Source organism: Adiantum capillus-veneris, chromosome 2, assembly GCF_014529385.1.
Source record: "Adiantum capillus-veneris isolate H3 chromosome 2, ASM1452938v2, whole genome shotgun sequence".
NCBI classification, from domain to species: Eukaryota; Viridiplantae; Streptophyta; class Polypodiopsida; order Polypodiales; family Pteridaceae; genus Adiantum; species Adiantum capillus-veneris.
Window position 1 is genome coordinate 161,124,109 of NC_140932.1, and position 72,089 is coordinate 161,196,197.

The following is a 72,089-nucleotide window of genomic DNA, read 5'->3' on the forward strand; positions in this document are numbered from 1 at the left end:
GATGAGATAGAAGGATTATTTTTGTACTTAAATATGCATATGTACACTATAGGAAATATAATTATGTATCTAAAAAAATACAAGATAGATCTTGTAGCATGTGTTCCCACTATGTACGTGTCACAGCACGATAGCGCCCACCGGGCTGCATGATGCAGTGGTGGAGCAAGAGAGAGAGGGAATATTTGGCGGAGCCGATCAGTTGGAGAGAGAAAGCTCTTCTTTTGGCGGTAATGGAGGGGTGTGGCCAAACTGGCAGCGCCCCACTAGTGGTTACCTTAGGGGGGGGGGGGGGGGGGTTATTGGTGAATGGTAGAGAGTTTTTTTTTTCTTGGTAATAAGCCTTCTTTTCCTTAAGGGTGGTTCTCACGGTCACGGTTTCAAAAACCGACCATCAACATATATTCCCCCCCTCGATCGGAACGAAGGGTGCCCATAGTACTTTTCGAGACATTTTCAGCCATAGCCAGAAATTGTTTGAAGCACATAAAAACTTCGGACTTCGCTTTAAGTGGAAATACCCATGCATGCCTGGAGTAATCATCATTGAAAGTCACGAAGTACAAGTAATTGCCCAAGGACGTAGTTTGGATGGGCCCACAAACATCACTATGCACAAGCTGCAACCTGCATGTGGCTTGAACTGAACCATCCTTTGGAAATTTAGAACGCTGCATCTTACCCAAAATACAGCCTTCACAAACATGTTTCACACGTGCTTCAAGAGGTGGCAAAGAAGCAACCATATCAGATTTTTGCAAATGTAGCAAACTGGAAAAATTCAGATGACCAAAACATGCATGCCAAAGTTTTGTATCTGAAATCTCGGCCTTGAATCTGCAACTGCATTTGCAAAATTTTGTCCACAATTGTCATACAAAGTGAGCTTATAGAGCCCACAACACAAAAGGCAAGATGCAAAACTGAGATCATGAACTGTACATCTGTCATCCATAAATTTGACTACAAGTCCAAGTCTAGCAAGTGCGGATACAGACAAGAGATTCTTCTTGATCCTAGGTACATAAAGTGCATCAACAAGTGTGAAAGAACTGCCATCAGCAGCAGTAGTAAGCACAATCTTTCCAACTCCCTGAACCGGATAAGAGGCATTGTTGGCACAAGTGACTGAATTTCCATGAGGGACAGACTCGAGAGAGGTGAACAATTCACGATGTGAGGTAATGTTCTTTGTAGCACCACTATTGAAATACCACACATGTGAATCTGCAACAACTGAGAAGCATGCATCATGGACAACAGGATTGTAAGTACACTCTACGCTAAAAGCCCATCCTACATCGACATCAGCATCACAGTCTCCTTTCACAGAAGACTCAACAATGGCTGCATTCGTAGTGGAACCAGCATTTGCAGTGGAACCACCCTCTTTCTTCTTAGCCTCTTTGGCCTTCAACTAAGGACACTGCTTGATCAAGTGATCATTAGCTTTACAATAATGGCAACACATCTTCTTTTTGCCCTTATCACCAAAATTGCCAGACAAAGTGCTGCTAGCAGAAGTATTAGGAATAGAAGTTTTGCCACTCGCAGCAGAACCATAAGAAGTGGCTGCATTGCTGTTACCATCCTTTCTTTGAGAAGCAATAAAAGCCTGTTGAACTGCACATTGTCTAGTCCTGTTTTTTCTGGAAAGTGACTCTTGTAACAGCAATGTGCATAATGCATCAAACTTGACAACTTCTAGATTTCCTTGGGTCATAAGTCTCCAAGTACTAGCAAAAGTCTGGTAAGAATCTGGTAAGGCATCAAGAACAGTCTGCACAAGGGAATTGTCTGAAATGATTTCACCTGCAAAAATAAGTTGCTCATTGATATCCTTGACACTAGCAAGGAAAGTGTCCATATAATCTTTCTCATGCATAATCTTCGACTCCAGCTCTTTACGCAGCAAAGCAATTTTAGCCACATTGCGGTTTGCATAAAGACCTGCTAGAATATCCCAAGCCTGTTTTGCAGATTTTGTTGAACAGATGTGAGGAACAATGGTGCGCTTTACATCCCAACGAGCTTGTTCTATGTTGTAGGCAAAAAAACTCTAATAGCAGCAATCCTTGCAGCAAGACCTGCAACATCCTCAACATCGCCTACATCCTCAAAACCAGGATGTAGATCAAGGCCCTGCACAATATTCAAGACGCCCTTTGACACAAGAACGTGTCGCATCATATAAGCCTACATAGGGTAATTGTCCCCATCCAACGTGTCCTCAGCACCAAACTTCTTGAAGACATTTGTGTTGTTGTCAGGCATGGTAAATGCTGCACCTGATGTGAAAACTACCCGAAAATAGGATAAATGGAGCAGGAACAACACGTGCTATATAGAACAAACCATAGAAGACTGTAAGGCCTGTGTAGGCCTACCTGTAGTGGAAACAGAGGCTGAAATGAGGCCGGGAGTAGATAAATATTGGATGTGAAGGATAATATAAATGGAAACATAGTTTTTATCATACGCGTATGTTTGCTGAAAGATACGTTTGCAGACGCATACTTTCACACGCGTATGATATGTATAAACTGGTTAGGTAAAAAACTGGTTTACATAACCAGTAAAAATCTTTTAACACTTATTTCTCATTGGTATACATAGTGGTTAAGTGTTCACATGTACTCGTCAAGTGTTCACATGTACTGGTTGTCATGTCAGATAGGTAAAAAACATATCTGTTTGAAAGAAAAATACTGGTTTACATATCCAGTAATTTTTTTTGTACACTTATTTCTCACTGGTATACATTGTGATTAAGTGCTCACATGTACTGGTTAGGTAAATAACATACCGGTTTAAATGAAAAGATTGGTTTACATCAGCAGTCAGAACATTTGAACTGGTTGACACTTATATACCACTGGTACGTACCAAGGACATGTGTTCATTTTTTTTAACACATTTTTCTCACTGGTATACATCGTGGTTAAGTGCTTACATGTACTAGTTAGGTAAATAACATAGCGGTTTTAAATGAAAAGACTGGTTTACATCAGCAGTAAGAACATTTGAACAAGTTGACACTTATATACCACTGGTACGTACCAAGGACATGTGTTAATTTCTTTTAACACTAATTTCTCATTGGTATACATTGTGGTTAAGTGCTCACTCGTATTTTTCTTGTCCATCAATCATTCTCAAAATCCTAACCTAATCCTACAATCCTACAAGGTACTTAGCAAGTACAATTTACTCCCAAGCTACCTCTACACAGCAAAAGACGACACCCTTAAGCTATGCGGTTTTAAAGAGAAAGTTTAACCCTAGGTAATCCTAAAGGAAGTTAAAGGACAACTACACAAGATACTCTTATTTTCCCTAGTTTAGGTCTATTCATCCCCGGCAACGACGCCAAATGTGGTTGGGTTTCCTAACCTCACTCTTATCTTATTGCAGACATAGCGAGAACCACGAACATAATTGTCAATCCATGGGACGAAGTTGAGTCGACTAGTGCATGGAGGCTACAAGAGGGTGTAAATCTCTTAGAAAACAACAAACAACTCGCATTTAACACAAGCTACACTCAAATGACCTAAGTCATCAAAAGCTAGTCACTAATCGGCAAACAAACTATGATCATTACAGCATCAAACGACATCCGAATGCTATGAAACTTCTAAGACAAGTATATAAGACCTAAGCACGCATGCTTATGGTCTCAAATCTCACTTTCAATGAAGTGAAAAAAATGTGATTATTAACAGCAGTGAGATTTTGACCTAGTCGTTTCTGACCCCGAATGCATTTAAATGCTTAGCAATGATGTCCCAATACCCTGTCTATGCTTTGTGATTTTCTACCTTAAATTCTTACTTATGATGAAATTAGGCCATAGGTCGGTGATGTCATAAGCTAAGATTTATCATGATATGTTTACGTTAATGGGTAGAGATCTTACCTGTGGTTGAAACGCAACAAACGGCACTGTAATGTGACAACCAACGAGGGAGATATAAGCATGGGAAGGAGAGAAGTGAGCACCGTAAGCTCACGCTGTGTATTTCATTATCCAAAACTTAGTAAAAACTTTACAAAGTTGGCTTTTATACCTTAGCCAAGGTTTAAAATGTGTAATGTCCCCGTGCCTAAGACCTTTGAGGCTTCCCAACTTACTATATCTGCAACCTAAGTACACTAGCTGACCTATTCTTTACATCTTAGAAGTTAGAACTCTTATTGAGCCCGTAACATGTTACAATTATCACAATGGCTAAATAGATCAGGAAATTACAATACATATCCATTTTGGAAAAATGTGAAAAGTGTGTAACTCCAATCTTCACTACTTCTTCATATTCATCTTTGATGTGCATTCATAAGGCTTTGATCTTTGGCAGATCTTGTTAACTGACGTCAGCTCAGTTAACAATCTCCTAGTCTTTGCAAAAGATGAGAATGACATCCAAATATTTGTGAATCTTAATGAAGATTAAACTTAAATAACCAAAATGTTAGCACATGCCAAAGGATGTGTAGGTTTAGAGGGTCTAGATGTCGTGCTATGCCACGTTGGTGCAACCAAAGTTGGTCCAAGCTAGAAACCGTGCTACACAAGGCTATGGGTGCCTACAAGTGTGGGACCAAGTGCTTAAGCAGGAGTGAGGACCCTGGGCAGGCAAAGGGAAATGGGAATGTATGCCTGATGAGTTTTTTTAGGCCACGAAGGTCCGATTGGGATTGCAGGTTCAAATGTCTAAAGTGTTGTGCTAGTGCCTTGGAATGTAGTGTTCAAGATGTTGTAGAAGGTGGTCCAGACAGCTCCTCAAACGGAGCCATGGTGTAAAAGATATTGAAGTTCAAAGTTGGAAGGTTTTGCAGGTTCTCAACAAGTAGGACATACAGGTGGCTAGGGCTGATTTTAGCAGGTAAATGTGAAGTGCTCTAGTTGGGAGCATGTTGGTCCTTCCGGATTGAGAATCGGAACCTAGATGAGCAATTTATGGGTCAGTTGAATGTTTGCCAAGGGCCAACTATGGGCCAACTTGATCGCATTGGAAAGTGTGCCAACTGGGAGGTTTCGTGCCTTGACCAAGTTCTAAAATGTAGTGTGCACTGTATGGAGCTAAAAAAATTTGACAGCTTGTCAAATGGAATCATGAGGTCCAAGATATTGCAGTGGAAGTTTGTGCCAATTGGCGACAATGCAATACCGAGTGTTTTTGTGCAGTATTTGTGTTTGTTTGCCGGCTTGGCAAAGTCAGAATGCGTCAAGATATTTAAGGGTTGAAGTCACCAAGTGGTAGCTTGGGGGTGACTTCACAGACTAGTCATTGGACCCTTGAGCACGAGATAGCAAAGCTTGAAGGAGGGGGGGGGGAAAGGGTTTTTGGGAGTTTTTAATGAGGCTTTTGAAGGGCTTGGAGGTCCTAGTGCTTGTGAGCTCTCCACGTGGCACGATGGAATGTCCACATGCAAAGTCAAATGCCATAGATTTGGGGTATTCATCATGTGCAATGAAGCTCATAAGGGCATCCAAGAGAGGAGAGAGACCTCTCCTATCTGGTTGGCTATGACTGCCCTGCGCTCCACCCTGCATGGGCAACGATGGACAAAGATGGCAGTGGCTATGGGCATCCGTGGGTACTGGCCTGGGGGTGATTTGTGTTGATTCTAGATGGTGGTGGCGGCCAAGTGTCGCTCGACAATGTTGGCATGGCATCTTGGGTTCCCTTAGGGCCCCTAAACATCCACTTTTGTTATTGAAGGGAAAGTGTACCCCAAGGGGTTGTCACGGTGCCATGACATCCCCCAAGGGCTCAAGCACGTGATTCTCATGTTGTGAAGTGAGAGAGGGGTGTTGAAATGTGTAAAATGGGGCCCCAATTCAAAGAAAGCTCTTGGAGATGCACGAGCAAAAAGTACTCCAGCTTTCTTTTATTTTATGAAAGTAGAACTTTCTATAAGAGGGCTGTTTTAGAGTTGTAAAGAGCTTTAGTTTTGAATGGGTGAGGAAGAGGATTGCTTTATACAAGCCATGGTAGCTCTGTAAGTAGCAAGAGGATAAAACTCACGCTCACTCTCTTTCTCTCTCACACACAGTAGACGGCAGCGCTAAGTTTTGATTATGAAAAAGTCTTCTTTACAAAATGACCTAGGTACCTTATATACTAAGGCTACCTTAGGTTTAACCAAAAATGGGGTTGAAAGGGTCAAATGGCTTTGTATTTACAATCTGGAAGTTCCATTGCACCCTGACTTCTGAAACTAGAATAACTACTCATTACAAATGACGTTTATAGCCATAATCCGCAGCATTTCATAACTCGCAAAAGATAAGACTTTGGTACGAAACTTGAGTTATGTTGTGTTGTTGACCCAACGGTCAACACGTAGTTTTGGCTCACTCATACACAAAAATGACAGAAATTGTGAGTGTTGGAGTGGTTCCCATACATCTTGTAGTACTTTCTGATATATACCATCTATGGAAGGCACTCATGGATCCAAACTTCAATTTTGAATGATTTTATGACACTTTGGTACCTAATTTCTATTTTTAAGTCGTTGGACACTCAATCAATCTTCTTATGCATGCTCTTATGCATTGCAGAAGCCTCTGAGTGATCCGTTATTTGGTTGGGTCTCTCTCTCATATTTGCAAAATCAAGCTTGATCAATAGCTTAGAGGGGTGCGACTTGTGTGGGCATACCTACCTACACATTGCAAACTTGATGATGGCTTTGGTGGCATTCCCCGGTGGAATGTACTCTTTACTGAACCCGTCACCAGTGTGTTCACCCTACCTGCAGAGGTCTTACTATCGGATGGTGTAGCTGTGTTGGCGTTGTGTGTCAAGCAGACCACTTGGCACTCATCATCTAGGAGGTTCACTTGTGCAATTTTCACCATCTTCCTTTGGATGTTTTCATGCACATATGCTGTTATAGACGACTTCATGGACCTAGTAAGTTCTTAACCATTACTCTACAAGTTTTGTGATGGATATTGGTGTGTTTCTGTTTTAAACGTAAACCATTTACAAGTTGAGACCTTGGTGCTAGCCATGTTCACACGTAAAATTGAAAGGCTTCCAGTTATTCCATTATATGATCGCCAGGCAGGGGATGTGACAACCAATAATGATGGTTTTGAATTTGATAGTGACATGATCCAAGAGCCATTACAAGAGGCATCATAGACGCTAGACATCATTAGAGCACCATTTTGATTCGGAGTGGAGAGAAGAAAATTCTTTGCTTGGTAAGTTGTGGAGTGGACTTCTTTCCTCGGTAGTTGTCATTGCATTGTCCATTAATGTATGTGTTCCTATGTGGTTGTTGGGTACATTCAGAAAGGTTGGCGTACACAGTCTTGGACTATCTCATTGGATACGTCGGCTTGGCAACAGAGTGTGAGCATCTACAACAACATTGCATTAGCATCGAGCAAGACCGCAAATTGTTTATGGCATGCATTCAACCACAAGAGCGGCTTCCTAGTGGTTTATGATTGAATCTTCATGTGGGCGGGTTTCACGTTCAACACAGTCCACAGCCAGCTCCATTGCCTTTACCACATCACCAGGATTTGACAGTGTTGTCTAGCCCACCCCCGAGTAGACCACCGGCTGTAGTTCTAGGTTGGCCAAGCCATGGTCAATTGCTCTATAGGACACTATTTCCCTCTCTACCCATGGGGCCTCCACCTGTGCACACCTAAGTAGCACAACCATCGCAAGAACTGCAGCCACCAGGAACTTGGAACCCATTATGTATTGTTTACTTCATATTTACTTATTCTCTATGTAAAGGCACATTAAAACTTGTTCTTCTCACTATGTTTTTGATGAGGATCGCTCTCTATTTTTGAATTAGTGAGGTTAGTGAAGTTGTGATGTTAAATATGAAGGCAAGTTAACTAAAAATGTTTAATTTTCAAGAAAGATTTTCTTAAACATTTTATTTTATTTGAAAAGCATACAAAGGACATGGTGCAAATGGTCTTGGAAGTAAAGTCACCAAGGGTTCTTTATAAATAGCCAAAAAATCACTAGTTTCATTCATTCGCAAGTTTCTCTGTGTTTTTTTTTCACAAGCTTCTCAGCTTCTCATTTAGTCTTCTCACATTCACACATTTACCATGCCGAGGGAACACCGTGGACAACACAATCAGAGTGGAAAAGCCGCACAACACGAGCATGGCCCTCAGTGGGGTCCCCCCCCCCCCCCTCCCTCATGTTAACCCCATCAATAATGTGCATGCTAATCACATTCTTAACAATGTGTATGCAATGAATAATTTTTGCACGACACAAAGTGCACACAACTACACGGAGGCTTTCAGTATGGCTTTGGAGGGAACATGGTTATTGCAGTCCACGGGAGTGTGCATCCTTCGAGAGTCATGTGGAGGCTTGGGTGAGATGTGGATGACACGGAGGCTTTCCGTATGGCTTTGGAGGGAACATGGTTATTGCACCCCACGGGAGTGTGCATCCTTCGAGAGTCATGTGGAGGCTTGGGTGAGATGTGGATGACATACATTGCTTTGCAAGGATAAGCGAATGGAGCCAACAATGAGAACAATGTTAATGACAGTGACAACGATGTAAACTAGTGTTAAAAAAAATAAACCCATGAACTTGTATAATGTTGTACTGTTTTGTTTCTCCATGTCTATCTATTGTAGTAGTTGTTTTAAGATGTGTACTTTCAACCCTTTTAATGTTAGTTTATTTGGGTTTCTTGAGATGGGTTTGTTTCGGTAGTCTTTCAATGTTGTTCATCCATTGATTTATGAGGACAAAGGGATTATTTTGGATTGGAAACCTTGAAATCGGCTTGTTGCGAATAATTTGGGTGTATGGATCATTGCCCGGTTGATGGCTAATCTTGTTTCACAATGTATATCATGATGTTGAAAAGAGTGCGTAAGCTCTGATTCAGGTCTATTTTTGTGCTTTTATATGCATGTGTATGAGTGCACATGAGTGAGATAAATTCAACCGATTCACATACATGTACAATAGTGTATGCAAGGAATTCATAGCAAGTCTAGCACGAGAGAGACAGAGAGTGATAGAGAATAAGAAAACACGTGCATATGCGCCTTCTAGAGCGGACTGCTACACCGGCACAGAGAGAGAGAAGGGAGGAGAGGAGAGAAGAAAAACACAATCACTAGGTACAACCTCCCCTTGTGCAAGAGTGAGCATTTTCCTCTTGCACGTATTTATTTATAGATTCTTCAGTGCTAAAAAATGAATACACATTGGGCGGTTGGGCATAAATGGCCATAGCCCATAATGAGCACTTGAATAATAAATGTACATAAAATGTGATATCCTCGCCTAGCCTTAGCTTTTGCCACCCGTCAGCAGCTGCAATAAATAAACAATTATCAATTTCCATTACATACCTATCCGTTAGAAAGCAATTCTCCTCATTTGGCGAAGATAGGAATCTGCAAACTAAACTTGTCAAAAACAATGGTTAGTATTTTGTGTAAAAAATATCACATATTGAAAGAAAAAATAAACTTAAACAACGTTGTTTATGCTTATCGTCATCCACATACTACCTATTCTAGTGTCCCATACCACTAGAATAAACACTATATGTCAGATCTTGATGAATCGGGATATCATTGGTCACACTCATCAAAATCAATTCTCATAAATTTAAAGTCGAATCTCATAAACAATGTCGCAATAGGAAATCATCACATACCAAATCTAAATCCAATTTCAAATATAATTCCAAATCCCAATCACTTTCATTATATACCCGGGTTAACAAAATCATACGAGTGACAGTGGTGGCCATTTTGATATGACTTTTGATTGCAATTTCAATCATTTAATAGCTTAAAAATTATCAAGGCTCCTTATCTATGTATAAATGGAAGTGTATAATCTAGTCCTTGGCATGATTGATTGTATATCCTTTCTTGAGCTTAGCAAAAGTAAAAATATACAAAAGCAAAAGAAAACCAAAAATATTAAGCCCAAAATATCCTATAATCTAATGACCGGATGGATTATGTGCCCCCCCCCCCCCCAAAAAAAAATAAAAATAAAAATGGGAGCCTATTATGACTACCATAATCAAGTATTGGTGATGTGAGTAAGAATTCTTGGTATGAAAGGCCATGTATGTGGCCCTATCATGCAAAATAAATCAATGCATTGAAAAGTCACAGGTCATGAAAGAGCGGGGTATAGAGCTAAGTGCCGAAGAGCCTTTGTCAATGAGGCTATTACAAGATATTAGTTCAAATAACATTACGTAAGAGTGCAAAGCTCGTTGAAGTAGTAACGAAGATTGGACTTGAAGCTTGGTTGATTGCACTTTGGGTTTCCATATGAATTCAATGGACAATTGGCTTAGTAGAGAAAGTAGAGATACGAGAGTGACATCCTATGCTACAATGGATATGTTGGACCTGGAGCTAGATGGTGGTGTACTAGTTTTGTCTTTGGTACCCATAGTTGCTCAGGGTTACCTTTTAACTGAGTCTTGGGAACCAAAATTTGACTAGTACTCATGCATGCCTGATTCAGTGAGTGGTCTTTGGGTTGATCCAAATGGTGTCTTTGATGTGTTGATTGCCAAGTTTGCATTTTATCCAATGCAATTAATGTTACAAACATCCCTCTACCTTGGACTTGCATCTGAAGACAGTTCAAGTCTAAGTGTAGAGTCTCTTTGTAAGTTCGCATCCATGGTGTACCGTGTATGATTCCCTCTTTCTTTATCGGGCAAGGTGAACACCCTGCTTTCCCAATCTTGTTTAGCAGCTATTGCAAGTAGCCATGGCCTACCCAAGATGATAGGGTACACATTATCACCTGCTTTCATCTCACAAAGAAAATGACTAGGCACTCAATGCCCATCACCTTTACTCTTACATCCTGAGCCATGTCCAAACACTTAGCTTTAACATGGTTAGCCATCCTCATGCGCACATTCAATTTGGCTATTGATTTAATACCTGTTTCCCTCATTGCGGCCTCCGTCATGATGCAAACCTGTATATAGGCCTAAACCTGCATCCTCTTTTTGATGACAACATCCACAAGAAGAAGAACATCATCTGGATTACCCACTCTTAGGGCCATGTTTTGCATTGCATGCACATTTCCCTTAGCTTTTGGTAGCCTCGTGCTCACACTAGTTGACAACTGTCTCCTCAGCTTAGGATTCAAAGTCAACAATTGCCCAAACATAATATTAGCTTTTTGACTTTGCACATTATTTACCAAGTCATACTCAAGGTAGCTGTGTCCTAGCTGGAAGTCTGCTTGCTTGATCTTATGACGCCTTTTCTTCTTGCTAGTTTCGGTTGCTCTCTCTACCCTCATACACTTTCGCTTTGCCTCTACAAGCTCTAGTCTCACGCTTGGTCACTGTTTTCCTTTCAGCTTTTGCCCTTTTATTGGCCAAAACTTTCGCATCCTGCTTACCCACTCCAATGATGTTCACCCTAGGAACCTCACCGCCATCCGGAGGAGCTGGTTGCACTGGATTCTCGACCACCTGCTTTCTGAAACCATTAAACTATGCTTGGCCTCTTCCTCTACCAAACACGAAGTAGATACCACCTTTTTCTCTCAGCGGATGAGGGAAATCTGGTGCATAATGTCCTTCTTCTCTACAATTGTAGCACCTACCAAGCAATGGTCTTGCCCTGCCCCTTTCTCCTCTTGGTTGTTCTCTATCCAATCACCTCATGAACAACATCCCTTGGACCCTGTGAGTGGGTAGAAATCCCTGCTTCGTAACTCAACACACCCTGCTCAATATTCTTTTTGATATTCCTGCTCTTTGCCTTCGCAATCCCCACTGTACCATTATAATTCTTTGGGATTTCAAATCCCACCCTTTCTCTCACTTTAGAATGTAGGCACACCATGAATTTTTCCAATTTGAAGTAGTCACCATTAGCCAACTACATGGCTTCCGCTAACTCTGCCAAAACAATCCAAAACCAAATTGAATTCTTCACTTACATCTTGTTTGGGTGCCTTCAATCTGGTATCCATCTCGAACCCATCTGTAGAGTCGTCCAAGCATGCCTGGGCTTCCCTTCCAATGCTTTGTATCACACTTTCGCTTTACCGCACATTTCCAATGAAAAAGTTTACATCTTGCTATCCTCGTTCGACATACGTAGTGAAAGCATATACAGCTCAAAATCTACAATCCACTTGTCTAGAATCTCTTCACCTGTGAAAATCGAACCATAACTCTGAGACGCCATCTCCATCAATGCAAAAACCTAGGTACTGAGAGCAATCAGTGTACCCCTCAATGAGGGCACTAGAACATGGAAAGGGGAAGGGGGAACACACCGTGAACACAAACACAATGGCTCTCTATAGCCCAGTATATACATAGCACCCCTAACCACTAGAGTTCACCTTCAAACTCAACATGAAATCACCTGCACAGACTCGTTTTGGTACACCGACACACCCAAACACTTCACAAAAAGCTCCAACACATATCACACACCTAAAACCTCTATTTCACACCGCAAACACACACACTCTGCTCTCTCTCTCTCTCTCTCTCTCTCTCTCTCTCTCTCCTCTCTCTCTTTGCACACACAATCTCACAAAACATTGCCCTCTAATAGTCATTATGTTAGGTCCGCATTCAGAATGCCTCCTCCCTTCCTATTTGGAGTCATCCTTTACGACAGGGTATCGCAAAGGGTATGTGTTGTGCTTGGGCAATTAAAAGTTGTGCCTATGCAGGCCTTGTAATGTAGCCCTATTATGCACACACAGTCAATGCATGGAAAAGATTTATGTTGTGCAAGATGTGGGTATAAGCAATTTTCTTATTGGCATTTGTTGGCGAGGCTTCCTATTCTAAGCAATGTATTGGTCTTTGAAGCTCCTGTATCGTTGCTTGATTGAAGCGACTTGCTCTCTTCTAACTATATTGTAATCGTAGGAAGAATTGTAAGAATTTAAGCGGCGATGCACTGACAACAGTTTTGTTGTTCTTCTTTGGGACCCATTTCTTTGCGATTATTGGCTGTTTTGTTGCTGACTCTCGTTTGGGAACCCATACTTGCCCGTGCTTTGTTTGTGTTTGAAGAGACTTCTTTGGGATCCACCTTTTTGTTGTGTGAGTCGACAGTGGTCTTTGCTTCAGCCCTTGTACGCTTGGTTGGGGATGGGATTCAGGCTTTGAAAATTGATATTGTGGTTGTTTGGGAATCCAAATGAATTCCTGACTTTTTTGTGCTTGAATCAACTTCTTTGGAGCCCAAACCTGAGTTGTGAAAGCTTGCGACTTTGTGATATTCTTACCCGTTCGTGCACGCTTTCCTTGTTTTTGTTTTGGTGTTGGATCTTGTGATTTGTCATTAGAGATCTTTGTCTTCTTGATCCATACCTGTTTTTGGCGATCCGGCTTTTTGGTATCCAGATTTGTCGAGCTTTTTGGCTTTGACTTGTTGTCTTGTTTTTTTGATCTGTCATGGTTGTTGTTGAAGGGGTTGGTGATAGTGATGGCCTGAGTTGATGATAGGGGATGTCGTAAGATTCATCACTATCGCTACTATCCTCAGCAAGGTTGGCTTCTTGTACTTTCCCTTGATTTTTTGGCTGGTAGTGGAAAGTTACTGTCTGTTTACTCGTGGGTGGTAGTTTCTTGGAGGACTTTTCTAGCCCATTGATTAGAGCATTGTAAGCTTGTTGCTCTGGTCGTATTCCTCCTAGCTGAGTCTTTGCATCCTTATTAGGAGCCATGTATGAGGATGTTTATGGTGGTTGTGTCTTCACTGAGGACTTTGGAATCCACTTTTGATGCACTTTATTCGTGTAGCGATGACATTGATTCCCGGGTCGTTGATCTTCTTGAAGCTCGAAGTGTTCTACAGAGTCATATAACTCGTCGTCTTCTTCATCTTTTGATTCTCCACATTTCTTTGTTTGCTCCTTATGTCGAGAGCTTGTTGATGTCTGGTTCTCTTCGTTTTCTTGGACTACACTCACTGCAAAATAAGGAACGGCATCATAGCCATTTTCATCAAAAAACTTTGTTGTGGGAGCATCCTCCACGGCGCACACATCCAGAGTAGCCAAGATGTCTTCCCATCCAAAAGGCTCTAACTCTTCTTTAGGAAATGGTTCTGGGATATAGTCCATATCCTCTATAACCCGCTCTAGGATACATTCCTCACGTTTCAAGCTACCACATTGTGAAGCTCCACACATCCACAGGTCTTTAGGCTTACCTAACCAAGCTGGAAGTTCTGATCCTGCAATTGTGGAGGAATCAAACTCCTCAACCGGTGTTCTTGTCACATCCCTATAGCTATGGTCCCTCAAGTTTACCTTTGTTATGGTTTCCATATGTCTCAGGTATATATGGTCATAACCCCAATCTTGGACCATTTTCAATTGTCACATGAATGGTCTTCCTAGAATGATGTCATAGTTGTTCTTCTTGCCAAATTCAACAATAGCAAAAGTGTGTTCATATTCAATGCCACAAGAAGTAACAAGTACTTTTTCTTGCAGTCCTAGGGGCTTTTCCTTGTGTCCGTCTGCAAGCTGCAGGGTCATTCGTGTGGATATCAAGGCAGGTTTTCCCCATTTTTTCCAAACCTCTTTGGTTGCAATGGCCACACTAGCTCCACTGTCAAGGATTGCCATGGTTTTTACATTATTGAATTCCAAAGGAAGGGTGGTGTTTCCCTCTTCTCCCTCGTAATGCTCGCCTACCTTGTTTAATGGCACTGGCTTAGTATTTAGTTGAGGCATTTCAAGCTCTTTGATGCCTTTCTCGATTTGAGTCATTGGGGTTTTTACACCAAATTTCTCTAGACATTTACCCACATTAGCCCACATGTTTGGTCTTATTCTGAGCAACTCAGCTAACATTATTGTACAGGTGACTGGGGTAGATAGAATATCTACTAGCCCCTTTGAATCGATGGCCTTGTTGCATTAGAAAAAATATGAACCCTCTAGGGGCCCTTTGGGATTAAGGTTAATTAGAGGCCAGCCAATGAGAAGAGGGTGGTGGACACACTCTATGCCCTCAAAAATGTAGGGGGACAAAGTAGTTTTACACTTTTTAAATGGGCTCTTACCTAGTGAGAAGGTGGGGTGGGGGGGGTGGGCCATATGGAACCTCCAACTTCCCTCCTTTTTGATCCGGTTTTGAAAAAATCCCAAAAATTTGAAATTTTTCAAAAATTTCAAAACTCAAATTTCATTTTCTGAAAACCCCCCTAACACTATTTTATGGTCAAAAAAGCATTTTTTGATCTCAAAAAGTCAAAACGTGCATCCAAAAACCCTAAAATTCAAAATTTTTAAAAAACTTTTAAAAAATCTTTTTTTGCTATCCAGAGCTCCCCCAAAATTAGTTATTAGGCAAAAAGGGATTTTCTCTCTCTAGAACCCCTTTTCCAACCCCTCCTTGGTTGCAACCATCACACTCATCCTCTACTCCAACACTCTTTCTCTTTACACCATCTCCATTGCTGCAGCAAGGAAGCTCCTCTCTCCTCCCCTACCACCTTCCATTGCCACACCAAGCAAGGCTTATCCACCTTCTCCTCCCAGTGCCACACCAAGCAAGGGTTGTCCACCTTCTCCTCCCATTTCCACAAGGGTTGACCATTTTATCACTTTATCACACCTACATTGTAGCAACAAGCAAGGTTCTTCTCCTCCTCCTAGTTTGCTTTGCTCAACCATGGCCAACTCTACTTCGCAAAGGCGACCAAAGGATGAGGTCACAGCACTTGCATGCCACAACACTAGAGGTGTAGATGATGAGTGGGTGCCACAAGAGTTCACCAAAGGTGCTTGGGTATACATGCAACCATCTGTTGTTGGCCCTCATCGTGTGCGGAATCGTGCAAACTTGGATCTTCATTGGAAAGGAAAGCTCCTTGGCTTCAAGAACCGCAAAGACAAGGGGACCATAGCCATTGTGCAACATGTTTTCTCAATGTCAACCATGCACTTGCAACAACCACCTCGATTTCCAACACATTGTAAGTACATGTTTTGAGAATACAAAGCTAAGTGTGAAATCACAGTGTAATGTTATTATGGATTCATACTTAACATTTGTCATGCATTTATAGTCATATTTCCATCCACGTTGGTGGAGGAGCAGCCACTACATAGTCTCTCCGGCACATTCAATGCTATACATGCGGATATTGGAGCAATAATGTTCCCGCATCTTTGCCCAACCAAACTGGTTCAAAGAAGGATTTTCTTCTATTCTCACTCCTATATTGTCCCTACTTATACACAAGCATTTGGAACGCTTGAACCCATCAAAGTGACTTCCTTATTAAGTATGGAGTGGCCGGTCCCAGATTTGTGGTCGGTAGCATCTTTCAAGCAAAAGATGATAATGGATGTCCAAAACTCTTTGAAATACTCTAAAGCTTCTAGGTCTGTGGGCTTGAGCTGGTGTTTGCCTATTCATTGTTTTGTGCACATTTTTAAAGAGTTTGGATTTGTGGAGACTACCACAATGCTTGTATGTAAAGATGCGCATTACGAGGAATTAGGAAGGCTTTTAGAAGAGGACTGGGGTTTTGTGGAGGGCATGCACAACGGGGACCGGTACCGTTGTAAGGTTGGAGCTTCAGGTATTGAAATGCGCTATTTGAAATCCCGCACCTCCTTGTACATACGATTTCACTATGATCGTTGGATGTGCAAGCTTGGAGTGTGGACTCCCTTACAGAGTGTAGACGGCGCTATTGCAAGCTTTGACATTGCAGTGAAGATGCCCAACGATGCTTTGGAGGCAGTCCAAGTGAACAAGCATTGGACTCTCAGTAATGTTCGAGAACATTTGGTTATTATGGGTTTTGAGGCCCTTCAACAAGCACAATTTCGTTTACAAGGTCACAAGGTGAGAATCCTTCCACCACATTTTCAATACATCATGGTTTGTCGATCATTAGATGCTTATTGTTATGAATGTCCACAGATTGGGAAGAGAATGGAAGACAAATTGAAGGTCGAGAAGGACTGGGGGATAGATGGAACTATGCTATCGATCTTATAACTTTGTAACTCTTGCAATTTTCATATTGATCCCCATTGTAATCAACATGATTTGCTTCGGCAAATCATGCCTTTGAATATAATTTTTTGCATTGGGATGACAAATCATTTTTTGGTGAAAGTGCCTTTTTTTTAATGTCTTAAAAAAAGGGTACATTATAAAAAGGGGGCCACCTAACTCATTCACTATTTTCACTTTTGCAACTCCTGAGCTCCTCCACTCTCTATCCACACCCCAGGCTAAACATGGATGCTGCCACAGCCTCTGCATCTGTACCCACATACACCTCTTTGTCACGCTTCATCCTCTTCCTCGAGGACACCAAATACAAAGGGAAGTTGGACCTCCACACCTTTTTTACTCGTCTCCCTGACCTTGATGCCACAGTTGCCCTTCACATGGATGCATTTGAGGAGATTTCTGCGTTCATGGAGGAGCACATCATAAAATATTCTGTATCTATCCCCCCACATGCAGGGATCTGGGTGCCTTACGATCTTTTGCGCTATATACACAAAGGTGATCGTCCATTCGCCAAGCGGTTGCAACGATTCCAAGAAATTGCAACCAATGCAGTCCATTACTTGGACGAGCAAGCCCCTGGGGTGTCAGCGCTCAAGAAGCGCAAGTTGGGGGTGGAGTACCTTTCTCGGCTCGCAACATTTATCTTCTTGGTGAGCGAGGAACCTGATTTGGAGGAGCTCCGCTTACCACACCTTCAAGTTGGGTCCTTTATCAAGGACACCAAGGAGCAGCAGGTTATCCCCATGAACCCTGCAGCGGAAGGAAAAGCACACCAGCTGGAGTACCCTAGGGGTCTTGAGGAAGTGGTTGAGAAATCCATAGTTGCGGCTGGCCCTAGTGACACTCCAGTGCCACTACCACTGACGGATGTGGCTATCCTAGAGGTAGAAATTAGCCGCTTCTCCTCAGTGTTAGTGGATAGGGAGGAGTTTGTGTTCCTGCATGATTTGGAAAAAGCATTTGGCTTGCGCATGGATGAATGCTTGAGCGTGCTATGCAACAACAGCAAATGTCCCTTAGACAATACGCCAGATGCCCTAGAAAGCAAGCTCTTGCCAGATGGGGACTCTATTGCTGACACTATTGCAGTTGTATGTGCGGAGGTCCTGGCAGCAGAGCAGTTGCACGTGGCTGATGAAGATTTCCAAGCCACGCAAGCCAAGGTTGAGGCTGCTAGGATGCCTATGCCATTATGCAACCTCCCATCTGATGATCCAAAGCTTGTATCTGTGGTGCATGGGACCATTGACTTGGATGCAAAGGGCAATAGGGAGGAGGATGACAAGGAGCAAGAGGTAAACTGTACCTAATTTTCATGTTACTATTTTATCCTTCGTTGTCTTTTTTCTCAACCTTCATCGGTTTATGACAGGATGTTGTGGAGGTTGATGATTTTGCTACAAGGACGGGTGGCAAGCGGACGGGCTTTGGACCTCAAGCTTCCCTTGCGCATTACCTCGGACAAGTCCCCCCTGGCAATGTGGCCATTATCCATAATGAATTTACTCCCCAAGCCCATTTTATGACTTGGTCGTTAAAAGCTTTGAGCAAGTTTTTGTGTTTGAGTACCATTGCTCAAACTGCGCATCAAGTGTTCCTAGTGCGTAGATCCCTTGTATGCACAGCGTTTGGCACTGGCTTTCGTGGTAAAGTGCTTGCCCAGATAGGGATACATGCTTCCATTAGCTCAACTGACCCAAATGCCATAGTGCAGTCCCTCTTGACTGGGGAGTTGCCTTACGCGCAAAATAGGCGCCAGGAAATGGTCAAAAAAATTCTGAACTCCTCAGATACATGATGTAAAATCACCGTGCTAGAAGGAATAAAAAATATTTGAAATTGTCTCTCTATATTGCAAATTCTTTTCAATCTGATTTGTCAATCTTGAAAATTGTTTCAATTGGTGATATGAATTGTTTTTTGACTTTGTTATTTAAAGGTATGTAATTGAAGTCAAATTGAGTATAATTGTGATTTTTAAGTACCCTAGGGGGTTAGATTAGCCTATAAGCTGCAAAAAATGCCTGACCACAAGGGCGCGCAAATGGCCCATCCATCAGTTTTGGATGGGCCATTTGCGCGCCCTTGTGGCCAGGCATTTTTTGCAGCTTACAGGCTAATCTAACCCCCTAGGGTACTTAAAAAGCACAAATTTATTGCAATGGATTGGTTTTGCAGCATTCATTTAAATGCAACCTTTTTATGGCAATTCCAGTATATGTTCACACTCAAGGACACTAGAAAAGCTCAAATCAATTATGAAATGAAGTTTCCAGCAAACTATCACTTGCTTTAGTTCTACCTACTACACCCTTGCACCAAAAAGTCAAATTACATTGGACACTTGGTTTCCCAATATGTTATTTGTTTTGATATCCTATAAGGAATTCAAAGCTTGAAATGACCAAAAAAAAGGTGTCCATAAGGATCCATATAAAATATTGATGCAAAACCAATCCATTGCAATAAATTTGTGCTTTTTAAGTACCCTAGGGGGTAGATTGGCCTAGCCACAAGGGCGAGCAAATGGCCCATCCATCAGTTTTGGATGGGCCATTTGCGCGCCCTTGTGGCCAGGCATTTTTTTGCCCCTTATAGGCCAATCTACCCCCTAGGGTACTTAAAAAGCACAAATTTATTGCAATGGATTGGTTTTGCATCATTCATTTAAATGCAACCTTTTTATGGCAATTACAGTATATGTTCACACTCAAGGACACTAGAAAAGCTCAAATCAATTATGAAATGAAGTTTCCAGCAAACTATCACTTGCTCTACCTACTACACCCTTGCACCAAAAAGTCAAATTACATTGGACACTTGGTTTCACAATATGTTATTAGTTTTGATATCCTATAAGGAATTCAAAGCTTGAAATGACCAAAAAAAGGTGTCCATAAGGATCCATATAAAATATTGATGTAAAACCAATAGGTTTTAGTAAATTTGGTTATTTTAAGTACCCTTGGGGGTAGATAAGGCTACAAGGGGCAAAAAAAGGCCTGGCCACAAGGGCGCGCAAATGGCCCATCCATCAGTTTTGGATGGGCCATTTGCGCGCCCTTGTGGCCAGGCCTTTTTCTGCCCCTTGTAGGCTTATCTACCCCTAAGGTTACTTAAAATGCACAAATTTACTGAAATTGACTACAATTACATACAGAACTTGAAATTACAAAGATAATAGACAGAGTAGACACAACTGTTGATCATATTGTCATTGGAAAGTCAAATCATTACAAAGATAAGGGTGTGCAATACAAAAAGAGGGGTAACTTCGGCTAATGCTCGAAGTCTCGTCGCAATCATCGTGCAAGCTGCATATCTTTTGGCTGTATTGTCACTCGCTTTGCATGAATGGCACATAGGTTGGTATCTTCCAACACTGAAATGATGTGGGCCTCTGCAGCTTCTTGAATAGCCTCTAGCGCTATTGCTTGCATTCTATACTGATTTCCATAGCTTTGAAGCACTTCCTTCACAGTGCGAGCAAAGGGGGCGCGTCGAATCAAGAGCTCCGTCGTCTTCTGGTAGTGGCGGATTTCTGCAAATGCCCTTGCTATTTTTCGGCGTCGCTGTGGTTGTCTTGGGGGCAATTGCACATTTGCTGGCGGGCGGCGTGAAGGCTTCTTGAAAAACTTAGACTTGCATCTGTTTACATGCTTAGGGGCTGGTTCTGCAGCCTGTTCTGATTCTTCCTCTTCCCTTGGTTGCCGATCTTGTCGTGTGGGGAGAGCTCCCTTGCCTTGAGGCAATGTCTTCCCCCCAACGGCCACCCGGTGTGTGCGCGGTATGTTTTCTCGCAGCCATGGTGGCTCACTGCTTTGAGCATCATATCGACTTGGCTTTCCTTGGGAACTTTCTTCAAAAAGTGTCTAGCTTTTTGTCCACTCATTGACACTTGTTGAGCAATTTCATGGGCCTCCCCTGTGTTCTTTGCAGCAACTATAGACACATTTCCACCATGACAGCCAATGGAATTCAAGAGTACCTCCACTCTTTCGATCGCTTCCTGGGACTTTTCCAACGGTTTCATTGTGAAAGCATAGTCAATGTGGAGCTTCAATAGCCTATCAAAAATACGCATGAATGCATGTAATGTACAAAAATGTACATTCGATAGAGGAAATCGAAAGATTGGATTCCAAGTGTGGTCCTTTTGATCACGGTCTGGGGCATTGAGCATGGGACATCTCAGAATAGACGCTTCCCATTCTCTACCTTCATCTCCGACATCATGACAATCTAACCCTTGTTCTCCATGCCCTTGCCATGGAAGCATGTAACTGGCCTTTGCAGTGCTCTTATGTGATTTTTGTCCATTAGGTTTGTACCCTCGAGTGCAAAATGGACAAGGCATGAGAGAAGAAGCCCCTTGTTTGCAGCCAAGCAAACACTTTATGGTCTTCAAATCCCCACCTAAGTGCCACTCCACATCATAACTACCAAAGCCCTCAATCTCCAACTTCTAACCTGCAATTTGGGAGTGTATTACTTCTGTGATCCATGGAGTTCTCTCAAAAATCCACGAAAGTACTCCATTGGTCTCTTTGGGCACCTCAATAGCACCCAACCACCAAATGTCTTTCTCTGATTGCACGCTAAAAGATAGGGTGGGATATGGCTCGACTGAATCCCTTCGCTTGGTTTGCAGAAGGGCCTCGTTCATTAGAGTGACACTTAGCCTCTCTAACCTTCGGCCTTTCACTATTTGACACTCATCGAGTTTCAGCACAAAAGTGACTTTTGTGCCAAGCACTACAAAATAAATAGTGCTAAGACCTTAAACTCCAGCTTCTATGAAAAGAATAATACCAAAGAAAAAAGTAAAGTGTGTCACCTTCTTCAGGTAACTCGTAAAATCTAAGCATGGCTTCTTGAAGCCTTCTAAGATCCACGAAAATATTGTTCCACATTGTGTAAGGAAAGCCCTTATTCGAAGGTCTTATGGATTGTTTCTTACCTTTTCCCCTTGTCTTTGTTGCGCACGAAGCATAAAGGGAAGTTGGCATTGTGTCCTCAATGTGTAGGTATGTCCCAATGCGGGAGAACACATCTTCGTTTGTGGCCTTCTTTGCGAGCTTGACCTTGTGAGGAACGGGAAAGAGGTTTTCCACAATGCCATGTTCTTTGAGGGCATCCTTTAGGAGTTGAAAAATAGCCTGATAGGCTTTGGTGCTGATTCCAGCTTCATCACAAGCTTGTTGAACGTCATCATCATTAACCACATTTCTTAATTTACGCATAAGGTCCTTGGTGACTGCATCCTTAATGTGCTTACCTCCAGGTGATTGTAAGATAGAAATAACGTCCTCGGTAACTAGTGAGAAGGTTGACTCGATTATCTTGGCTTGTTCCACCGCATGCCTCCTGGATGAAGTTTCTAGCAACAAATAAACATAAATGTTAGAAAATAGTGTGAAGTAAGAATGCAGCATGCAAGTAAAGACCAAATCACCTTGTGGCTGTAACTCGTCGTTTGCGTGCTCCTCCGGAATGTGCAAGATTTTCAATGGATGAATACGGGCGTTTGCGTTCCCTTGCACCAAGGGGTGTTTCTTTCAAGTATGTGATGGTGTTGCTAAGCTTCTGGATGTGGGACTCCTTTTCTTGCATTTGTTGTTCAAGACTTTTAACTACCCTCTCCGAAGAGGCAACACTCTCTTGTAATGCCGTCGTCTTGAGGTGAAGAGCTTGACATTCGTGCATCCACATATGCAAAGAAGCACCTGCACCCATACACAGCCGCTTGCAATAGCCTAACAAGCCTGCTTCTCCCCTCCCAAGAAATTGAAGAAATGTGGAAAGGCTATTAAACGGTGGATGGAAGCGGCTTATAGGATCGTAAGGGTACAAATGGCCATCCACCCAAATGTCAACATTGGTCTCACAAGCGATGCGGCGTTCCTGTGATGACCTTTGATCACCTTCACTAGTGGTCTTCGGTGCAAATGCCGTGGGTAAGCGAATATGTATGCTTTTGGTGTGCGGAGTACGTGGTGGTGGAAGCAAACCATTTGTGATGTCCGTGAGCACCATGGAAGCTGTTGCGTGAGGAAGCAAATGATGAAAAGATAGAAGGGGAAGGGTAGAGAGGCCGAGCAGGATGGGAGGAGAGAAGGAGGGAGGGAGGGGAGGGAGAGATTGGGGAGGAGGAGGAAGGTAGGGGCAGCGAGGGAGAGGAGAGGGAGAGGGAGAGAGGAGGGAGGAGGGAGGAGGGAAGAGGATGAGAGAACAAAATGTTTATTACTTTTTGGGGGAAAAGATTTTTGAAAAAATGGACTTTCTAAGCTTGTGGGTTAAAAATGGGTCAAAAAATGATTTTTGGATATGTATATATGTTGGGAGGGAGTTTTAAGTTAAAAGTAAATAAAAATGAAATTTTTTTTAAAAAGTCAAATTTTGACTCTTTTTGACCCACGGAATTGCTGATGTGGACACACCCCTATGCTTCCTTCACTTTAAAAAAGGCTAGAGAGAGAAAGCAACCTTTTAGGTCCACATCCTACATTTGTCTAAAAAAAAGGCTAGAAAAGCCTACTCAAAACTACCTTCTTCAATGCCCTTGCCCCCTAAACCCCACACAACATTAGCCTTAATCCCTAAAAATTAGGATTCCTTACAAGGCCCATGCAAGGTTCATATTTCTCCTAATGGGGAGACAGTCTCTGTGATGAGACTGCAACCACATCTGACTTGGTCTCGTACTCTCCCATGTAGGACGGTAGTGTTCTTAGCGAATGGGGTTGACTATCCATAGATTGTACAGATCCTTTGTCGCCCCAATACGATCGCACGTCTAGATTCATTTGAGATCCAGTCTCAAATTCCTCTATTGGTGGTAGAAACACTCCTCGTTCATCACCAGTCTTGTCTACTCGTCTTCTTAGGTCATCGGCTTCATTGGACTCTCTGACTTGTTTCCACAATTCGTCAAGACCATCTATCTCTTTACAATCCTCAGGTATAGCTTGGTGAAATCCCTCGGAAGAGTTATCAGTGGTATTCAGTACTATCCTTGGTTCTAATGCTGGGTCTTTGAGGTTTGGTCTGTGCTCATGACTAGAATTTGGCTCCTTTAGTTCTTGGTTTGGTGGGATTACTTGTGTAGGCATGACACGGATCACGTCCTCAGGTTTTGAAACTGGTGGTTCTAGTAAAGCTTGACCTGTTTGAATCATTTTCTGGCACATTTCAAACCTTTGCTTTTCTAGTTCCGCATCGGGATATGCCATCCACCTGTGTTCTTGGGTTTGGTTGTTTTTGAGCCTCACCTCATAGGCTTTCAAGAGGGCATCTAATGTCTCATTAACCTTCTCTACCAACACAGATCCTCCTGAACTAGAACTTCTCGGTTTCTCATCCGTGGATGGTTCTTCTAGAGGTTTAACCATCTGTGTAAGAGAAGGCGCCTCCTTTTCCTCATGTTGTTTTATCTTTTCCTCAGCTTCTGTAAGCTTCTCAGCTAGGGATTTTTTCTCTCGTTCCCTGCGTGCTTTCATCCTAGTCTTTCTAGCTTTCCAACTATTTTGTTTGCTCTTGGTTTTCTGACTAGGTGCGTCTGTCTTTGGTCCATCATCTGTCTTTGGACTCGTGTCACTTTCCGTGTTCTTTGTCTCTAGATTCTCATCAGCTTTCTTTTGAGCTTGTGCTCTCGTAACCACTTGAACTGGTACGACATTTTCATTTTCTGAGCTACTAGGGAGCTGAACAATCCTTGATACATTTGTCGTGATTTTTCTGATTTGGTTTGGGTTTTTCGGGCAATCAGGGATCAAGTGAGAGATGCCACACTCAAGACAATAGGCATTTACTTCAATGATCTCCGTATGAGGACATTGTTTGACCAGGTGGTTGTCACGACTTTTGTGACAATCTGTCTCTGGTTGAGGAGATTCTTTTAGCATTTCCTCTTGGCTATAAGCAAGCTTTGACCTAGATAAGCCGCTATTTGCAATGAATCGCAATGTCCTTTCGTCCATTTCATACCTTCTTTCTCTTGATTGAAACCCAGGAGGTGGAGGTTGTACCGGCCTCACCATTCCATGTGTTTCTCTCACATTTTGTTGCTCCGAAGGGTAGTACTCACTTTGGTTTCTATACCACATTGTAGCTGGTACTGGCGTTGGTTTATTTGATGCTTCCATCATTGGCATGTATCTCATGTCTATCGGAATTCTAGCACCTGGCAGCGGAGGTTGTTGTCCTAAGACAAGCTGTGGCCCTAAAACTCCTACTGGTCTTGGCGCATTCCCCGTAATGTATCTAGGTGGAGTAGGTGCTTCTAGAACAGGTTGTACATACCTCGCCCTGGCATTTTCCATGTTATAATAGCACTCTTCCCCCGTATGGTTCGTCCATTTTCTCTCAATTTCACACCACTTCGGCTCTCCCGAATCAGAACTTACAAGAGGAATCAACCTCTTGACCAAGTCGTCGATAAGCTTTTCTCGATCAATAGGTGTCGTTGGCTTGGCAATGGACTCACTTATCTGTGAAACACTGTGCTGAGAGGATGTGTCATCTCCTTGACTCTTTAAGTCCTTTTCTTTGTATGCCTCACAGTTATCCACTAGATAAAGAGCTTCTTTGATCAACTCATTTAGCGTCATCCTCCTTATCATATGCAGATCCTTCTGAAGGCCCGCATGTCTCATTCCCTGGATAAAGATCAGCATCAGTCGTGCTTGTGTAGGTAATTCCGCTCTCGGACAGAGCTTAACATATCTCTTGAGCCGTAATGATGCTTTGTGTACTGATTCATCCTCTTTCTGTTTGAATCTATGGATTTGCGAGACCGTGTTGTGAGCAATGCCTTTTGGCGATAATTCTTCAATAAACTCCTCAAACAGCTCATCTAGGGTCTCAAAATCCCATATTTCCACCAAATCGAACCATGTAGCTGCATCATCTTCTAGAGTCAATCCAAATCCCACAAACTGTGTCGCAAAATCTGAAACTTCCTCTGCTCTAATCACTCTTCTAAAAGCCGCTACGTGATCTCTCGGATCTTTATCTCCGGAGTATTTTATGTTTACCCATTTTTGGACTTGGGATGGTCTAACTCGTCGATTGTCTACAAGTCTAAGCAGAGACTCTCCCAATCCTTCTTTCGTTATCGCTCTTGAAGGGAATCCTGGTGACTCTCTTCTTGGAACTCCTATAGGAATTCTCATGTTTGGTGGAGGCATTTGTGGTCCTTCATTGACCAAATATCCACCTCTTTCTAGTACAGTCTGTGGATTTGTGCTTTCTACAACTCTGTATTCTCGTCCACTCTTGTCGACAACTATAGATTTCCATTTACAGTCGACTCCGTATGTGTAGACATATAAGAGCTTATAATCCGTTATCTCTTCTAGGTATGGATTTGAGCACCTATAAAGACTGACCTCATTGTCGTCAATGTATCTATATAGTCCTTCACTCTCATGACCAATCATCCAAACTCTCTCAACAAGATGGGTCTTTATCAATTGCAAGTTTGGAAGATCCATTGTGGGAGGATATTCCTCTATCGTCGGGATCTCCAAGCTTGTGTAAGCTGCGTTTGAATCTAGGGTAGACATGATTTCTGGGCTTAAGAGCTTTTTCTTGGTTCAAGTAGACTTAGTCCACTGTGTTCAAGTGCTTTGGTTAGGGAAAAGTCAAAACTATGTCCAAAACCGCAACCGTTTCGTCACAATTCTCGCAAATTGTCGCTTTTAGACACCCCCGACTTTCGGATTAATTTTGAGGCCTCTAACGACGTTTTTTTTTTCAAAGTTGAACTAAATGCATGCCTACACAAGGTTTTGCTCTAAGATCTGTAGAGTCACTCTCAAGCTACGTTTAGATATAAAAACTTTTTCAATCCGATACCGTTTGTGAAAGTTATGGCCAAAATAGTGAAATGCAGTTTAGAATGGTCAAAATGAGTCCAAATTCAATTTTGAAAAAAGATTTGGGATCTCTGTGACACTGTGAACACTCCTGTATGGTCAAAAGTACAGTTGGACCCTAAACTGGCGTAGAGACATCCTACGCGTAGGATGTCTATATGCTCAGAATTTAACAAAATTTGGTCCAGAGACTCCCCTTAAGTCCAGCAACACAATGGTATGCTCAGAATTTCATTTGGACCTAAAAATGGCCTTGAGACATCCTACACGTAGGATGTCTTTTTGCTCAAAATGACCTGAAATTTTCACCCCAGCTTCTCCTTAATGTCGTGATCACAGTGGTGTGCTCATAGGTTGGTTTGGAGTCCTAAATCAAGTTGGAGACATCCTACGCGTAGGATGTCTAACTGCTTAGATTTTGTCCAAACTTGATACCAAGATTCTCCTAGTGCTTAGCAACCCAATGGTATGCTCAGAATTGAATTTGGATACCAATAGGTCAAGATTTGGGCTGCATAAGCTTCTAGTGCACTCCAAGAGTAGGATGTCTGACAATTCTTGTCTTTGCTTGGTAAATAGGTCAAACAAGGTCCAAATTCACTTTTGAAAAAAGTTCTGGAATCCTTGAGACACTTAGAACCTCCCTATATGGCCAAATTAGAATTTTGACCACTTTATGACCCTGGAGACATCCTACGCGTAGGATGTCTTTTTGCTCTATTTCAGCTCAAACTTGCACTGTAGCTTTCCCTTGATGTGCTAAACTCACAGCTATTTTTACTTTTCAATTCTGACACCTATAGCTTGGGCAAATGATCAAGAATCTGTTCCAAAAGCCTGATGTCTGTTCTGATGAATTCCTAAGTCAAATCAACTCCAAATTGGACCAAATTTGCCTAGGAGGCTTGCCTAAGGCTATACAACACCCTGCTATGTCCACAGTTTGAATTTGGCCACAAAATCATGCCTTAGACATCCTACGCGTAGGATGTCTAACTGCTTAGAATTGCCCCAAATTTGAACCACACACTCTCCTTAAGGTGCCGATCACTGTGGTATGCTCAGAATTTTGTTTAGAGTCCAAAATCACACAGAAGACATCCTACGCGTAGGATGTCTTTTTGGCATGTTTGACCCCAGACTTGTCCCACAACTTCCCCTCGATGTCAGCAACCCAATGCTATGCTTAGATTTGAGTTTGGATGTCAAAAGACCCCAAAACTAGCTATCCTTGCCTTTTTAGTCAAAAATGCTAAAGTCTGTTCAATCTTCCTTTCACTGACCCAAATGAAATGAAATTTATCACATATACCCAATACAACATTTAGAACATGCCTATGGAGTCATCCTATGGTTTGGTCTCAAAATTAGGCCTTGGATAGAATTTGGGTAGGATATCTGGCAGTTCTCGTCTTTTGGCTTTGATCTGTCAAAATTTGGTCAAATTCCCACTTTCCAGGTGAAAATAGGGTAAAACCTACCTTCTAAACACACTGGTAACCTCAGATTTTCAAAATTTCCACCAGATCACCCTGTAGACATCCTACGCGTAGGATGTCTACTGCTGATTTTTTGAGACTGAAGTGTCCCTGATGCTTCCTTATGCTCTCAGCAAGTGCAAGTATGCTTCACAATTGCAAAAATATGCAAAAATCACTCAATTATGCCTTTTCTGAAATTTTACGTTTTTTGACTCCGCCTTTTGGCTTTTGGTCAACAAAAATAGGGAAAAACACCCAAGTCAATATGTTACTAGGGTAAAACCTATCCTCTGAACCCACTGGTGCAGTTAGAATTTTCAAATTTGTCTTCAGAAACCCCTTGAGACATCCTACGCGTAGGATGTCTATGTTTACAGAATTGCAAGTTTTCTTCACAGAACCCTTGCAAATGCTCTTTTATATGCACAACATCAGTCAGTCATACAAAAATATCCACAAAAGCTTGTTTAATGCATTTTTACCCTCAAAAGAACACTTTTCCGCGATTTCAAATGCAATCAAACACTTTAGCAAGTAATTCAATGCTGAATAGCTCTAGATCAGAATCGGATCACTTACCTAAAGCTACTCCTACAAATCATATGGGGTTTTGCATCTATGAGTAGAAAAACGCTTCATTGCCACACACGGACTAGTAAACGCTTTTATCACCTCACAAATCACTCGACCACCAACAACTACTCTAATCCACAGATCCTAACTAAACCTATCTAGTCGCAGATCCTCGGCAAGACACACGCTTCCGAGCTATCCACTTGATCGCGGAATATCCTCTTCCGGATCCACTTAAGAAAAACGCTTTCTTTAGCCGAAACTAAATCAAGCAACCATCACACGAGTGTTAGTAGGAAACCTACTTAGGTCCTTGTGTCCCCGGCAACGGCACCAATGTTGGATGGAGAGCGACTCACACACCCATGAAGTGCATGCAAAAACTACCTAGATCAACATAATTTCAATCGGGGACACAGATGACACGATAGGCACACAGAGGAAATCTCTTTAGCTTGTCAGGCTAAGATCATCCTACACATACAACAATATGGAAGGCCAACTAAACCACAATCAAGGACCTCACTGCTCTCAACTACACCACCTAGCCACATACACACATACTAAAGGTAACTCACCTAATCATGCCAGATTTGTACGAAACTTAAGGAACACCATCCCCTCACTAGGATACACCTGTCCCTAAGCTTCTACACTCAAAACCCTCACTCTAAACCCATCTGCAGAAAACGCGTAGGATGACAGAGCTGAATTTTGAAAGTGTCCGAAACTGAAATTTATGAGTACCTATGCGTAGCTTATGTCGCCACGATTCTATAGACTACTAGCACGCAGAAAATAGAAATTGTTTGATACACTTACGGCCACAAATAGCTCGTAGGTGCATCGGCGTGTGCGCTTCTTCTCGCATGGAATGCTTGGCGTTGTCGCGTAGCTCTCCTCGAGCCTACAACAATGGTGCAGTTGGATCTCCAATGTGTTGAGCGAGCTACATATTCCTTCTACATCAGCAATAAGGAAATGCTACTCAAAACAATTGACAAATGAATTGGAGCACCAATTTCAGATCATAGCATACTTCTCCTCAATGGCGAGCCGAAGAATGGCCTACAATGACAAAGCTGCAGACAACACTAACAACATGATTGCACAGGAACAAAGAAGTCCCCAATGAAGAAGAACAGACATAAAAGTAATCAAAGGATCTCAAAAGATGAATGGTTATGATGATAGATGTCCGCTCTAATGGATCATAGTTCTTGTTATGGTTCGACAAAGTTACAAGCAGTGCAACAGATGAAGCCAAAACGACAGCAAAGACCACATCGCCATCGACAATCAGGTCATGTCGGGGACGACATGAACGCGGAAGGGGGGAATGTTGACCGCTGGTTCAACAACACAACATAACTCAAGTTTCGTACCAAAGTCTTATCTTTTGCGAGTTATGAAATGCTGCGGATTATGAAGATAAATGTCATTTGTAATGAGTAGTTATTCTAGTTTCAGAATCCGGGGTGCAATGGCACTTCTAGATTGTAAATACAAAGCCATTTGACCCTTTCAACCCCATTTTTGGTTAAACCTAAGGTAGCCTTAGTATATAAGGTACCTAGGTCATTTTGTAAAGAAGACTTTTTCATAATCAAAACTTAGCGCTGCCGTCTACTGTGGTGAGAGAGAAAGAGAGTGAGCGTGAGCTTTATCCTCTCGCTACGCTCGGCTCGCTCAACACATTGGAGATCTGACTGCGCCAATGTTGTAGGATCGAGGAGAGCTACGTGACAACGCCAAGCATTCCACGCAAGAAGATGCGCACACGTCGACACATCTACGAGCTATTTGTGGTCGTAAGTGTATCAAACGATGTCGGTTTTCTGCGTGCTAGTAGTCTATAGAATCATGGCGACATAAGCTACGCATAGGTACTCATAAATTTCAGTTTCGGGCACTTTCAAAATTTAGCTCTGTCATCCTACGCGTTTTCTGCAGATGGGTTTAGAGTGAGGTTTTTGAGTGTAGAAGCTTAGGGACAGGTGTATCCTAGTGAGGGGATGGTGTTCCTTAAGTTTCGTACGAATCTGGCATGATTAGGCGAGTTACCTTTAGTATGTGTGTATGTGGCTAGATGGTGTAGTTGAGAGCAGTGAGGTCCTTGATTGTGGTTTAGTTGGCCTTCCAGAGTGTTGTATGTGTAGGATGATCTCAGCCTGACAAGCTAAAGAGATTTCCTCCGTGTGCCTATCGTGTCATCTGTGTCCTCGATTGACATTATGTTGATATAGGTAGTGTTTGCATGCACTTCATGGGTGTGTGAGTCGCTCTCCATCCAACACTACGTCACATCCAAAATGTGATCAATTGTCAGGAACCATTAAATTTTAAACAAAATGCATTGGCTTATAGTTGCATTTTTTACCTAGTGAAAAGGAAGCAAGTGGTTCAAAGGGCCTTGCTGAAAGTGAATGGCTGCCCTCGTTTTGCCCTAGTAGTGATGGATATGGTACACATCGGCGGACCCCTAGATCTCGAACCACGAGATGGACTCAACCTTCGTGATTTCAAGTGTTGCTTGGAGTCACTCTAGTCATAATCTGACCCACCACCTTGCTACTCGCTCCATTCACTCTGCTCCTCTTTTGAAAACTCCTCGAATTCTATGATAACTAGCTGTCCTCTCTTTTTACCATGTGCAGATCTGTCAACTACAGTTTTTTGGCTTGGATATCTTTTGGCTATTTTTAAGTTGTGTGTAGTAGTTTAGCTGGGAAGGTGCAAAACCTTTGGCTATGAGAGTTTGTGATAAGAATCACAACACTTTGTAAAAAAGTGTATATGGAAAATCACCAACTCTGTAAGAGCATTCGTGACAAAATAGTCACAAACTCCCTCTCCTATAGTTGCATCAAATTTTACTTAAAAAGAGCAATTAAAAATATTAAACTTTCAGCCATAAAATCTTAACTCTTATATAAGCACAAATCCTATTCAAAACCCAAACCTCTTTCATGGAATCATGTAGCCATGCCCCCAATTACATAGTCGTAACTTCAAATAGTTGAAAGGAATACACGAGCTTCCATATTCACGAGTGACCATTTTATGTTTTTGCATAGATTTAAGAGCTTCTAAATTGAAGCCCACAAACAGCACTACACATAGATCGAGCAACCATGAAGGGTATTGCAACGAAGGGGAAACTTGTTCGTTTTTTCCACTAAAAAGCAGTCCTCTCTCTCTCTCTCTCTCTCTCTCTCTCTCTCTCTCTCTCTCTCGCGCCCACAGAAATATCAGCTAATAAGTCAATTTTTAGGCACATTTTTCACTTTGGACCAAAATTAGGTCATTTTCGGCTCATTTTTGTCCCAAAAAAGGCTATTTTTAATGTGAAAAATCCCAAACGCAGTCAGAAAACCCCCTGAATTTGTGGGATCACTTGCATAAGCATAAAAAGAATAGATATGCATCATTTTTCATCAATATTCCATTTCGGGTCACTTTCCATGCTATTTTACAATGTCGCTCGTCAACTGCTATTTTTGGCAATTTTTATCTACATAGAACTTGTACGCGATGTATGTACAATGTGAGGATCCGAACACACTTGCCATATTCTAAACCCATATCATACATATTCTAGAAGAATTTAGCATAAACGGCACTACACCTATGGATCCAACTCCCTAGTAAGATATATGTACGCGATGTATGTACAATGTGAGGATCCGAACACACTTGCCATATTCTAAACCCATATCATACATATTCTAGAAGAATTTAGCATAAACGGCACTGCACCTATGGATCCAACTCCCTAGTAAGATATGTTCATGTAACGGCTACCGTGTAGAAGCTTATGTACATCAGGTACTCTGTGGCACTTGGTCCCATGCATCTAAATCCATACTGAATGAGATCATACACATCATTTCACATCATGGAAGTTGGAAAGGGGGAAGGGGGAACACACCCGGAACACAAACACAATGCCTCTCTATAGCCCAGGATATACACAACACCCCTAACCACTAGAATTCACCTTCAAACTCGACACGAAATCACCTGCACACACTCGCTTTGGTACACCAACACACCCAAACACTTCATGGAAAGCTCTAGCACATATCACACGCCCAAAACCTCTATTTCACACCATAAACACACACAATCCTCTCTCTCTCTCTCTCTCTCTCTCTCTCTCTCTCTCTCTCTCTCTCTGTTGTGTGTGTGTGTGCACGCACGTGCACGTGCACGTAGACCTCGGGGTTGCACCCAAACACATCGACACCAGCAACACCAAGCAAAGCTCACAAGCAGAAAAGAAAGAAGGGGGAGTGGGGAATCGACACCGGGAAAGGGGGAATGGCAAGCTTCTTCTTGCAAAAGCTTACAAAGCCACCATGGCTTGTAAAGAGCAATCCTCTTCTTCACACGTTAAAAACTCTCCTTAGCTAAAATCCCTTTACAACTCTTTAAAAACCCTCTTATAGGGAGTTCTACTTTCAAAAAAATAAATAAAGGGGGGTCCTTTTTGCTCGTGCAGCTCCAAGAGTTTTTTTTTCAAATTGGGACCCCATTTCACACATTTGGCACACCATTTTAGTACATTTGATAGGGTGCCCGCACCTCAGCACCCCTCTCTCACTTCATCGCATGAGAACCACTTGCTTGAGCCCTTGAGAGATGTCACGATGTTGTGACAACCTCTTGGGTACACTTTTCCTTCAATAAAAGAAGTGGCCATTTAGGGGCCCCACGGGAACCCAATCTGCCATGTCAACATTGTCGAGCACCATGCGGTCTCCATCGCAGTCTAGCATCAATAGAAAGTGACGCTAGGTCGCCGCCCCTGGATGCCTGTAACCACCTCCATCTTTGTCCATCGCCACCCACACACGGCCGAGTGCAAGGCAACCACAGCCAATGGGAGAGGAGAGGTCTCTCTCCCTCTCTTGGATGCCCTTATGAGCTTCATTGTGCAGGATAAGTACCCCAAATCTGTGGTGTTTGACTTTGTATGCGAGACATTTTGGTGTGCCACGTGGAGAGCTCACAAGCATTGGGAACTCCAAGCCCTTCAAAAACCTCATTAAAAGCCCTTCCCCCCCCCCCCCCGCCCTTTTCCTTTCAAGATTTGTTATCTGGTGTTCAAGGGTCCAATGACTAGTTTGTCAAGTCACCCCCGAGCTCCCACTTGCCTACTTCAGCCCTTAAAGATCTTGCCACATTTTGACTTCCTAGGCTCGCAAACCAACTGCCCAAATATTGCAAAAAAACAACCGGCATTGCATTGCCGCCAACTAGCACAAACTTCCAACTGCAATATCTTGGTCCTCATGATTCCATTTGATGAGTCGTCAATTCCTATTAGCCCCATACAATGCAACTACATTCTAGAACTTGTTCAAGGCCCAAAAACTCCCAGTTGGCACGCCTTCCAATGCGATCAAGTTGGCCTATAACTTGCCCCCAACAAACATTCAACTAGCCATAACTTGCTCATCTAGAATCCGATTCTCAATCTAGAAGGAAGGGCATGCTCCACAACTTGAGCACTTCACATTTACCTACTAAAACCATCCCTAGCCACCTGTAATCATCTGTCCCGCCCATCGGAAATCTGCAAAACCTTCAAGCTTCAAACTTAGATATCTTTTACACCGTGGCTCCATTTGAGGGGCCATTCGGACCGGCTTCTACAACATCTCAAACACTACATTCTAGGACACTAGCACACCACTTTGAACATTTGGACTTTCCATCCCAATTAGCCCTTTTCAAAGCCTTCATGGCATAAAAAACCTCATTAGGCATGCATTCCCTTTGCCTGCCTAGGGTCCTCACAATTGCTTAAGAACTTGGTCCCACACTTGTAGGCACCCATAGCCTTGTGTAACACTCTTTCTAGCTCGGATCAACTTTGGTTGCAGCATCATTGCCCAACCCCTTTTTGAACATTTATGTTCAACCAAAACAAATTTATTGAAGTAGAAACCTGCAACACTCTGCTAACACTCAAGCAAACTGAAAAAAGCATAGCCATATATACAGTATGTACAAATATGCATGTCCACCACACTTGAGCCTCTTCATGTGGGTTGCCCAACCCCTCGGGCTACCATATGATTCATATAAGGCACCAAACTCTTGTCGAAGTACAACTTAATCTGCACCCCATTCACCCTGTTTCTAAGCATCTTAGCATTTGATCGTGCCAGTTTTGATAAGTCCCGTTTGGAAAACACCCAATGTACTTCATAGGGTCCGGAGCAAGCTATCTTCAAGTTGGCTTCTTTGGTCCCAATTTAAACTGATATAAGAGTACTAGATCACCCCTCTGAAACTCCCTTACCTTGATTCTACTGTCATGCCAATGCTTCCTTCTTTGTTGAACAACTTCTTGTTCCAGTATAGCCCTTTGTATGATTTCATCCAACTATAGCAACTCATCCAATCGTTGTTTTAGATTGTGACTGAAATCTAATCCATGCTCAAGTGCTAGTCATAAGTGGGAATGACAAATTCCATTGCCACCATTCCTTCGGTACCATAGACTAGCTTGAATGGCGCCATTCCAATAGTCACCGTATGAGCAGTTCGATATGCCCATAACGTTGTCTGAAGCTTTGTATCCCAATGATGCGTCTCCTTCTGCACAATTTTAGTGCGAATAGTCTTGATTGTCTTATTGCTTCTTTTTGCTTTTCCATTACATATGGGATAGTATGGCGTTGATTTCATGTGCTTAACGAAAAAAAACTCCATCAAAATTTCCATCGTGTTACTAATGAAATGAGTGTTTAATCCGACACCATTTTGATAGGACAACCATAGCAACATATGATATTTTCATAAATGAACAAAGTAGTAGATCGGGTAGTGTTGTTTGGGAGTGCCTTAACCTCTACCCACTTGCTGACATAACATGTAGCAATAATGATATATATGTTCTTTCTGGGAATCACCTTCTTGAATGGACCCATGGAATCTAGTCCCCATTCCATAATGTCTGTATTGGAGTCAAAGGTGTAATGTTTGATGTTATAGGACTTCCCATTCTCTAGAATATATCACAGGTTTTACCGAAGACCTTGACATCGCCATCATTATTTGCTACCATAATCTTGCTTGAAGAATCTTCTTATAAGTGATGTTAGTTGAAAAATGGCCTCCTGCATCTCCATTGTGGGCCTCCGTGATAACCTGAATTCTTCCCTTTAGTGGCACACACCTTCAAAGTACACCATCAATGCCTAACCTGTAAAGTGCTCCAGCATGATGGTAAACTTCAGACTTCGTATAATACGGTGCCTTCTTCTTATTCTGAGACCAATCATCTAAGAATCTTCCCAGTTGAAGAAAGTTATCGATCTAGTTCTTCTTCAACCGACTTCTAAAATGGTTCCAAATCTACGGGCTCATCCCTCGGGGATGTTTCTGAATAAGCCTTCGTACTTTTGGATAGGAAAACTGAAAATCCGAGCTAACCTTCAAAAAATACACTAAATTAGACCTAAAAATGTCTAAAGAAATTTACTAGCAGTGGGGCCTAGTCAGCTCTTTTGAGTAAAGATTGACCAATGGTCACTGGTCACTCAAGTCTCAAACAGTAGGCACTCATCAAAGGTACAATGATGTGATCAAAAGGTTTCTATTTAAAGAAATGGGCAGGCCCCAGGGTCTGTCTCTTGTGGTTTGGGTGCTGGCAATGGGCATAAAGACTCGGAGCCGGGTACAATGATGCGACAAACAATCTGAAACCTGTAAGTAGTGGACTTGTGAGGGTTTTCTAACATTGTTGCGTATCTCAACGGGGAGTGTCTTGATTGAATCGATTGATTTGATTGATCCATGCCTCAAGGCTCAAGCAGAGAGAGAAGCAACTGACACAGTACTTCAATAATGCATTTTGGGTACTCCTGAAGGCAAAAACGGTGATGTTAAATGGTGCTCCTCCCGTCTAAGCCTCTCAGAGCTTTGGATGGATGGAGACCAAAAGCTTCTGTTTCCCTACAGAAGCTCTTCAACAAGGAGCTCCTTCTCTGTGAGTCCTTTCAACGCCTCACTCAATGCTGACATAATTTTTCTCAGCAATGATGATTTGTATCCTTCTTACCAAGCTTTTAATCCACTATGCTCATCCAATTTATTTATTTTTCTGCCATGTTGGGTACTTCCCTGGCTTTTCAAACAGCGTCTGGATGATTTTTTTGAGGAGCGCTGCTTGGACGATGGCCAATTTATGCCCTCTAACAGACCACATGGAAAGCAGCTTGGTAACTGGAAAGATGATGCCCCAGTGCAAATTACTGGCCAATATCCCTTGCATCTGGAAGAAAATGTCCCTACAAGAGAGAACGCCTTTGTGCCCCTGCATGTGGGAGATTGTGGGGCAGGCCTTGATAGCAGCAATCATTTAGGGTCACAAGACCTTAGCATTAAGATCAGAGTAGAAGAAGGTTCGTCCTGCTCGCTCTTCCATAGTCACACAATTTCTCCGCGAGGTACCAGGCATTGTGCTTATGATCTGTATGGTAACCATTCAGCAGTGTCTCATTTATCATCTCCACCATTGGACAATATTGGGTCCTATGTGTCATATTTTGCAATGGATAAGAGTAGCCTGGGTCATTCTTATGCATCGATGGGGGCAATCCCCAGCTATAAAGATGTGAAAGTTGACAATGTCGATCGGCACAGGAGTGTCTCATATCTAGGATTGCCTCTGACCCCTGCTTTAGAAGATGTATGTAGCTCCCTACCAGATGCCCAATCTTTTGGACGAGAGTGGGCTCATTCCAAACATGTCAATGTGGGTAGAAGCAGCACTAGTTTTGGTTTCCTGTCGCCACATTTGTGGTATGAGAGACTGCCAGCAGATGATAAGAAGCAGGATATGGGCATATCAACCTTGCAGGATATGGGCATATTGAAGCATCCTATGCTCCTTCGTTTTGAGTCTAGCGTTACAGAGACCTGCTTGAAGAATGAGTATGTTAATGCTGCATGTCTGATGCAGAGGGCTATTTCAAGTGGTGATAAGCGAAAAGTCCACAATTTTGAAGAGTCAGAGCGTCAGAGTGAGGTGATCCTCTATACTTCTCACAGTGATTCATTGAAATATATCTTGTCAGCAGGTTTTATATGTATTCATTCATATGACAATGTGCTCGTGTTATCAACACCCATGCCATTGGAACTTACACACTTACATGCGCCATAGTTAGTGACACATCCATGTGTATGTTACTGGCAGGATTTGAATTACCAAATGAAACGGAGCAGAGCAGCTGAAAGCCACAACAGATCAGAAAGGGTGAAGAATGATTTCATTTCTGGTTATTTCCTTCTTCGTTTTGTAGTCAATAATCTCCTTTTGTAGCATCTTTTTGGTGTTTCAAACTAAATATCGGTAATAAGCATAGCTCTTCACCTAACCATTGCATCTGTGCCATAGAGGCGGCGAGAGAGGATAAATGGGAAGCTGGAAGCTCTCCGGGAACTCATACCAAATGCAAGCAAGGTAGTGTTTTAAATATGCTGATGTAAGAAACTATGCTTTTTATTTGCGTGAAAGGTCTTGAGTTGACCTATTTGCTACTGCAGACGGACAAAGCATCACTACTCGAGGAGGCGATTACGTACTTGAAATCACTGCAAGCACAGATGATGGTGAAAATTCTGGCTTTTGGACAAGATCACAGCCTGGGTTTGGCTTGGCTAAATTATCTCTAAAGCTTTTGTTGTTGAGTAGGTGATGTCATTCAGGACGGGGATTCATATACCATCAACATTGATGCCGCAATATAGTAGGCTAGTATCAGATGGAACATACCTTGATGCCAAGGCTAACTTTTCTCCTTGATGCAACTTCAAGTGCATCAATACTTGTCAGGGGTGAGGAGGTTGGTGCATTTTCCGCCACTGCAAAGTTCCATTTCCTCTCAAACGCCTTCACTACTAGGACAATCGTTGCCTGCTTTTGGCCTCTTTGCAAGCAAAGCCAACTTGCACATCTGCTATAGAAATACATGTGACATGGCACCCAAGGATGCAGATTGTTTGCAGTAGACTGCCCATAACTCACCCACATTTGGAAAACCTCGTTGTTCACAAGATTTTCATGTATGTGCTTATTGCTTTCCTTGACAAAAAGGAGGAGGTACCATGAGGTATTCCTAATGACTTCAAAAAAGAATACTTCTTCATTCATCATTACGTCACAAATAAATTGAAGTTGCACGTCAAGCTATATGGTATTGCGTTTAGAGAGAGAGAGAGAGAGAGAGGGTGTTAAGCATGGATGATACACAGACATGTACCGTGGTTCAAAATCCATTCATCCAGCCATCGCCTCTATATATATAATGGCAATGGCAATACACTTCAACAAAACAAAAATATGGACATCATTTAATTTCTTGCACAAAAACAATGGAAACGAGACATATCAACACTAAGTAAAGCAAGTAACAAAGCATAGCAAAGATGTCAAAAAATGAATCTTCTTCCATAATGGAAGAAAACACACTATGCGTAGAAGTCCTAATGCTGCAAGGCTAAAATCTCACAAGTCATCAAAACGATTTCCATCGATTTGTTTGTCCCCGTCATGCTCTATTTCCATAGATGTGGAAGCCTCCCCTTGCCTTGCTCTCCTAGAGAAAAGCAAAGGCTACACGTAATGGGTGACGATAGCCACTAGTCACTGTATAGAGATGCACAAGCTCATTTTGATTCCAAAGAAGCCCTAAGAATGGATGTTGTCCCGTAGTTGATATCAAGACAGAGCCCCCTAGGATGACACATCATTTCCAAAAAGCACCCTAAGAAAGCACTGTTGCATTGTCAGAGACTAGTAATTTCTTGATTTACAGCACAAATAGTCATGACAAGTGTAATTTCACTTAAGAGAAATCTTTAAAGAAGAGAGAAGTTGTGTCGGGCTAGTTTCATTGCACATTCTCACACACATTAGAACAATTAATAAAGCACATAAACTTGAAGAGAATTATGAGACTAAAAGCGACAAGATGATGAGGACTAAGTTTTCTTGGATCATGTCCCCTCTCAAAAAAGATGGTATACTTCAAGATTCTATGGTGTAACCCTCTTTCTCAAACCCTAAACACCCAATCAGTAGAAAGGAACTACGGGAAAAGAGGAAGGTGAGGGTGAAAAGAAGTATTCTTCAAGCAAGAGAATTTTATCATGTATATGTTTACTCCATCGGCAAGCTCTGAGCATAACTTAGCATAATAGAGAAGAAGAAGATGAAGCTTTCACTTGGTGGGATTTGCATCCATTGCCAAGGTTCTCAAGTATGGAGACTATCTCTTAAGCTCCCCATGAGAGAGGGAGTGAGACAAAGTTTTCTTTATTTTGCTTTGCACATTTCAAAATTTGCAATGTGAGAGAGAAGAAATTCGAACGAGCCCTCCTTCCTAGATTCATCCCCCCACTTGCTCAATAATAAAAAACTAGTATGTGACCCCCACGTTGTTGCGGCTACATGTGTATCAATTGAAGCAACCATTGTTCTCCTTCCCTTCACAAGGAGGGCAAATGTGGGTAAATGCCTATGATTCTCATGTGAGCTATTATAGCTCTTTAATACACTTGTGCATCAACCACCGCTATAACTACTTTCTAGATGACAATGTATGACAAAACACAAGGTCTAAGTGCCATCCACATTCACATCAACCAAGCACAAATCTATCTTTTGGATCAACACTATGTCTACCTTTTCAAGTGTAAGATCAAACAACTGATGAAATGTAGTTACTCTCCACATTCTTATGGATTGACCAAGGACAAATCTCCTTCTAGTTGGTCACGCCAAGCTCCAACATACTCCTCCTAATCATGGCAAGTTTGTTCCTCCCCCCCTACCCGCACACCCCCTCGTCCCCCCTTCTCTCTATCTATGGTGTGTGTGTGTGTGTGTGTGTGTGTTTTGAGTTCAAGAATTATGAGGTCAATTTGAGGTCTCTTGGGAATGAATTAAGTAATGGGCTCCCTCCGCATGATGTCTTGTTGTCTTAACATCCTATGTTTCTCTCTAAGAAGGCAACGAATTTGCGATTAGGCTAGAGATGTCTACCTAACATAATAATTGATATGGGACCCTAGTGAGTGGTGGCCCTCTAAATAGACTAATAGAGAGCTGGTATCCTTCTTTGGATATAGTGTCTGCATTGAACGACAAATTCTGTAGATGCATTAGCATCCCCTCTTACCATGCTTACCAATCAAGGCATTGGTCATGATAGAAACTCTCCCATGCTTCTCTCGTGTAGTTTTGGTCTTGCATTTGGGGCATCACAGTCAACTAAGTCATCAACTGCTATTTGTTGGCACTTAGGATGCATGTACCAGCCATGACCCATCATGCCAACATTATACCACATAGTAGTAGAAGAAACTTTGCCATTGGTATGCACAATTGATTTGGTGAGTAGTGTGTCGTTTGCTTCTCAAAAGCGCGGGGGTGATTGCATGGCTATAGCAACTTTGTCTCTATATGTGGGTAAATTTTAAAATTTACAGGTTGGATTGTACTCAATCTAGCTAGCATGTGCACTTGCTCCTACCAAGACTGGTCGCATGGATGTTGAGGTCTCTTGCAATTGACCGTAAGCATGTTAGTAACATAAGGTACATATTGTTTTTTTGTGTACATTTGGGCACCATTGGTACTTTAAAATGTGAGGGCAATGAAAGCAAAAAAGTTCACTCAATCGTTTCTCTTTGCAAGAGTTTTGGGCATTATGCTAAAAGAAAGGGCGTGCTGTAAAATACACACAACACACACGTGCGCGCGCACACACACAAACATACACACATGCATGTTCTTCTTTGAGAGAGCAGACTATATTCAACCATTCATATGCTTGCCTTTACCCATATTTTATACCATAGCAGCCATTTGGCTTAGCTCCCACTCCCTTGAATGTGAGACAGTGCATTGAGGCACTACATGGAGGAGTGTTGGGGGTCCCATCGTTGCAATAGCTCCAATGACCAACAAAATTATAAATCCGAAGGGATGAGCTACCCGGCTAGAGCATGGAAACACTCACACGGTTAGTGAGCTAATCGTGGCAACACAAATGGTTAACTCTACGAGGTGAGCTTCTCGGCGTATGGAAGAGTTAAGCCGCAATGAAAATCAATCTCCATATCCACTTCTCTTCACCTCTAATCAACCTAATCACACACACTACGACTGCAAGACCCACACAACACTAATCCTATCATGCAACACACTAATCACAAGCACACACACATAGATCTATCGAGCACCACACTCCAATCAAACCTACATGCACACACGAGCAAAAGAGGGAAATCACACAAGATTAGAGGAGGATTAACCACTAATTAGTTAAGATCTAGTTAATCTAAGCATCATAGGCGATCACAAGAAGTAAGAGAGAGGCATAGTGAGAGAGAATGAATCATTGATTAGTGTTAATCAAGTCTCATGAACAAGGAGAAGCTCAAGGACTCCATAGCCACACACCTCAAGAGCTCTCACCAAAGAGTGCTCTCAACAAATAACTTGAGAACCCTCATTTCTTTTCCACACTGCTTTATATACCTAGGTTAAAAATATACAATGTCCGGACACCCAAGACCTTTAGGACTCACCACTTACTGAATCTACAACGTAGGCATAGTAAGTGACCTATTCTTTACAACTTGGAACTCCCATTGAGCCCGTAACACATTGGAAATATTACAATGGCTTGAAATATATCAGGAATTTACAATACGTGACCATTTTGAAAAAATGTAGAAAATGTGTAACTCCAATGTTTATTGCTTCTTCACTTAAATCTTCGATGTGCATCCGTACGTATTCAGTCTTTAGCAGCTTCTGTTAACTGACGTTGACTCAGTTAACATTCCCCCCTTCCTAATTTAGTGCCGTGGAGGCAAGGGAAGGTTTTGATTGGTTGTTGATGGGTTGATTGTCTTCATTTGTCGTTGAATTTGTTGATGAGGTTCAATCTACTGCAGCATCTTCATTGGTCCCAATATGTCTGATGTGAGAGATGATGTTGCATTTGTTCATTGTAATAGCATAATGATGAGGTTGTTGTTTATTTATGAAAAGTATATACAAGGGAAGTAGAATGATGAGGTTCTAAATTAGGGTCTAATACCTGGATTACCAAAGGGAAAAAACCTAGTGGAAAAAAAGTGCCTTTGGGATACGCGCATTATTCGAGTACATATTAGCATGGGAAATATTAATAAAGTACTCAAGGGATCATTTGCTGATAGATATGGAATTAGAAGGTAGCAAATATGAGAGAGTAACATGATGGAACATTGGTTTGCATGTTGTTGTCCACTCAAGGTGCATAGGTGGAAGCAAAAAAGAGTGTCTAATGCATATGTCCAATGATGGGACATCCTATATATGCATACGTAAAAATGCATGGGAAACAATATGCTGTGCAAGATTGATTTTGAGGGGTAATTCAGAAAGATGGTGTAGCTATAAAAGCATATGACATGGCTTTGCAAGATGGCACCCCTCTAAGAATGGTTTTCGGTGACGAGGATATGTGCTCTCATCTTACTGTGCACTTGTGCGTGAGTGTTGGACTCTACGACACTCCACCAATTGTAAGTTAATAGACTTCGACTCTTATGCTCATCTCATTTAGCATGAGTGACATGACTTTAGATATGTCCAACCCTTCCAGCTTGAGCATAAGCCTAATAACTATGACTCTTAGCACAGAGTTTAATATGACTTGAAGCTTTGGGTATAATGCTTTGCTCATTTTATGGCTCAGAAGCCCGACTCTGACTATGCGAAAGAGTGTTTTTTGCACCCTGGCGACTTGACTTTACATTCTTGAGCTTACTACAAACATTTCTTCAGGTAAAAGTAAGCTCGAATCCTCAAAAAGAGGATTAATGAAGGACCAAGTTGACATTAAAGGTTTCTTTGTCCATACCTGTTTCATCTTCTTCGAATCTACATTCGCATTGGTTGGGTTGTCCTTCTTTGACTGTGAAGACTCCACTATCTGTTTGATTCTCCAATTAGGTTCTGTTGATAGGAGTCTTTGATGTTGTTGTAGGTCTCTGCTGGCTATCGGCATTTGGCTTTTGACTAGGAGCATTGGAAGACTTAGGAATCCAAATCTCTTGATGACCTTTGTATCTCCATTGTTGCCTTTGCTTTGCTCTAGGTCTTGTTCATTTCTTGACATCTTCATGCAGGTTTGGTGTAGTTGTATTTGGCTTGTGGTTGACTGGTAGCCAAATCTTTGTATAGCTGTATAGAATCCTTGTCCAAGAGAAAGATTTTTTGAGATCCGTCTTTTTTCTGTATCCTCTTGAGAGTTGTGGTTGACTTTGACATCTTTCAATGTGGTTCTGTTGTATACATGCTTCTTAGGTATCCTAGGATATTGTCGAGGTTGATACCTTGTGGGCCTTCTTTCTTGGGAGGGTCTTGAAGTTACTTCATATGCTCTAACCTGCGGTTTTGGTTCCCATATCTGTCTGTTACCTTCATAGTACTCTTGTCCTTTTAAGCTCCATTGTGATGCTATCCATCCCATGTGTTTTTCTTTCTTTGTTGATTTTTTGTCCTTAATCCAAACTGGATCATTGACTTTGACTAAACTGCTTGGAACAAACACTTGCTTGACTTTTCTTTGATTTCTTGAGTACTTTGGCTGACATATCTTTACTTTTCTGGGTGTCTCCTTTGAGGTTTCTATTGGGTCAGCAATTGACTTTAAGTCTTGAATGCCTGACTTGCTTGAAGAAGCTGATCCATGAGGGTTCTTTGATGTAGAGGCATATGATGTCACACCTTTTGTGCTAATCGGTGGAAGGTCCACTTTAGTCTTACCTTTGTCTGTAAGATTTGTCTTTGATTCTTGTGACTTTTGCAACTCTGAATGTGACATTTTTTGTTCTATTGAAGATCTTTGTTCTATTTTTTCCATGGTCTCATCTTGATTTAATTGTGTCTCTATGGAAGGTAGCTTGAGACTTTTTGTTGCAAACTGACTTACAACAACTGATTCTACTGGCAATGAGTAATTGAACTTTGGTCTTCCTGTTGCTTCCTGGTTGTCTGCAACCCCGTTCTTCTTAACTTCTGGCTTTGGTGGCATTCTCTGCTCAATAGCTTCCGTAGTTGCTCTTTGCTCTGTTTGATATGCACTTGCTATTACCTGATTTTAGTTAAGCTCTTTTGAAGTTCTATTTGATGGAGATGAATCATTTTCAATAAGCTTTTCTTTGGCATCAGTCTCCATTTTAAATGTGCTGAGGACCTTGTGCTGTCATCCGCGGGTGACCAGTCTTGGTCTTCATTCTTTGTTGTCTGATGACTCCGTCATGTTTGAACTTTGTATCTCTAGCATCTCCTGGGCCATTGGCATTCCCATTATGATGTCGTCTGGCATATCCGTTGCTGTGATCACAAAGAATTGAGCTATGATGATTTGTGAACTTACTTCAATGGTGGTGGAGATGATTCCCCAACATTCTGCTCGTTTGGTTCCTGATATGATCCCAAAATCAGGAGCATCTTCTAGTTGTAGTTGGCCACATCTTTTCTGAGTGCGGAAAGACATGAGGTTCTTGTCTAACTGAAAATCTAGCTTTACTTTGCTTGATAGCTTTTCTTCGTGTTCACCAATGATGTTGCACTTATTCTTCTCAGGATTTCTTTCTGTAGTGATTGATTTTGTTGTGGCAATGTCCTTTGGTTCAGCTTTGTCTACATTTTCTTTGCTTTGATCACTTGCTTTAATTGATGTTGACTCATATGACTGTGATATTGCACTTTTTGTTTGCAATTGATGAGCATTGTCTACCTGCATCTGAGTAACCTTTGACCTTAATAGATCCATTGTACTTTCTGGCAGAATTTGTCCCTTCGGAGGAGATTTTGGTGGTGACCTTTGTGTAGCTTTCAAGACTTTGGCTTTCATTGATTCTAACTTTTGTGCCACTTGTTCTCGCAGCTGGAGGCTTTGCATCATCTTCAGATTGTCTTTGACTTCATTCGGGCCATCCATAGAGGTTTGTACAAGGTCATGACCTTGCTGATATTTGTTACCCTGCGCATCTCGATATGCATATGTGAGCTTGGTCACATGTAACCGTTTGAATACTATTGGACTTGTCAGCTTTTGACTCTGACTTGTGGAGATCAGCTGAAACTTTTGTCCGTGATGATCTTCGTATAAGCATTTGTCTACAGATTCTGAGGGAACCTCGGTCAATTGGAAACTTCCAACAACCATATGATCTTTCAATGGTTTCTGCCTTGAAGGGGTCTGCTGGCTAGAAGATCTAGGGCTTCTAACTGGTGCAGCATTTCCTGGTATAAGAGTTGAGCTTGATGGATTTATAGCTCCCCCCTTCCTAGGGTGATCACTATAGCTTGCTTCATTGTAAGAGTTCAAAATTGTTTGGCTTTGGTTGAGTCTCACCTTTTGGGACTGTGAAGGTACACTTTGAGTAGCACTCTTGATGTTTGGCATATGTAAACCTTCTGCATAGTTTCATATGTATCTCCGTGAAATATGACACATTATTCCCCAAGTCAAGTTATAAATAGCATTATCTTTGCCCTGATATTGTCTACCCCATGGGTCTCCTATGATATGAGCTTCTATGGTTTCAGGACCCAAGGCATCATAGATGGTAGACTCTCGTTTATATCTACGACTGTTTTGGTCAAAGTATATGTTCGTTTGGTCACAACATCGAAGCTTGATTTCCGATGGAGGAGGGTTTGGCTCTGAACAGATTTTTGGATTCACTCGGGTAATATCCTTCAGCTCTAGAGAGGATGGGCTATAATAGATTCTTTCCTCTAAAATGAACCATCCTTTCTGATCTATCATTGGACACACTTCTATGAGCTGGTATGTGGGCCGTTCAAACACTGGTTGATCTTTTTTGTATAGTTTCCCTTTTTGGTCTACATAGTGTGCATATGAATTATGTGTACCATACAAAGCTAACATCATTATGTTTGATGTGTCCCTTAGACTCGTGAATGATTGCATACTTGTGGCAGTGGATGCAAAATCATTTGCAAACCTAACATTCTTTTCAACCTTCAGTGATATCTTGACACCTTGATCAAATTCATGCAAGAATTTGTTTATTCATAGAATCAATTTTAAGCTTTTCAGGTGCATGTGCATCTTTATGCTGATTTTCAACTTGTAGTGTTTTGAATTGTGCTTCTAATGGTAATGCAGAATCATCCGATTGCATTAAAAGTGACAAGTCAGTTGCACTTACATCGAGATTCGCATTTCCAATTTGCTCTGTACCTTGCTTGGCGGTTGATGTGTCCCTATTGTCTGGGTTTCTTGGACAATCTTCAGAAAAATGTCCACCTTTTCGTCCACAATCTGAGCAATACACCATGACTGGTGGTATTTCATTTCGCTCTGTCATGTCAAGCTCCTGCTGAGAAGTTTCTGCTTCTGTGATGGCCAAGTTGTTGGCTTCTTCTTTTAGAACACTGAGCATCAAGCTATATATTGCTCCGTCTTGGCCTTTGTACCATCTTTGACTCGATTCTCCAATTAGACTTGCTTCTATTGGTTGATCTGTCGGATCTTCCGTTAGTGGCTCTCGGTTATAGATCTGACCACTGTAATCCATATACAATGACCCTGATTACATATGCACCAAATAGATGCTTTGCGGACTTGTACAGATTTCTAGATAAACACTTGGGGTTGATTTTTTGAACCTCTATCTTCACTTCATCTTTAAGCTTGCAATACCTGGCTCCACTGAAGTCTGTGAACATCTGGGAGTTATCTAAATCTGGCTTCACTCTGATCAATAGGATCTTGGCTCCTGTGTTGTTTTTACTGCTCATAAGATATCTATGAACTTCTGTATCTGTGTACAAAACCTTATCCCCATTGTAGCCATATAGTTGCAAAATTTGCTCTATTGCAGTTGTGCATGTGTTGCCACTGCTACTAGCTTGCTCTGTTGTACTTGAACTCTCAGCTCGAGATGAGTCCATGTCGATTGGTTCCGTAAAAACTGTCTTCAAGCAGATTTTTGTACTGATTGGTAGAATTTCTCCTGCTCCTACTCGCCTAATCTGCAATCCACCGTGGTTGTCGATTTTCAGGTTGATTTTGACAAATTTAAAAATTTGTCTGTCCCTCACGGCTTCAATTGGTCTTTTCGCTCGTTTGATTTGATTGGCTCTTGGGGTTTGTGAATCTTCTGGCTTTGCGGTGTTTCCTTGGTGTGCGGTACACTTTTCAGCTTTACGTGTGTTTTTTGCGTTTCGGCCTCGTTCTGGCTTTTTCTGACTATTCTGACACTTTTTAGTACTTCCAGCAACTTTCATTCATTTTTCTAATATTTTTGTGAAATTTTGAATTTTCTAAAATTTTTAGTATTTTTATAAATTTTTATGATTTTTTTGGGAAAGTTTTGATTTTTTAAGAATTTTTTTGGGATTTTTTTAAGTTTTTGATTTATTTTCATTTCTTGGACGATTTTGGATTTTCTGTGAGTTTTTACTATTTTTGTGATTTATCTATAGAATTTTTGGGTTTTTTTTTATTTTTCTATGTGTTTTTATTTTTTTGTGAATTTTTTCATCCCTTTTATTGAATTTTTATGAGTTTTTTATTTTTATAATTTATTTTTGTAGGTTTTGATTTCTTTTGCAATTTTTTATGAGGTTTTTGGAATTTTCTATGTTTTTCAAATTTTTTGTGGATTTTTAAAAAAATTTGCGATTTATTAGCGAATTTTTAGATTTTTTTAAATCTTTTTTTCCTTTTTTAATTTTTTTAAATGATTTTTTTTAAAAAAAAATTATGAGGTCTTTAAATTTTTTCTGAATTATTTGTGAGTTTTTTCTTTTTTTTTGAATTTTTATTTGAGTTTTAGTAATCTTTAAATCCCTTTTTTTTGCATTTTTTGAATCTTAATTGAAATTTGAATTTTTTAATTGATTTTATGTTTTTAGATTTTTTGTGATTTTTAAATTCTTTTTATCTTTTTTTCATTTTTTTTTGTGAAATTAAATTAAATGATACATGGGTCCTAGACCTTACCTGTCCTTGAGGCCGTTGACGGGCGTGTGGACCAGGAACGACAGCGCCGAAATGCCGTGCTGAGTTGGTAGCGCGTGGCGGGAACAGCGGGTGCACAGGGTGGGCCCGTTAGAGAGAGAGAGAAGACAGAGGACGTGGCCGTCAGCGGCTTTCCTGAGGGTTTGCGTTGGCGGCTTGGCGCACGCGCGGAGATTCCGGGGCTGACAGACGGAGAGTTGGCGGGTAGCGGGCAGTGGGTGTGTGTGTTTTGGGAAAAAGACAAGGATATAGGGGAAGTTCACGCGTGGGTAGAGAGAATGAGAGAGAAAGAGTAAGACAAGGAGAGAGAGAGAGAGAGAGAGAGAGAGAGAGAGAGAGAGAGAGAGAGAGAGAGAGAGAGAGAGAGAAGAGAGAGGGGAAGTAAGAGAGAGAAAATAGGGGTGGTGTTCGGAAAAATGTGTCTCAGCTTAATATCATGCCGTTTTCAATTTCAAAAATGCCGGTTCAAGGCAAGGAGGAGAGGAGAAATTCCCTCCCAAAATAGAGAAAGAACCCGAAAAATACACCTAATTTTCTAAAATTTCCACTCGGAAAATTCAAGAAGGGAATTTCCTCTGCTTGGTAAAATGAATTTCCCCGAACACTGGGTTAGAGACAGAAGAGAGAGAGAGAGAGAGAGAGAGAGAGAGAGAGAGAGAGAGAGAGAGAGAGAGAGAGAGAGAGAGAGAGAGAGTGGATGGCAGTGTGTGTGTGTGTGTGTGTGTGATGGATGGTGTTTACCCGGAGAGAAAAAGAAGAAGAAAGTTATAATGTCGCAAGAAAATATCCCCAGGGATCGTAAAGATCTATTCGACTCGCAGATTTTTTATACGCCACAAGGCACTGCGGGAGCCGAACCCAGCTTTCCCTTTTTCTTTTTTTTCCAAATAGGCCGAAAATTATAAATAGCCTACGCGACTAATTCGACTCTAAGGAAAGTGGCAGATGGATGGTAAGAGTGGATGTGAGTGCATGGACCAGAAGTACTTGATTTATGGTGCATGCCATTTTATGACTTCTTTTTTTGCTTGTTCTATCTCAAGATCGTGCTTTTCTTTTCTATTTTTGGTTGCATGTGCCCTCTCAAGCATCTTTTGAGTCAGTGGCAAGTGATACTTCTTTAACCTGCAACCACTGATCCAATTGGGCATTTCATGTCCATCCAATGTAGCAAGCTTAATGACCCCACTTGGTTATATAGAATCACAAATGGTCCATTCCTTGCTTTTTTTAATTCTTTGTTTTTTGCTTAAGATAGTAAACAAGCATACAATCTCTTGGAGCAAAGTCTTTAGACTTTACATGCTCATCATGAAACTCTTTCATGTGTTGTTTTTGGGAGCATATTGCGACAACTGCCTTTAACCTAACTTCATCCAGCTTTTCTAGGTCATTCAGTCAGTTAGACTATTTATGTCCAGTCCATTCAAGTTTGTTTGCTACACACAAGGTTGGAATCAAAAACTCTACAGGTCATCCAATCGGTCAGACTATTCATGTCCAGTCCATTCAAGTTTGTTTGCTACACACAAGGTTGGAATAAAAAAACTCTATGGGTAAAATTTCATTAATTCCAAACACCATGTTATAAAGTGTAGTCCCTAGAACAAAGAGTGCAACTTTTGATCCCAATCTGACCTATTATCATTTACAATCTTGATTAAAGGTGTGCATAAAACTACTTTCTACTTTACTATTAGCCTGTGGATGATAAGGAGATGATTTTTTTATGTATAACCATGAACTCATCAATGAATTCACTAAACAAATGTGTTCCCTTATCCCTGACAATCTCAATATGCAAACCATACCACGTGAAAACATTTTTGTACAAGAATTGTGTTGTAGTGCATGCATCATTCTTTTGTGTTGCTTTGACCTTGACCCATTTGGTTCGGTAGTTTGTTGATAACACAAAGTCGTCACCACCTATCGAGAATTCCAATAGGCTTTGCTATATAGCCATCAGCTAATTGTAATTTCATTCGTGTTCTTCTAAGTACAAGTTTCCCACATTTCTCCCAAATCAGTTTGGTGGCAACAGCAGCACCTACTCCACTGTCCAGAATAGCAATGGTTTCCATGTCTTGATACTCTATGGGCAATGTGGTGTTCCCCTCTTACCCTTCGCAATAATCTCCAACTTTGTTTATGGAAACTAGCTTCGCATCCTTTTTGGGTTGGCTCCAATCCTCCATTTCTCGGGCTAGGGTTTCAAACAACAGGGTTTTTGATTCCCATTTTCTTAAGACATTTCCCAACATCCCTCCACATTTGAAGTCTGCATTTCAGTAGCTCAGCTATCATTAGCATATATCTCATTGGTGTTGACATGAATTTCTACAACCCATGAGAATCTATGATTGGCTTGAGGATCCCTCTTTGTGATGGTAGGATCACAATATCAGATCTCTCCTCATATGGTCCTAAGTAACAAGGTGACTCCCAAAGGATTTCCTCTCTACTATGCTTCAATGTCTTTGTTCCTTGGTCGCCATACATGGATTAGATATCAACATACATCATGCCTTTGTTGAGGTCAACTTTTGCAATGGGTGTTGATCCCCACTCCTGATTCTCATCCCTAGCCTTCTTGAGTACTTCCCAAAGTTCTTGAGGCCAATTGCCCTGGACCTCTAGCATGGTATGCAATATTTGGTAAACAGAATCATCTGTCATGTTTTCTACCACTTGACATGTCAACCCTTTTTGGCATGTGTCTTCCTTGAGGATGTTGCAACTCTTTTCCCCCACCTTGTTAGTTTGATATTTTCTGACAATTTATGCGTGCACCATCCTAGCCTAGATAGGCATAGCTCGTGGAGGTTTTGTGAGATCTTGAGCCGTCTTAATCAACTTTTTGCACATCTCCAGCCTAAGATTTTCCCATTCCGCATTAGGATAAGTCATCCATCTATGTTCCATTCTGCATTAGGATAAGTTATCCATCTATGTTCCATTGTCTGTTTATTGTCTAGTCTGGCTTCATATGTCTTCAAAATTGCTTCCAATGGCTTGAATTTCGTGTCAACTAGAATCGAACTTCTTGAGCTAGCTTCCTTTGGCTTTGCTTCACTCTACTTTTGTTTAGCCTCAGGTGCTTCCTCTAGCATGACACTAGGTATGTGTTGTTGTGATTGCTCTCAAGCTTGGATAGCTCAGCCGTAACATCCTTTAACTTCTTATGGTATTGATATCTAATTGTGTCTCTTGTAGCTTTCCTAATTGATTTCACACTCACAAATTTATTGGAGTCGCTACCACCTTTCTTGCTTGTTGCTTTGTGTTTTGCTTGCGCTCTCGTTACCGCATTCAACTGTACTTTTGTCTTTGATTCTAACCCACTTGAAGAAGGCAAGACCTCCACAATGTTCATCATCACCTTTCCCCCTTTGCCTGGGTTTTGAGGGCAATCTAGGAACAATGTTCAAGTCCAGATCGTCCACAATATCCACCATCACCCTTCTTTGCTTGAGGGGTGTTGACCACAACATTCGGTTGGTCAATAGGGCAGTCCCTAGCTAAATAGTCTCCATAACACTTGAAGCAAGGTCCAAGAGGTCTCTGTTTTCTAGGTTGCTTAGCATATGGACTTTGGGGATATGCATTTTGTCGAACCTCACCCCGATTAGCTATGAACATTAGTGTTCCCTAGCTCAGAGTAAACCCTTCACTCTGAGCTACATTGCCCATTGTTGACTCAGAAACTCTAGAGGATGAAACGGTGTTCTCCCACTCATAGGATTCCATGACCCTTGATGAATAAGGATCATTTGGATAGTAGTGTCTATGGTTTTTCTCTTTGTAATACATCTGTACTAGCATACATTTGTATTAGCATTAGAGCATTCTCTTCCACGTAGTATTGATCTAGATACACATATCTCAATGCTACCTAATCTTCACCTAATAGTGATGGTTGATGGCCTAACATTGGTCTTGGTCTCTCTACTCCGGTTGTGGGTTTGTTGGCCCTGATGCATACCTTGGTGGTATTGGTGCCGGTCTTTTTTTTATATACTAAGGATTTACTGGTATGTTTGGTTGGTACTAAGGGTTAGGGTGATAAGGCCTTTCCCTAACTTGTCCTCAATTGTAGTATCATTCCTTAGTGGTATGGTTTGCCCACTAGTTCTCAATGGCACGCCACTTCTGCCTAGGACATGGATGTGGCAACATGGAGCACTGTTGCATCGGATGGTCTCCTCCACATGTCAAACATCGCCTCAACGGTGGTACTCTCTGGTTTTGGATTCCCAGCTTCTACCCCATCCTTCTCACAAGCTGCTCAGTATTCATAGGGGTCTACTGTTGTGGTTTCATTTTTTATGTATTTGATCCACTAGCTGTAGAACGAGAATCTGTCAAAATAGCATCCACATCTTGTGATACTTCTCCATAGATTTGGCACTTGTCTACTAAGTAGACAACTTCTTTTGTGACCTCGTCCAATGTCATGCACTTTTCAAGTGCAAATCCTTCTTGAGGTGCTCGTTCTTAAGCCCCTCAATAAACAACACTACTTGGCGATCTTTGTGAAGTTTCTCACGTGGTGGACAGCTCTCAATGTATTGCTTGAATCGTAAGGCTGCCTCTTGGACATTTTCACCATCTTCCTGCTTGAAAGAATGAATCTAAGACACCTTATTGTGTTTGTTTCTACTCATGAAGAAATCTTCAACAAAATATTGAAATAGCGCTTCTATGTTTTCATAGTCTTCCTTTTTCAGAGGCTCAAACCAAGTAAGGGATGTTGAATGATGTTGAATGTGCATGAGGATCACCTGATCCATTGTACTTTGATGCCATGCATTTTGCAACTTGAGATGGACGCATGGGCCTCGGCTGCTCGTTTCATTCATAATTATGATGATAAAAAAGTGTTGCAAACTTGACTTTTATACCCTGGCTCCAGGTTTTATGTACAAAGGCTGAATTTGCTGCAATAATAACAGGGGTTATAACTCAGGCTCATAACATTGATTTCTTTAGAGATACAAAATGATAACAAGGTACAAGTTTTGGGCAAAAATATTACAATCAATTGGCATTACAAATATAAAAATGGTTCACAGTTGGCCTTCATTGATGTTGGAATCTTCCAACATAGGAGATTTTGGTCCCAGGCCAACAAAAAGGCATTGATAATAAAGAGTTTGAAGTTCACCATCTTTGAAGGGGCTCTATATAGGTTCGATTGATGGGGCACTTTGTTGTTGTGTGCCTATGCAGGAACAAATGTAGGTTATCACAAAAGCTCATAGTGGGGATGCAGGTGGACACTTTTCAACTGATATTACTTACAAAAAATTCCTACAAGCAAGCCCATGGTGACAAAGCATGCTAGTTAATGTCATAGCTTTTTGTAAGATCTATGATATTTTTTAGCAGATAGGAAGACCGACAATAGCTGATGACACCTCTGACTCTAGTACAACCATTAGGAGTGTTCATGAAGTGGGGACTAGACTTCATAGGTCCATTCAAGAAAGTCGCTCCTAGGAAGAGCAGGTACATTGTCATGACCAATTGCTATGTGAGCAAATGGGTCGAAGCCAAGGTGTTGCCAGGTAACACTACAAAATTGACGGCATTATTTTTGTATGAAAACATCATTTGCTGATTCGGATGTCCCATTGAAATAGTCTCAAATCAGGGTACACATTTCATGAATGAGACGATTCAGATATTGACCGTCAATCAAGCACTCAAAAGCCACTCTATTACTATCCTAGGTGAAATGGCCAAGTAGAAAGCAGTTACAAAATGATTGACAAATATAGTTCAAAAGGAGCCACATCATTGGGATGCAAAGCTTCCAACATCATTATGGGCTTATCGAACTGCTCATAATGTCACCACTAGAATGATACCTTTCAAAATGGTCTATGGCACATAGGTAGTGGTACCAATGGAGTTTGCAATCCCAAGTCTCAGGTTGGCAGTAGAGCATGGAATGGACTTCAACATGAATCTGAAGCAACAATTAGATTACATCTAGATGAGATCAAGCAGTGTGCCGTGCTGGAACAAGAAGTAGTTTATCAACAAAGAAATTATTAGCACAATAGCAAGATCAAAGTCAAAGAGTTCAAACAAGGGAAAACGGGAATTCAGACTGGTGATTGACTAGTAATGCCAAGCTATTTATTGCGGTAACTTTGTAATGAATAGGCAGTCAGAGGCTTAGTTTGATAGCTATAAATAGGGGCCTTTACTTCATTTGATGGGGGATTATCATTGTATGCTATTGTATTGTGCTCTTGCATCTCATACCTTGGAGCTCATTATGCTCTTGTACTTTTTTGTCATTAACTCGAGAGCAATCCTTGGCTCATGCTATTGTAATCCATTCCAGTTGTACTGATCTGAATGCACAATCTAGTTCTAGTTCCAGTATGTGTGTTCATTTATCATTTCCATTTCAGTATCAGGGTCTCTATCTGATCTGTTGTTTGAAATGTGCCTGTCTGAATTGGTTTAGCTAACTCAACCCAACCTGGAATAGTTGTCTGAAGAGACCAGCTCATTCTAGCTTTGAAGGTCCACATCTCCCTCGTGGTTTAAGAAGTATCCTTTTGGAATCTAAACAAGTGTTTCAAGTAGAACAAAGGATCTTGGACAAGATAAAACCAAGGGTTCTTTCAGGTTGTGCAATGATGTTGCACACCTTTTTCTTGATGCAAGTGACATGGTCATACGTACCTACAGGGTAGCAACAATTAGGGGAAGGGTTTGAGGTTAGTGTACCACATACCTCCTCTCATAACTTTCCTTATCCTTGCCTATTTTCCTTATGATGGAATTGAGTGCCCACTCCGGACATTATCTACTCTTTTAGTGGTCAACTCTCTTACAACGGCCATGGGCATACAAAGTAGGAATCGTTCTTTGGCACATGTTGTCAAACAATGTACAACATTAACTCTCTTTTAGTGGTCAAATATCTTACAACCGTCATAGGCCTACAAAGTAGGGATTGTTCTTTGCCACATGTTGTCAGTCACACGGTGTACAACATGGTCTAGGAACTCATGGAGTTCGGTTAAGCCAGTGTGGAGCAAGGTTTAGCTTCTTGGTATTTTCCAAACACTTTGATCCAAATTTAGATTTCATTAATCAAAATAATTTTATTTTACTTTTAAATCATTCTACAATAAAAGTAAGCATCAAACAGGAAAGGAACATCTGAAATAACACAAAACAATGATTGCAATCCAACATAAGATTAGGCATCGACTATCCCCCTCAATTATTTGATTGATTATTTTTCCTTTGACCTCTTATTATGATGAATTGATTCAACTTTACAAAGAGAATTAAGATTCATGTGTAGATAAATAAACAATCTAAAGAAGATGAGAGAGTACAATTAAAGATTGATAGAAACAGAGAGCAGTCAAAGAACCAAAAGTATAACTTTTGAATCATTGCTTTGATGAAGCTTTTGAGTGCTTTGTTGGCTTTGAAAGGGGTTTAAAACACCATCTTACTAGGTCAAGATACTCTTGGATCAATCATCTTGCTCGTGAAGTCTACTAAGTGTGATTGTTGTCCAAAAAGCCACGTGTGTGATGTGCAATTTTGAGAGTTCTTTATCTCGTGTGCTTGCTTCAAAAATAAATTCTCTAAAGTAGTAGTTGAAGTGGAATTGTATTTGCACCATCACATAATTTCACTATTTCAGTTATTTATGATAATCGAATGAATATTTATATATGTGAAATAACAAATCATAGTTAAATGCCTAAGATTGTCCAAATAAGTGAATTAATGACAACATTCAAGCTTTTGAATTTAAGTGCTAATCTATCCTTAGCATCTTCAATTGTGAGGTTTCTTAACTTCGAAGCACTCGCTTTCAAAATCTTCAAATTTACAAGAATCCTCAAATGCTTTAGGTACTGCAATCTCTAGTATGCTTCATAATTTTTGAAACCCATTTGGAATTTGAATAAACTGATTTCAAGCTCTTCTTGAATCCTAATGGTTGTCTAACTCATCTCCTTCACCTTTAACATCCCATACTTGTTGGAATGGTAGTCTATCACAACCTATCCAAACCCCTTTGCCCATCTCCAATTGCTAAGAGAATCCTGCTCATTGAAAAGCTCTGTTCAAGGGCTACACAAATGCAATATCTTTTTTGTGAATTAATGATGTGTACTTTCACTTTTCCAACAACATAACTGTTTGATACGTTGTTTTATCCAAAGAAAACTACATAAAACATACTATTCTTGCAGATTGTGACTATGTAAATGTAGCTCTTCCAAAAAAAAAAATGCATGTCTAGTTAAGACATTTTGTGCCGCTATGCTACTTCCATAGGATGAAGAAGAGACTAAGAATGTGGGAATGACTCTTCTTGAGCCTACAATTTTGATCAAAAGGTCTCCTCATGTAAGCTAGGGTTGGCCATTCCAACCCTGTACATTGTCATTTCTCTCTCTTTCCCTCTCTATGGATATTCATGCCATTGTTTCTTAGTCTAAGTAAATTTTTATTTCTTTCTTTGTTTATCCTTTGATGGCTTTTAGTTATGTGAGTGGTGACGTCTTTGTCAAAATTTTATCATCCCTAGGCATAAGACATCCACATTGGCCCATCAACTCTGCATACATAGATTGCGATTCTCTCATCCACGAATAGAGCTTTTTGGTGCATGCCGCTAATCAAATGCTAGCTATAAACTTTAGGGCTTGCAAGTTGCAGTTTTCTCCTACTGGCATGACCTCGGTAATCCAAAAGAGGTGAAGGCTAGTGCAAGGTACCAAGTGCATCCTTCTAGTGCACATTTTTTGCCTACAGTTGAATAATTGATTACTTGGTTGGCCAAAGGCCTTTTTTTTTCAAATCAGACAGCACGCTCGTCCACGTAGAGCAATTGTCTTACGTTCAATTATGATCATGATTGCACGGCCTAATTACTGCCTTGATCATAGCTTTTCAACTTTGCACTGCTCTACTCGCTTTTCATCACTGGCTATATAATACTGGTGAAAAGTGTGTGTGTGTGTGTGTGTGTGTGTGTGTGTGTGTGTGTGTGTGTGTGTGTGTGTGTGTGTGTGTGTGTGTGTGTGTGTGTGTGTGTGTGTGTGTGTGTGTGTGGTGTGTGTGTGTGTAGCAATGGAGAAGAGAGAAGAAGAGAGGAGACACAGGGTTTGGTGGACTCCAAACACAATAGTGTTTAGGGTTATGAGTCCTTATTATTTTATCTAGAATGAATGGTCAGTGTTAGTTCCTGGTTAGTCTCCGACTGCCCAACACTTAGGCATGGTAGATTGGGCTTTACCACCCCAACAACCCTCCACTTAAAGGACAATGTGCCTTTAAGCTAGGGTGACAATGTATATATACATACAATACAGGTAAACAATGACCATGATCATCTACCCAATGCCTGATGTGAAAACCGCTCTGAAGGTAAGCCCTTTGTTAGAAGATCGACAGGATTCTCAACTGGTGTGAATCTTGGCAAGCTGCAATCGCTTGTCCTCAAGCACATCGCAAATGAAGTGATACTTCATATCTACATGCTTTGTCTTTGCATGAAACACTGGATTATTTGCCAATTGTATAGCACTTTGGCTATCACAATGAAACACATGCATCTCAACATTGATTCCCAAGTCTCCCACTAGCTGACCAAACCATATAGCTTCCTTGCAAGCTTTTGAAGTTGCAACATATTCACTCTCGATGGTAGACAAGGTAATGCAATCTTGCAAACGAGATCACCATGAAACTGCACCTCCAGTAAATTCAAAAACATATCCTGAAGTGGACCTTCTCTTGTCCAAGACTCTTGCATAATCTACATTCGTGTAGCCCATTACACATGCTTCCTTTCGTCCAAAGCAAATGCACATGTCTTTTTACCATTTAAATATCACATAGCCCCTTTCACTGCCTCCCAATGTTTCTTGGATGGATTTGACATATATCTGCTAACAACTCCCACTGCAAAAGCAATATCAGGACATGTATTAATCAAAGCATACATCAAAGTCCTAACTACAGATGAATAAGGCACTTGTGCCATATCAGCCTTTTCCTCTTCAGAGTTAGGGCAATCATTTCTAGAAAGTTTCACATATGGAGGCAATGGATTACTCAATGCCTTCCCCTTTCCATATTGAAAAACTTGAGCACTTTTTAGCAATGTACTAAAATTGTAACAGATATACCAATTTCTTGCATCTGTCTCGCATAATGCGCATGCCAAGGATATGGCTTGCTTCACCCATGTCTTTCATTTAAAAGTTCGCATGTAACTCTGACTTCAAGGCTGAAATCTCATCCCTGCATTTCCCAACAATTAACATATCATCCACATAAAAGACCAAAATCAACAAACTACCATCTTTAGCTTGCTTAGTGTAGAGACAGTGCTCCATATCGCTACATTTGTAGCCTTGAGAGAGCATGGATGAGTACAATTTCCGATACCACTCCCTTGATGATTGTATTAGACCATAAAGATTCTTTTCTAACTGACGCACCAAGTCTTCATTCTGGCTGCTGCATATACACTTCTTCTCGAAGATCACCATGCAAGAACGTTGTCTTGACATTCATTTGGTCAAGTTCCATGTCCTCTTTAGCAATTAACACAAGTACACACTGTAGAGTAGTCATCTTGGCAACCGGAGAAAAGATCTCATCAAAGTCAATACCCTGCTGCTGCTTAAATCCTTTAGCAACAAGTCGTGCCTTGTACTTGGGTTTATTATCATGAGGTGTAATTTTTTGCTTATAATCCCATTTGCATGGTAATGCCTTTTTACCTTTAGGAAACCAAACCAACTTCCAACTTTGATTCTTATGCAACGAGTCCATTTCTGATTGCATATCTTTCTCCCACTTCGCCTTGTCATCCATTGACATGGCTTCCTTATAGCAGGAAGGCTCTCCGCAATTTGTCAACATAATGCAGTCCAATGAGGGAGTAAATGGATCAGGAGGCCTTGAAACTCTTGAAGACCTTCTAAAACTGGTTGAGCATGTTGCCCCTTAGCAACATTTTGTACTACAGGAGGATTATGGCCTTGTTGTCTAACATTAGGCACTTCAGCCCTATTGTGAACAACACCATCCTATTGGAAGATAACTCTCCCAGCCTCCACTGTATGCACAAGCTTCTTATGCATCTTTTATTTATTGAAGTATACATCATTTCTGCGAACAATCTTTTTAGCTTTAGGATACCATAACCAAAATCCCATCTTTCTAGGGATTGCCATAGCCAAGAAATATGCATTTCTTTGACTTAGGAGCCAAGTTACTTCGAAAATCCTTTGGAACATGGCAATATGCTTCACGCCAAAAACTCTAAGATGCTTATAAAAAGGTGGCTTCCCATACCAAATCTCTTCAGGCACCTTCTCATCTAAAGCCTTGTAAGGAGATCTATTAATAAGATGATAGCCGTTGCTAACGCTTCCGCCCAAAATCCATCAGGAAACTATACATTAGACAACATGCTACACAACTTCTCTTGTATGGTATGGTTCATCTTCTCAACAACACCATTTTGTGGAGGATTATATGGAGCAATCAACTCTCTTTTGATGCCTTTGGAATCACAAAATTTTTGAAAGGCTTTAGTGACATACTCACCATTGTCTGACCTTAAGCACTTGACTTTCTTGCCAGACTGATTCTCCACTAATGCCACAAAATTCTGAAAGTTTGAAAGAACTTCATCCTTCTTCTTGGGAGGACATACCCACACTTTCCTTCTTGAGAGAAGTCATCGACGAATGTAATAAAGAACAATGAACCTCCCATGGATACGTTAGGCATAGGCCCACACACATCACTATGCTCTAACTCTAACGGCTCACTTTTTCAAGTGCTTACCCTTTTGTCTAGTGACTATGTTTGTTTATCATAAAGATAATGCTCACAAAATAAAAAGTCTGAGAAATTGAAGCCAGGAACATAACCAAAATGAGACAAGATTTTCATTCCCTTTTGAGACATATGTCCTAACCGATGATGCCACAAAGAAACACTTGGCTGCTCGATTACACAAATTACATGGTTTTTAACATTGGATACATGTAGCAAGGTTCAAAGTCCCAGAATTTGAAACATGTGCTACCACTAAAGAACCTTTGGTGATCTTCCACAAACTATCACCAAATGTGCAGAAATATCCTGCATCATCCAATTGTCTTGCACTAATCAAGCTTTTGGTAAGCTTCACCACATGTCTCACAAATTACATGGTTTTTAACATTGGATACATGTAGCATGGTTCAAAGTCCCAAACTTTGAACCATGTGCTACCACTAAAGAACCTTTGGTGATCTTCCACAACCTATCACCAAATGTGCAATTATATATTGCATCATCCCATTGTCCTACACTGATCAAGCTTTTGGTAAGCTTCGCCACATGTCTCACATTCTTGAGCATGAATGAAGAACCATTCTAAAATTTCAGGTGCACATCGCTGACACCAACTATGTCGCAAGCAAAATCATTGCCAAGACGAACACGACCTTTACGGGCTGCATCATATGTACAGAACCACTCCCTGTGAGGAGTCACATGAAACGATGCACCTGAGTCAAGAACCTAATCTTGTAAAGCATAGTCGTCAGTGGAAACCAAGAAAGTTGAATCCATGGCAGATGTGAGATAAATGTATCCATCAAAATCTTCAACAATAACATTGTTGATCTCTTCAATCTTTGTACTGCTTTCTTTAGTCTTGCCTTCTTTCTGCTTCTTGTCTTTACATTTCTCTTGTTTCCACTTTCGACGGTCTTTCTTCATGTGACTTTTTTTGGCCACGTGATTTGCTACAAGATTTTGCTCTCTGATTATATTTTCCCTTTTCCTGGGATCGACCAAGAACAACAAGAGCATTTCCAGTACCACAAGAAGCATCAAGATTCTTCTTGTTAACCTCTATAGTAAGCAAACTGCCCTAAACATCAACACAAGCTAAACCATCAGGAGGTGACAAGTTACTTATGGATGTGCAAAAAGTATCCCAACTTTCTGGCAACGTAACTAGCAAGAACATTGCTTTGACCGAATCTCCAAAATTGACTCCCTCCGTAGAAAGCTGATTGAAAAATTATGTTGAACTCATTGAGATGGCTGCACATGGGTGTGCCCTTATCCATCTTCAAATCAACTACCTTTTTCAGCTAATGAACCTGTGACGCTACACTTTGCTTCTCATACAGGTCACATACTTCTTCCACAACTCATAGCTAGTCTTTTCCATGTTCACATTGAAGTACACACTCTTTGACAAAGTCAGCATGATGGTGGACCTAGCAAGCTCATCCAACTCCTGCCAATCATACTCATCCATATCCTCAGGCTTTATCCCCTTCATCTTTATCGATCGGATCTACTTCTTCTGTACTAAGACATTGTAACTTTTTTCCTTCCAAAATGGGAAGTTAGTGCCATCTAACTTCTAAATGTTGAACAAAGAGTTCTCCAATGATGAAGCCATCACTCGATAAGGAACAAAATCCGTTGTACTAAACAAGATGATAGAAAACCTGAATTTTTTTGGCAGAGTCTCCCCTACAAAACTGCCTTCTGAACCCAAAACAAATGTGTAGAATGACTGAAACACTGATCCAAGTGGCTAAGCTAGCAAGAATCTAAAAAGACAAAATCATTGTCAGTGTCTCCAACTCTAGGAGAGTGTCCCTGACCAACTAAACATTGTCAAACGCGTAAACATAAAGATGACAACAATGCCAACAATGGCGGGTCAGCAGATGCACACCAACACTGCACTAACTGTATAGACATACATCCTATGTTGATGCCGAAACTATGGGGATGTTGGGGGCTTGCTCCAAAACTTGTATCACCGAAAGGATCGCCACATTTGAGAATCCCCCAGCTTAATAAAACCTTACCCCACGACATATTTCCATCACAATACATATACCGCATAAGATCTTACATCAACCACTGAGTGGCTTAAAATGGTAACCATCTTTTTGCAACATTTGTCAGCCTACTCAACGTCCTCTTCCTCATATGTGTATATATTTTTCTATGCTATTAAGTTATCTAGAGTGAATTCCCCCTCTTCGTTTAACCTTTGTGGCGACACATACATTATACTCTTCCCAAAAATGTCACCTTAGTCATATATTTATATTACCACCCTTTTCTTTTTTGCTTTGTAAATAGAATAAGCATACAGTAACCAACTATATACCCCAAACTTTCTTACCTCTTGTGAATTAGTAGTAGAAAAATAATATATCCATCTTCCACCCCATATAGACATATTCCCATAAAAATCAACTCTCCACTTGTCTTTACCAAAGATTATGGTCCCTCTCTACAAGTCTTCTATGCCCCCTACATAGGTGGCCCAATATCTCTTAAGAATATACATATAGTTTCTCTCCTTTCAAAAAGACTCCAATTGTATATTCTTTTCACAAGCAAATAATATTGGGCCCTCCTCTATTTGTTTAAGCATCATAGCCTTTTGAAAAAGCATGATTCCCCTTTGATGCATACAAGCAAAGGGCCCATACAAGAAGACTTGGAAGCAAAAGGTTCCCTAGCCTAGTGTGGACCTTCCAAACCGAATTCCTTGGTGCATGGGCGTGAAGAATAGTCCAAATTCATATCAAACATGTTGAGAAGGTCAATTTTGCCTTTTGAAGTATGTCATTCCGAGCTACATGTAAAAAGTTATGGTCAAAATAGTGTAAATCTGTCAGATTCGCAGCAAAAGGGAACTGTAAATCAAGTAAATAAAGAGGGTGAGATCTTATTTTTCCCCTACTCATCTTCTAAAAGAGCAATGAGTGTTCAAGGTCACTTGCATGTGGTGGGACCAACCTAAAGATGCTTTCTAAATGCCAAGACAGACAAGTTGAGATACCCCGCAGGAGCCACCCGTAGGGCCTCATAGTGGGGCCCACCTACATTATGCACCCCTATGGAGCCTTCACGGTCTAAAATGATATTTTTGGTGAATAAATAGTCCCTTTTATGTCCAATATTCAATGAGTGGTCAAAGGACACTTAATTAGGTCTAATCACTTACTCTAATTAAGTGTAGCATAATCCCACTCCTACACAACTATAAATAGCCCCCCTTGGAGAGACTCAAGGACACACACCTATATTTTCAACTTCATGTTGTTTCTTGATCAATAGTAGAGAAAACCCCAACTCTCCCTCTTTCACATCCTCCCTCCTAACCCTCCTCTTTGGAGGAAGTGAAACTCTATTCTCCACTCTTTCCATTCTACAATCTCTTACTCCATCAACCCAATAAATCATTTGTAGCACCTCAATAACTTGTAAATACATCATGATCTCTCTCATGGTTATGTCAATGATCATGAAATCATCTTCAAAACTTTCAAGTGTCGCAATTCGTGATGGTTAGCCAGCGTCTGTCCTCCCCTTAAAAGGTGTGCGAGAAATCAAGTAAGTGTTTCTATTCTCAATTTACCATTGGTTTGTTTCTCCACACTTATTCAATTGGTCTAAAGAAATTTCTCACTCCAACTCTCTTTTGCTTCATTACATATGCATGTGGCTACCTCTCATGGTGATTTTATTTGTGTCACGGCATTGCATAGATGGAGATGAGCTCTCTATGCAAAGTGTGTTAGTTTGATGTAAGTGATTCTCTTGTGTGTTTGAGAGGCAAGTCTTGTGCGCATGATTTTTTGATGAGTGCTTGAGAGAGGAAGAGTTTGGATGTATTATGGGTATTCTTATGGGGAGAAGGTGAATGCTATTCCACAAATTGCATATTTCATTTTGATGCACGGCATTGGGTTGCATGATCGTTGATGGTGTTCAAGTGTCCAAAGTGTATATAGAGTAAGGGGGTTTTCAAAGTGTGTTGCTTGAGTGGGTGAGTGCAAGTGTTATTTTGATTGGTTTCCTTCTCCACTCCCAAAAGAAGGTGGTGCCCCAAGTAGTGTGTGTACCTCTTTACGAACATTTTGTGAGGGTAGGCCCATTGGTTTGGGTTTAGAGGCCCCATTTCAAAAAGCTCGCCCTCACCACAAAAATACTTTTTTGTAACCGTTGCGGCGGTTTGTTTGATTTAACAGACCCTCGAGATCTTATATCTAATATGCATGTGACAAAGATTGTAGAAAGAGTCTGCAATGAAAATCTCTACGCAAAAGAACCTGCAAAAGTAGACCACCTTGCTATTTGAAGTAGATATCTTCCAAATTGTGCGAAATTTGCAAAAATTCCCTTCTACAAAGTTGTAGAGCACACGACAACGGGTCGCTTCGAAGAGAATCAACCTAAAATGTTGATTCTAACCAAGAGAATTTTGATCTGCAAAATCTATAGCCTGTCCTACACGACATGTAGGATGTCTGAGTGACGTATCTCAAAATTGGTGAGGATTTTGAGAAAACTTTCTTCTTCAAAGCTGAAGAGCACAATATAATTGAGAATCGGCCTGAATGGAAACCTTTTGACAGACCAAAACAGATATGCAAAAACGTGCTGAGGTTTTTGCTGCTTCACCGCCTACTTCCTTGCCGAGCTCCAATGGTGCTCTCTGATTCTCGATCTCTGATACCAGTTGAAGTGTGCGAACGAGATCATGTGTATGTGCAACACAACGGAGAAGAGAGAAGAAGAGAGGAGACACAGGTTTTGGTGGACTCCAAACACGATAGTGTTTAGAGTTATGAGTCCTTATTGTTTTATGTAGAATGAATGGTAAGTGTTAGTTCCCGGCTAGTCTCCGATCGCCCAACACTTAGGCGCGATAGATTGGGCTTTACCCCCCCAACAACTAGCACGTCCTTTCTTGTCCCGAACTTGGTCTCTTGGAACACACTGATTACAAGATATGCCCAATAGGGGCTCGCTGGGCCGGGAAGGTATCACATGCACTTTGAGGCATGTGGCGATATGGGCCAAACTATTTATGATGATATTGTTAGTCAGGGATTGCTTGAAAAAAAATCGTGCTTCACACTTCCTTGTCAATATGTATGCTTCTTTAGAAAGCACAAAACTTGCTTTAGGAGCTTCCTGTCTAGAATGTCGTCTCTTGGAGTGTATTGAGTGCAGGATATGCCCAACAAGAACAAGGACAAGAAGCTCTAGGTCATTTTCAGCAGATGCAAAGAGATGGAATGTCTCCAAATGCAATCACCTACACTTGCATCTTAAATCCATGTGGCATTATGCAAAACACTGAGGTTGTTGAAAAAAGACGTCGTGCTTGGAAATGCCTTGGTTGACATGTATGCCAAATACTTCAGAACGCTCCAAAAAGTGCTTGACGAGGTTTCTGTCCGGACTGTTGTCTCTTGAAATGCACTGATTGCGGGATATTCCCAACTAGGGTAGGGCCAAGAAGCTCTGGGTTGTTTTTTGTGGATGAGAAGCGAGGGCATCTCTCCAGATGCAATCACCTATGCTTGAATTTTGAAGGCATGTGGCACTATGAAAGACGCTGATATGGGCCAAAATATTCATGGTGATATTGTTAGTCAGGGGTCATTTTAAAAAAAAGGTTGTGCCTGGCTCTACCTTGGTCGACATGTATGCCAAATGTGGTACTTCAGAAGCACAAAACTTGCTTCAGTAGCCTAGCTGTTTTCAGCAAATGCAAAGAGATGGCATCTCTCCAATTGCAATCACCTTCACTTGCATCTTAAAGGCATGTAGCATTAAGTAAGATGGTGATGTGGAAAAAGGAATTCACTATGATATTTTTAGTCAAGGTTTGCTGAGAAAAGACATTGTGCTTGGAAATGCCTTGGTTAACATGTATGCCAAATACTTCAAAAATCTCAGAAAAGTGCTTGACGAGCTTATTGTCTGGAACGTCGACTCTTGGAACTCATTGATTGTGGGATATTTCCAACAAGGGTAGGCATGACTAGGAAGCTTTGGGCTGTTTTCAATGGATGCGAAGCGAGGGCATTTTTTCGGATGTAATCACCTACTCTTGCATCTTGAAGCCATGTGGCACTACGCAAGACTCCAATATGGGCAACAATGATATTTTTAGAGAGGGGCTGCATGCTTAGCACTACCTTGATTGGCATGTATGCTAGCTGTGATGTGCTTGAGAAAGCACAAAAAGTTATTCAAGAGATTTCTGTCTGGAATGTCGTCTCTTGGAATGCATTGATTGTGGGATATGCTCAACAAGGACGGGGCCAGAAAGCTATGGGCTATTCACAACTAATGCAAAGTGAGGGCATTTCTTCATATGCAGTCACCTATACTTGCATCTTGAAGGCATGCGGCAATTTGGAAGATGCCAAGATGGCACCTTATTCATGATGATATTGTGTTAAGGCGGTTACGCCGCTAGCGGAAGCTAAATAGCGAGAACTCAACCAACAACAGAATTTGTCAGACGAGGACGGAGCTTGACCCGCAGGCGCATGGAAACAACTAGGTGGGTGTCAAATCACCTACTCGACCTTCTAATGACAATCACTACTAAGGAAATCAAATCTAAGTTCCAAAATACGCAAGTGACTGAAATCCGTACTACGAACGAATGCTATACGAAACAGGATCTAGAATCATCGAATCGATCTCAAACTCAAGGGGAAGTCTATACACTAGGTAAGAACAACACCCTAAAGACTTGAACTGCTAAATCAACCTATAACCACTCCGTGCGGTAAACGCGTATGAAGACAGGCCGAAAAATACAGGTGACCGAAACTTGACCCCGATGGTACTAATGCGTAGCTCTACTCGTTGTGGTTCTATTGATATGCTGCACGCTCTATTCCGACACACGAGTTGAAAGAAAACTCACACCGAAGCTCGTAGGAACTTACCACACGTAGAAGCCGATAGCGCGCACTCTTGGTATCTGTGCGTAGCTCTCACCGTTGCTAACACAATGGTGGTGTCGCTTCTCCAATGGCGGCCCCGTAGCTCGCGTAGCAAGGAGATAAGACTCTCTCTCTCTCTCTCTCTCTCTCTCTCAGACACAGTCACGGCGCTCAAAAACTCACTTTGATTAATAATTCCCCCCTTAGGTTACAAAACTTTGGCTTATATACCTCAGCCTTGGAGGTGAAAACATCTCTAATTATTTACATTAGCAGGTGAAATTACGTCGGGATTACAAGCTGGAAACTCAATTGAGTCCCGTTACTTAATGAATGGCTCAAATCAAAATTAATGTCGGAAAGACATTTATTACAATCAATGGTTACAAAATGATGGGTGTGAGCAAAAATGCGGGTGTGATCCTCTGCTGGCTCAACACTCCCCCCCTCCGCGTTCATGTCGTCCCTGACATGACTTTTAGGCTTGGTCAATAGAGTCCTGTCGTCTTGAGCATCTGCAAATGTGATTCGTAGCGTAGGTTGCCGATGGTCAAGGTTGGGCCGAATATTTTGCTTTCGTGAGTGAAAAAGCCGGTGTAGAAAGCTTCTTCGAATGTTTGCATGTGGAAGCTAGGCAAAAACATAATTCTTTGGTACAAGAGATGTAACACCTTTGGTGAAGGTTGCAATGAAAGATCATACATCATATCCGTCACTTTGTCGGCCGTCGATAGTAGACTCGAGGTCGTGGCTTTATCTGGCGCGAACACTTCAATGCATGCTAAGAGAGTCCTGCAGATTTTCTTTAGCATCTGACACGAAAGGTCAGGAGAGCCAGTAAAGAGTTTGATGGTGCCCGTTAGGGTTTTCACCATGTAGGCTTTACCTATTCTCTCTCCTGCCTTTGGTCCTGGCATCCTTGGGTAATTAAGCCAATTTGGCTTCTTTTCTGCAATCCTGCCATGCTCTTTCCAGCTTCTGACTCTTGGCACCGGGCAGAAGGTTGCATCCTCCCGAATCTCCTTTGGAGCCTCTACCAAGTAGATGAGGTAGGCTGGGTATTTGTTTAGCCAACCTTTCCTCCATCTAGGTTGAGAATCTACAATCTTCTTTGATTGTTCATCTTTTGTGATGTCGCCTTCGTAAAGAGCGACATACTGCTCCTCCTCTATTCTCTTTTTCGTCTTTATCACTTCAAATTTCATCAGAGGGAAAGGCAGGCTGGGTTGCATCCACTCTTCATGGAGCACTTTTGTGTCTAACCTTGAAGTCTAATGGAGATGAGAGTCTCCTTTCCCATTCCATTTCCGCCTTGGCACTTTCCTCTGTTGACTTTTCTATTTGGTCCTGGAGCCTTTGTTCTTCTTCTTCAGAGATTTCTGAAGTCGAGGCCACTTCTTGAACTGGGGCTGGATCTTCGAATGTGGTTGCCTCTCCGGTTTCTGGTAGCTCTATGGCTGCTCCCCCTGCTTCTTCTTGTGGTGTCTCTGTTTCTCTTCTTTGTTGCTCTTGGAGGTCTTGGAGCTGTTTGCGGAGGGCCTCATTTTCTGTCCTTAGTGTTTGGTTTTCTGATGTGAGCCTCTCCTCTGCAGCCAATGATCCCTCTGCCATGTGCAATCTTTGCACTTGCTCTAACCTCAGCTCTCTTTGCAGACTTCTTACCTGCTCCTCCAGAGCTGGTACGAGGGCTCCCTCTTGTTCTGTTCCTGCTCTGCTAGCTCTAGGGGTGGTCCTGAGTCTCATGATTGTCCTTTCTTGAAGTTCGACTCTTTCCCTTAGCTCAATGAGCTCATCCTTGGCTGCCTCCAGCTCATCTTCTATTCGCTCCTTTGCTTCCTGTGAGCTTGTTACCTCTCTTGAAGCTTCGGCTAGTTGGAGTATCAAGCCGTCTCTCTCGTTTTCTGCGTCGTAGAGTGATGCTTTATGACTTTCAGATTCAGTCATAGCATTCTCTAACTTCTTCTGCAACTCTGCTTCCTTTTGTTTTGCTGTCTCAAGTGCTACTCCCTTTGCCCTGGATCTTTCTTTAATCTTGCTGAGCAGTTCATGCACCATGTGCATGTCTTTTTCATCTTCATCTGTCAACTTGACAGCTCTTTGTGCCACCACCTCCAATGGCTTCGGCTCGTCCATTTTTTCTTTACTCTCCATTGTACCCTTTGTCTTTTCTTTCGTCCCTTTCCGATCATCTTGTTTCCGTAGGGATATCCCATAAACTGCCTCCAGGGCCTCTTCTTCACTGTATCCTATCGCTACCAGATCCTCGTAATCATCTTTCTTTTGCTGAACTGGATCTATCTTCTTTTCCTTGGTCCCGGCCTCCGGCTTTTCCATAACTTCTGTTTCTATTTCTATTGTGGTTTCCTCCACAATAATTTCCATCTTCTTCGGGCTTGGTACAACAATAAAAGAGGGCTGATTGTCCTCAGTCATCTTGGCTTTCCCTTTGTTTGCTTGCCCGTCTTTCTCTTGAGGATCAGTAGACTCATCTACTTTCTTCTTCCCCTTGTCGTCCTTTTGCAGCTCAGCTTTTAAAAGCTGTACTTCCTCTTCAGTATAAGGCTCGACAGGTTGCTGCTCCAATATGGCCTCCGACTCCTCATAAGCTCTAATATATTGATCATATTGATCAACATGTGGCCTGGCTGAGCTGGTTCCGACTTTACTGGGGTCTGGCACCCACATTTCTTCGAAGTCCCCCTTTAGAGCTCTTTCCGCTCTAAACTGCTCCACCAGCCTTTCCATTCTTGCGGCTTTTTGACTTTTGGTCTGCTTGGGATCGGCCTTCTTCTTCACTTTCTTCTTGAGCGGCTCGTCCACGGCCTCTTCAGGTTCTGAAACTATTTCTAGTTTTCGGCGTGCTCTTGTGGACGCCCTCTTGGATACTTCTTGCTGTTCTTCCTCCTCATCTGCTTCTCTAAGCCACTCATTCTGGGAGGGAATTCGTGGCCCTTGATCTCTAGCTCCAATAGCTTCATAAGCTATTCTTGTTAGGATTTCTCCTCCTCCTATGTACTTTGGTTTCTGGTTGTGCATGGCGATTACTTGCTCGTGGATGTATTGAGCATAATTCACCTCTTTTGGCACGTTGCTCTTCAGTGCCCATGTGATGGTTGTCGCAATGGCATGGGGTGGTGTAGTATACTTCTGCGGTCTTTTATTGCACACATGGAAAAACTGGTTGTATAACCGGCAAAGGGTTGCCGCTCGTTGATCTGCCATATCTCCGTAGGTTGTATTTTGTTTCTTTGATCCATAGACCTCTATGGCCTCCCTTCTTTCTCTGACAGAACTTCCTTTGTTGTGCAGCTTCAGTGCATCTGCAATGAGCTGTGGAGTGATCTGTACTTCCACTGTTTCTCCATCCATGGCTGTCAACGTGGCTTTCCCATCCTTCTGAATGGATGTTGCCAACTCATACACTCTTCTTGTGTCTACACCTGATGGTCTCGAGGTGAAGAACATGTGTAAGTCAGCCTTTTCCAGGTATCTGCTTATGTTCTCTGATCTGCTATAATCCACTAATTCTCGTGGGATCATAGGTACATCGACCGATTGCCCTTGAGGATCTCTGAAAGTCCCCTGGTAGATCTTTATTCCCTCTTTTTCTAGTACTGCTTCCTCCACCCAAGTCTTGGTTGGCTTGAGGGTTTCTGTTGGAATATCAAAAGGTTCTGCCTCTGCAAGAGCATCCTTGATGGTTGGTCTTTTTCTCTTAGTTGCCGATGACTTAGCGGAATCCATGGATCCTGTAACTCCAATTTCAGAAGTTAGCGTCTTTTTAGTACTGAAAGCCGAAATGAAGCTTTTAACTATTCAAATGACTTGAAAATTGAAACATGAGCTATTCAGGGCCTAAGGATGCAATGTAGGTGAAAAAATATGCAAATTGGGCTCAAAAACATGCTTGAGACATCATACGCGTATGATGTCTTTTGTGTCAGAATGACTTCATATTGGTTGTGCTTGTAGCTGATAGTGTATACATGAGTATCATATGCTTGGATTTGAGTTTGGATACCATTTGGTCAAGTTTTGGCCAGTTTAGTCCAGTTCAGGCTCTTGGCAAAATTTTGAAAGGGAATTGGATTTTATGATCCAAATTGGGTAAAACTTGGTGGATTACCTTCAAATGGCATGTAGAACACATCTCTTTGGTGGTTGAAGCCCTGAGGTGCCAAAATCACATAGTGAGACATCATACGCGTA

The 72,089-nt window shown here is 41.5% G+C and overlaps 2 protein-coding genes across 4 annotated transcripts; one reads left to right on the forward strand and one right to left on the reverse strand.

Annotated features, from left to right (window-relative positions):
- Positions 1-9,142: 9,142 nt before the first annotated feature.
- On the reverse strand, positions 9,143-39,161 carry LOC147463971 (uncharacterized). Its single transcript, XM_086529868.1, has 2 exons — positions 38,781-39,161; positions 9,143-9,341 (listed from the first exon to the last, which is right to left on the reverse strand). Exons 1-2 carry the CDS (start codon positions 39,159-39,161, stop codon positions 9,318-9,320), a joined length of 405 nt encoding a protein of 134 aa, XP_086385994.1. The 3' UTR covers positions 9,143-9,317.
- Positions 36,662-39,157, forward strand: LOC147463972 (uncharacterized). Of its 3 annotated transcripts, XM_086529857.1 has the most exons (7): positions 36,662-36,708; positions 36,807-36,989; positions 37,140-38,030; positions 38,202-38,261; positions 38,403-38,468; positions 38,552-38,617; positions 38,700-39,157. In XM_086529857.1, exons 2-7 carry the CDS (start codon positions 36,927-36,929, stop codon positions 38,808-38,810), a joined length of 1,257 nt encoding a protein of 418 aa, XP_086385983.1. In that variant the 5' UTR covers positions 36,662-36,708; positions 36,807-36,926; the 3' UTR covers positions 38,811-39,157. The 3 variants fall into 3 exon arrangements, with proteins under 3 accessions (XP_086385983.1, XP_086385986.1, XP_086385977.1); XM_086529860.1 differs by lacking the exon at positions 36,662-36,708 and having other exon boundaries at positions 36,765-36,989; positions 38,202-38,283; XM_086529851.1 differs by lacking the exon at positions 36,662-36,708 and having other exon boundaries at positions 36,766-36,989.
- Positions 39,162-72,089: the final 32,928 nt, after the last annotated feature.

What these genes read in the sequence shown, in the direction of transcription:
- LOC147463972 (XM_086529857.1), top strand. Translation starts at nt 36,927, where the DNA reads ATGGATGGAGACCAAAAGCTTCTGTTTCCCTACAGAAGCTCTTCAACA. An exon ending in GCCACAACAGATCAGAAAGG is followed by an intron (nt 38,262 to 38,402) that starts GTGAAGAATGAT and finishes TCTGTGCCATAG; the next exon opens with AGGCGGCGAGAGAGGATAAA. An exon ending in TCATACCAAATGCAAGCAAG is followed by an intron (nt 38,469 to 38,551) that starts GTAGTGTTTTAA and finishes TTGCTACTGCAG; the next exon opens with ACGGACAAAGCATCACTACT.
- LOC147463971 (XM_086529868.1), bottom strand. Translation starts at nt 39,161, where the DNA reads ATGATGAATGAAGAAGTATTCTTTTTTGAAGTCATTAGGAATACCTCA. An exon ending in AAGTTAGCCTTGGCATCAAG is followed by an intron (nt 9,342 to 38,780) that starts GTATGTTCCATC and finishes TATTTATTGCAG; the next exon opens with CTGCTGACGGGTGGCAAAAG.